This window comes from Mercurialis annua, linkage group LG8 (assembly GCF_937616625.2).
Source record: "Mercurialis annua linkage group LG8, ddMerAnnu1.2, whole genome shotgun sequence".
In the NCBI taxonomy this organism is placed as follows: Eukaryota; Viridiplantae; Streptophyta; class Magnoliopsida; order Malpighiales; family Euphorbiaceae; genus Mercurialis; species Mercurialis annua.
Window position 1 is genome coordinate 3,569,969 of NC_065577.1, and position 65,011 is coordinate 3,634,979.

At 32.7% G+C, this 65,011-nt stretch overlaps 5 protein-coding genes across 5 annotated transcripts; 2 read left to right on the forward strand and 3 right to left on the reverse strand.

The window, feature by feature from the left end:
• Positions 1-3,345: 3,345 nt before the first annotated feature.
• LOC126661467 (uncharacterized) lies at positions 3,346-5,510 on the reverse strand. The gene is made up of 6 exons (XM_050355320.2): positions 5,452-5,510; positions 5,319-5,345; positions 4,891-5,013; positions 4,405-4,624; positions 4,115-4,208; positions 3,346-3,839 (listed from the first exon to the last, which is right to left on the reverse strand). Exons 1-6 carry the CDS (start codon positions 5,508-5,510, stop codon positions 3,346-3,348), a joined length of 1,017 nt encoding a protein of 338 aa, XP_050211277.1.
• A 1,993-nt stretch (positions 5,511-7,503) lies between these two features.
• Positions 7,504-8,898, reverse strand: LOC126661468 (flavonol 3-O-glucosyltransferase F3GT2-like; the record flags this gene model as incomplete). Its single annotated transcript, XM_050355321.1, has 1 exon — positions 7,504-8,898. A coding segment is annotated over one exon (1,395 nt), but the record flags the coding sequence as incomplete, so codon positions are not given.
• A 15,163-nt stretch (positions 8,899-24,061) lies between these two features.
• LOC126661469 (uncharacterized) lies at positions 24,062-29,843 on the forward strand. The gene is made up of 4 exons (XM_050355323.1): positions 24,062-24,225; positions 28,322-28,462; positions 28,571-29,390; positions 29,448-29,843. Exons 1-4 carry the CDS (start codon positions 24,062-24,064, stop codon positions 29,841-29,843), a joined length of 1,521 nt encoding a protein of 506 aa, XP_050211280.1.
• Positions 29,844-40,758: 10,915 nt separating this feature from the next.
• LOC126659589 (uncharacterized) lies at positions 40,759-41,827 on the reverse strand. The gene is made up of 2 exons (XM_050352885.1): positions 41,333-41,827; positions 40,759-41,253 (listed from the first exon to the last, which is right to left on the reverse strand). Exons 1-2 carry the CDS (start codon positions 41,825-41,827, stop codon positions 40,759-40,761), a joined length of 990 nt encoding a protein of 329 aa, XP_050208842.1.
• Positions 41,828-44,504: 2,677 nt separating this feature from the next.
• LOC126660031 (gamma-glutamyl peptidase 5-like) lies at positions 44,505-48,601 on the forward strand. The gene is made up of 4 exons (XM_050353359.2): positions 44,505-45,069; positions 47,510-47,656; positions 47,879-48,046; positions 48,156-48,601. The coding sequence occupies exons 1-4, from the start codon at positions 44,755-44,757 to the stop codon at positions 48,255-48,257; spliced, it is 732 nt and encodes a 243-aa protein (XP_050209316.1). The 5' UTR covers positions 44,505-44,754; the 3' UTR covers positions 48,258-48,601.
• Positions 48,602-65,011: the final 16,410 nt, after the last annotated feature.

Consider the following 65,011-nt stretch of genomic DNA (forward strand, 5'->3'; position numbering starts at 1 on the left):
AAAGTAAGAAAAATTTTGCAAAACCCATGAACAATAATTGCTTTTCTTAAACTGTGTGATAAAAGTAAAGTGGACAACTCTATTGGGACGGAGGGAGTATTATACTATCACACCCATATGGTAATTTTTTTGTTAGTCAACTCAAAAAAGAGTTAGATTTGACCGTTGAACTTATTTTTTGTCCAGTTTCATCAGAATATTTTCAATTTTATTTTAAAAAAATAAAGAATTTTTTTTCTAAAATAATAAAAAAATTTGATAAAAATAATAAAAAAGTGTAAAACTACAATAAAAATATATTATATTATTGATAAAAAAATTCTAAAAATATTGTGTAACATTTAATTAAATAAATTATTTACTAACTACATTGATGTTGAAAATATTAGGTTTTTTTTGTAAGGATCATTTATTAATTATATTGATATATGGAATTCATTAAAATGTGATGATTTATGAATCGAAAATTTATCTAATATATTTATGTTCAATAAAATTTATAAAGAATCGCGCTTTAATAATTTAGTTTTTAAAATGTTATTTAATTTTTTAGAATTGTGAATAAAATTTATTAAAATGTTACATCATATTTTAATATTAATATTTTAGAAAATGAATAAATTTTTTTTTTGACAATTTATGGATGAAACTGTACAAAAAAAAAGTTTTAGTGTTAAATCTATCCCTTTAACTGAGTTGACCGACGAAAAAGTTATCAGATGGGTGTGATAGTACAATATATTTAAACTTGAGGGGTGTTATAATGGATTTATAAAAACCAGGGGGTGAGTTAGTGTATTTCATTAAAATTCAGGGGGTTTTTAGTAATTCACCCATTTTTTTTTTTGATAATATTATAGTGTTAGTTAAATTCCAAGAAAAGTAACAAAACAAAACCCAATTAGCTCTTGGCCCACTGTCCTAGACTAAGGCATTCAATTTCCACTATGCATGAACATATAAAGCATTTTCCTAAATCTAATTACTCCATCCGCCTCAATAAAATTGTTCACTTTACCTTTTTGAAACAGTTTAAAAAACACAATTATTATCATGGAATTTATAAATTTTTCTCTACTTTTCTTATTATACTTTTATTTAATGTGGGTCCACTTTCAATTTACCTCATTAGTGGAATTTAAATAGGAATATAATAGCAAGATTAGTTTTTAAAATTGTTACTTTTTGGAAGTGGACAACAATTTTGAGACAGATTTTTTTATCAAAGTGGACAACTCTATTGGAACGGAGGGAGTACTTAATATCTCACTTTTAATTATTTTTTAGTTGTATCCTCATTTTTTAAAATTTAAAATTTTAATCTATTTTTTAATTTTCACTTTTGATTTTAACCATTTGTCCAGATTTAAGTGTGAAAAAGTTTAAATAAACTTTTCATATTACTTCATTTGAAATTTATCTATACTATATATAAAAGCACGGATGGGGGGGACATGCAAATTTACTGAATAATCCTTTTAAGTTTATTACCAAATAAAAGTTTTATAGTCATTAACTAATTAGTTATTTAATTAATCACTATTGTAATTAAAGTTCTAATTAGAATAGTTAGCTAGATTATCTACAATTTAGTTGTTAGTATGTAGAAAATAGCTAATTTGTCTACAAGTTAGCAGGAACACCTATCTTTTAATTTGATTTAATTACAAAATTAAAATATTGTATTTGGAATATTATTATTTAAATTTCTATTTTATTATTTTTAAAGATATTATTAATAAAATTAAGTTAAATATTTAATTATGGTTATTATAAAATTAAAAGAACAATAAATTTAGTATGAAAAAAAATTTAAAAACCGAATATATTATATTTATTTTTACAAAAATTCTTAACTAATTTTATATTGATTATAAATAAAAAAATTGTTATAATTATAATAAATTTGCTAATATGTACATTGACGAGTTATGTTACGAGCCACATGCATAGCACGTAATGCGAAACTAGTTATGATAAAAATGCAAATTGAAACAATATAAAGTAATATAAGCAACATATTTAAACTTTTTTTACTCTAATTTGGACAAATGGCTACAGTTAAAAGTAAAAAATTAAAAATGGCTAAAATTGAAAATTTTGAAAGGTGAGAATATAAACGAAATAAACGAATTTTTTTAGGTGATTAAGCCATTTGTAAAACTATACACAACAAATATTTATTTTACTCACTCAATTTCACACAAAATATCAATTAAGGACAAATTCATGTTTTTGGATAAAAACACGCACAAATTAGTTAATTTATGATTAATATTAATTAACTTTATAAATTGGTTATATGATAATAGAAATATAATTCATTAATTGAATCTTTTAAATATTTAATAACATGGTAAAATATAATTGACTCTCTCTACCAATTACGTGATAGACATAATTTTAGTTACGGGACAAGTATTTTCTTTCAATATAATTCGGTAAAACTCAGACACGATCAAGACTCCAACAATTTTTGAAAAAATACAGTTGGTGTTAAATTTTAAATTAGTCATCAACTATAACAGAAATATTAGATTTAATGTAAGTCATCTCAAAACAGAGAAATTCTTATGTAGACTCGGTCTATCACGTCATCCGTAGACTAACCTATCACATTATGACACGTCATTAAAATGATGGCAATTTTGTAAATTCGTTTTTTACTTATTTACACCTTTGAATAGTAATATTACAAGATTGTCATCATTTTAATGATGTGTTATAATGTGATAGGTTTGGTCTACGGATGACGTGGTAGACCGAGTCTACCTAAGAATTTCTCCTCAAAACATAGTAATCAGTATAATTACTTTTATTATGAAGTTTGACATTCCTAAAGTCGATTTTGAAATATTAAACTCTGTAAATCAACAATTTTTTTTTAATTACAGAAAGATCACTAAATAATTTTTTCTTATAAAATGATTACTGAACTATATCTTTTATTATAAAAGGGTTCACCCATATAAAACATACCATTTTCACGAAAAAAACGCAACTTTTTTTGCTTACGTGGAAAGTCAAAATTTCAAAAAGGAACAAAGTTTAATGATTTTTTTATAATAAAAGGTATAACGCAATGATTTTTTTATAATTCACGAAAAGTTTATTGTTCTTTTTGTAAACACATAAACATTTTTATAATAAAAGGTATAATTAAGTGACTATTTTATAAGAAAAATTTGTTTAATAACTTTTTTCCGTAATAAAAATTTAGTGATTTAGAGAGTTTAATATCCTCAATTTGTAATAAGTTCAATTCGAAGAACATAAGTGATCAGAACCAAATTATACGTAAAAAACAAATAAATTAATCAAAATTCCAGCAAAATAGACTAAACATCAGCCTTGAACATTGCCACCCCTGCCACTAAGTTCAATAGTTTTAGCCAAGTGCTTGCTTCCGTAAAAATGATTTTCCAAGCTTCTCTGACTGCTACACCTAACATTACAAATAGTGCACTGCCAAACTTCAGAGTTCCATGCTTGAATCCGCTCGCATGATTCCTTATGTCGCTTCCCTTGAAGATGCGAAACCAGGCTAGTCTCCCCTTTGAGTGTTGCCCGACAAATACTACAAGTCCATGGCAACTGAATACCATAAACATTTTGTTTGTCAGGAATATTGACAGTCTCTGCGGATTCTGATTCAGCACCAGTAGCGCAGACAGCATTGAGTTTCGATGTCTGAAGCTCGATCTTCAGCTTCTGAAGAGCATCGTCGTGTCGTTTTCCCTGAAAATGGGAAACCAGGCCCTTTATACCGCTTGTCGTTACCTTACAGAGAGCACAATTCCATGTCTGCGGGATTTTACTGGCTTCCACATTTTGCTTTCCTTCAGGATGTGAAATGAAGTTTTTAGACAGCAGAAAAATATAAATACATAGTCGCGACCGTATCTAGCTATCTGCGATCTATACTACACGAAAACAGAAACGCTAAAATAGAAAACCTTGAAACGGATGATATTTTTTTTAAAAATATGAATAAATTAATATACTTAATGTTATAACATTTCATAAGTTTTCGATATAGGGCTAGAAAAATTTCCGTGCAGCATAATCTACTAATAAATTTTAGTGACAAAATCTTTATTTTGCAAAGTTGTACCTGATATTGTTTTATCTATGATCAAATCTTTGATCTCCAAGGATGAACATGTTATGTTCCCTTGTAGAGCCATGTCAGGATTCATATGTATAGCCTGCACATATGATTAACAAGGATTAGCATCGCTGGAGTTCTAATGAATATGAGATGTCATATTCACTTACTTTACATCATTCTGGTGCACGTCAATTTAATTTATATATTTATTAGAGGAATCTAATCCGATAAACCGAGTTCCGACATTAAAAATCCTATTGAGATAAATTTCTTTGTTAATATAAGAATTATACTTTCAAATCCGTCGAAGAACCATGAGCTTTAGTTTCTGTATCTTCTCTCTTTGCTTCAATTCGAAGGTTATCTGAGTTGAAGAGGCTCTTGAACTTGATGAACAAGTTGTAAAGAATGTGGGAATTAACAAGATGTTTATACGCACAGGCAGAACCGTTGAATTTGGGTATAACCAAGCACCAAATTATTGCTAACTTAATGTAAGGCCAAGAGGGCAACCTATAGCATATATATGTAGATACAAAAATTAGTAAAAGATTAAAAATAACATGTAATTGCAGTTAAAAAATAACATAATTTTAGTATTTCGGTATTTTTATTCAGTTTGGTTTTGAATGCAAAAGAATTTCAGTTAAATTTTAGTACAAATCAAACCGAACAAAATGAATCGAAAAGTCAACTAGACTGACTAGTTCCTTTCGGATCTGTTTAGTTCGATTAAAAAAAACTGCACGGTTTGAAGCAGAATAGCAAGAAAAATGTACCATTGAAGAAGGTTGGCAAAAGCATGGTCGAACAGCAAAATCAGGGCAAAACAGATCCAATAGACCACCAGCTTCTCTGTATCCGACTTTGAATTTGTTTCTATTGCTTGAATGGAAGCACATCTGTTATGTATAGACGCAAATAATCATCTATCTAACTAATAATATACTAAACATAATAGATTAAAATTTTATAAAGATGCTTGATCTATTATATTCTTCGGAGAAAAGAGAGCAGATCATTCCCTTATATTCAGCATCTAAAACACATATATAATTTGGAACACGACATTTCCATAAATTTTGCGTAAAATAAGAATACCAGTCAGACCACTCTCTAGCGAAATCGTTTAAATTCTCAGTTACGTAATTGAACAGTACTATTACAAGAATGAAAATGTAGATACATGAAGGAAACAGAAACTTACAGAGGATAGATCAATGCAAAGAGAGGCCTGCATGATAAGTAGAGCAGTATTAAACTTTGAAATATTGAATATCATCATACTATACTATGCATATCAAATATCAACATTAATTAAATGTGAAACTTTGACCTACCATGCAAGAAGATCAAAGCATTTGAAAGAAACCTTGGCAATTATACCAATTATACTCATTTTCTTGGCTTAATTCTCCATTAAAAACCTGCTTATATTGCAAATTGCTGGGAAATTGAAAGCCACTAGGAAGTGAAGCAGTCACTTTTTCTTGTGAACTTGTTGTTTCCCGGAACAAATTAATTAAGGTACCAATTAATGAGACAAACTTTATGCATAAATCCATAAACAATGCATTCTCATTGGCAAAAGGAATTTCGAACGAAACAGACAAAAGATTATGGTCTGTAAAAAGTAGAAACTCTCCATGTCCTTTTATAATCATAGTAATTTTTTTATTATAATTCTAAGTTCTTTTTTATAGATTAATAAATTGGGAAAAATCGATATATGTACATATTAAAACTATACTGTTGTAGTATTTGTTAAATATATCTGAATAAAATAATTTAACAGTCTAGCTTAACGACTTTTTACTTTTTATGTTAATTGCATCCAAGTAGCAAATAAAAAAATGAAAAATTTAATTGATAAAAACATATTAAAGTAACCAGTGCGTTATTATAACTTAAATGGTATAAACGTATGACAACAAACTGCTAATTCGTGAGTTTAAATCCTTCCATAAGCGCTTTACCTCAATTATCAAAAAAGAAATTAAAGTATTTTAATTTTATTTTTTTAATAAATTAGTCTATAACATAAGAAAAAATCATAAAATATTAAGAAAATATTCATCCAATTTTATAAATTTTTATGCTGTTTTAAAAACCTTTTTTTATTAATATAAAATTGAGCAAATCTATAGTATTAAGGACCATGTGCTATTAAAATTTAGGTATTTTCTAGATGGAGAACCGTGAAACGCGTGTGAAACCCTATTAAATGTCCACCTAACTAAGCACATTGATAAAATGGGTCATCTTAATAATATAAACTAGGAGAAAGACCAAATAAATCAAAAATCGAATGTACAAGGGCCAGTTAAATAAAAGAACTTTGAACGAGGGACTGAATAAATAAAAAAAATTAAAAAATGTAAGAACTTTTGTCATTTTGTACAAGAAAACGGCTAAACTATTTAACGGCGACTGAACGACACGCTAACAATTTATGTCCATTAAAATTAACCAATGAGCTATAACTCGAATATTATAAGCGCTGGACATTAATCTACTAGGTCGTGGGATCGATTTCTCCCACACTTCTCCTAAATATTAAAATAAAACCCATTAAATAAAAAATTAGCACATGAACCTATTAAAAAACAAACTATGAAGTGAAACCAAATAAATAAAAACTCAACAATACATGAGCCTTTTTGATGGGTTTAACTGGGGGTGTAAATGAGCCGAGCCGAGTCCGAGTTAGGCCAAGCTCGAGCTCGAGCTCGAGTGTGTTTTACAGGCTCGAGCTCGAGCTCGAACAATACTCGAGCTACTCGAGTTCGAGCTCGAGCTCGAGTTGAATTTAATAAAAATAAAAAAATAATTAAAAAATCAAATTTGTTGTATTTCAATTATTTTTTTACTATATATTATACAATTTAACCAATTTTTATGATGCATACCTAAATTTTGAGGTATAAAAATTTAATATAATGATAATAAAAATTATTATTGTTATTTTAATACAAGCTTGTTTAGGCCCGTTTAGGCTCGCGAGCCTCACGAGCCTCACTAATTGATACTCGAGCTCGGCTCGAGATGAAGCTACTCGAGCTCGAATTTTTCGAGCCGATCTCGAATTTTTTTCGAGTCGATCTCGAGTAACTCACGAGTAGCCCAACTCGTTTACACCCCTAGGTTTAACCTATCAAAAAATTAATGAAATTTTTCTCTGCATATGGAATAATTTGACAAAAATTACTTTAGAGTGTCAAATTATGCTTTTATTTGTATCAATCGAAATCAGTATAGGCTTTTTCGATATAATAACTCAAAATGTGTAATTAATGAACCAAACTGTCAAACAAATTTATTCATTATTTTTAAACTTGACGTGGATATTATAACTCAAAATGTGTAAATAATTTTTAAACTTGACGTGGAAATTAATTTAGTGAAATCTTATCGACCAAAGTCTTGAAATCTTTATTCGCGCGTCCATCGGCTTCAGCAGCGTTGAAAACAAGCTGTTGCATGGCACATGCATTTTCTCTAATTCTTCTTCCTTGTTCTTCACCATTCAAGATTATCTCCAGATTCTTGATTAAACCTTTCTTGGTGAACACGCCATCATCAACTCTCACACCAATCCCCCAAATCTCCTCCACAATCCTTGTATTTATCATACTATCAGCAAAAACTGACCGGCAAATCATCGGAACTGCATTTGTCATACTTTCTAACATAGAATTACTCCCACCATGTGTCACAAAAACACCAATCGAATCATGTGCTAAAACTTGTGTCTGTGGTGCCCAGGAAACTAACTTTCCTTTCAATTTAGTCCTTTCAAGAAACCCATCTGGTAATTGGTCCCTTAAATTATCCCTAATTGACCAAAGAAAATGAATTTTGCTCTCTTCAAGTGCCTCGGCTAGTTCTTTTATTTCATTACTTGGAATACTAACCATGGTTCCAAAGCTAATATATGCAACTGATGATGACTTGGCTTCCAAGCTATCCAGCCACAACAGACATCCGGTTTGATCCGTATCGGATAGTGGAGGCGGGAGTTCTAGGTTTACGAAACCGACGTTAAGCAAACATGAAAACTTTGATTTAAGGTCATTTAATAAGTCTTTAGGGTAAAGCTCTTCGTAAAAATTCATAACAAGAGCAGTACACTGTGGAAGAACCGATCCAACTTGCCTTAGCATGCAAGAAAGCAGTAGGGTTTCTTCTTTTTCATTTGATAAAACTTCATGAGGTAAATCTGTCATCTGAATTTGACCTAACCCTGGAATAGTTTTCAGAATGTCGTCATTATAGTAATAATGACGTATTATATCAGTATATATGTGAACCGATAAGGAAATCGGTACGGGCAACCAAACCGGAATCCATGGAATATTCAAATTCTCTGCAATTTCACCTCCAAAAAGCAAGAATGCATCTGTTATCAAACAACTAACTCGACCCGTTTCTGCTACCGCCTTTTCTAATCCAACTCGGAAATTATCCGGTGTTGCTTTCATGAATAGCTCCACCATATCTTCAGGATGTTCGGAACAGACATGATTATCTAAGACAGAACCATCCGTCACGTTGTATGGTTTTACATTACGAGGTAAATTGTTTACTTGAGATGCAAGAAACAGAGAATCATTTGATATCTTGGTGTTCAAGAAAGAAAATTGTGTGCCTGGAGATGAAATTGCTAGCTTTTTTAGTAGATTGAAGAGAGAAAGTGGATGGGAGCCGAACGGGAATGCCATAACGACTACATGTCGTTTCATTGGCGATAATATGGTTGCAGAGCTTTGGCTTGCCATTGGATCAAATTAAGTATTAATATTACATTACTAATTGATGTGACCAAATCTACATACTAATTTTATAATACTATAGAATGTTTCAACGTAAAACGTGAAATAAATCACATTTAAGTAGTAGTTTTTTGGCTAAATATTAAATTAGGAGTTATTAAACTATTAAAAAGAACAATTAATTAATCCAAGCAGGCAATAGGCTTAAAAATAAATGGACAACTTCATTAATTAAGAGAATTAAATTAGTAGAAGGGATGTTTTCATGTAACTAAAATATGAAAATAATATCTACAACCTTATATTTGGTTACTTGTGCAATAAGCAATTGATGACTAACAAAAAAGAAAATGCCAATCTACTTCTTGAACAGATGCAAGCATGCATTTTAAGTTCCTAGCTATAGTGCAATTTGTAAAGTTCTATTATAATAATTCATGCCCTTATCTTAATTAAAAAAGTTGACTATAATTAATTTTTAAATCTTTTTAAAAAATATCGATATCATACAAAATGATTAATCAATTTCAGAAAAAGTGACCTTTAAAAGTTAACTATAATTTTACTATGACAAAATGTATTGGTCTGTCTATAACTTTAATCCATTTTCTAAATATATAATATTAAAAAAAATCAATATATATCATTATTTTTTTGATATTTGTCAAAAATGTTCGCAATCTATGTGCGATATTTAATACTCCAGGTAGGATTAATTTTACACAATACATGTCACATCAGTTCCAAACTTTTTTTAATATATTTTTTTTTAACGGACATCAGCTCCAAACTAATTGTGTATATATTCGATAAAGGTAAGTATGTCCCATTGATGCTCAAAAATTTAATCTTTAAAAAGCTTTGAGGTTCTTAGACAAAACATAAAAACAATAACAAGTCTTGGACTTCCTTCCCAAGTCTACACAGCCCAGTTGACATTTTATTAACATAAGAGATGCTGCAATGAACATGTTCAGTTAATATGTAGAAGCCACCCCTTTTTTTTTAAGATAAGAAGCCACCTTTAATTTTGATTAATTTAGAATCGAGCCATATAAATAAACCCATAATACATTAAATATAAATATAAATTTTATACATATTAGAAAAACTCAAATCAAAATTTCAAACATTAATTAAATATTATTCCATCAGTTGACTTTTAAACATCCATACCAGATACCACCACTAACTAACATAAAAATATAGTTTAAAAACTCATTTAATTTATGTGGTCCTCTGCCTACGTACGGGCTTTTCTTCTTATGAGAAGGCCAAATTCATTTTAGGATCCGTATATCCTTCTTAATTTTTATTTGCTTAATTTCATATTTTTATGGCTTAAGGTCTGAAAAACTACCGATCTTTCAAAAAAAATTCAATAGCACCCTCACCTTGTAATTTTTTCAATAGCACCCTATTTTGTATTTTTGACTTTCAATAGCACTCTAAAATAAAAAAATTAGATGATTTGATTACTATAAGGATTAAAAAGTTCAAAAAAACTAAATTTAAAGGTGAAATCATACTTTTTTCTACTTGAACACTTTTAAACAAGTTTTTTAATTTAAAAAAAGTTCAAATAAGTCTTCGATAAATGAGTTTAATTTGATAATTTATGGTGCTATTGAAAGTCAAAAATATAAAATAGGATAAAATTGACTATTTTACAAGGTCGGGGTGCTATTGAAAGTCAAAAATACAAAATAGGGTGTTATTGAAGAAATTACAAGGTGAGGGTGCAATTGAAAAAAAATTGAAAGGTCGGTAGTTTTTCAGACCCTAAGCCTATTTTTATGTAGTTTATAAATTTAATTTACATTAGATATAATTTTTTTATGGACGGAAAAAGTGTGTACTGCACTTTTTTTATAGACAATTAAAGTAAAAAAACTGTGCTCGTGAAAGAATTAGTACTCACGAGACTAATATGAGTAATATCTAGAGTTTGTAGCATTTGATCTATACCTCATGAGTAAAATAAAATACAAATGTGTACTATACTGTGTATGAAATGTGCATGAATATACAAAGTTACTAAACAACAAACAAAGGGACTGGATAAATAATAATTATAGAATATGGAGATCTTTTGTTATTTTTATGGAAAATTAATGATCATGTAAAATATGGCGTGTCCAATAATTTTATTATTTAATAACGACTGAGTGATGTGTTCACAGTTTTTAACTAGAAAAAAATCGTGATCTAAAATACAAACAATACACATATCTATTGAATAGTAGTAATTTTTGAAAAAATGATTAGATATATATATATATAAGTTTAAAATATTAAAGTTCTTTTAACTTTTAGGCTTAATCACAAAAATAAAACCTCACCTTTTAATCTCTTTTTAGTTGCACCATGACATTGCAATTTGTCAGCTATACCTTAAATCACATTTTTGGATTTCAATTCCACCCTCAAAATCAAATTGGACTCTTTTTCACTCGGGATTTGAACTCTTTTCCACACAAAAAAGTTAAAAATAAATGACTTATTTTAACTTTTTTCAAATGAAAAAGAGATCAATTTAGTACTTGAGGTGGAATTGAAAATTAAATGTGCGAATTAGGATGCAGCTGACAAAATTTCAACGTTATGGTGCATTTGAAAAGGGGTTAAAAGGTGGGGGATTTTTGGTGATTAAGCCTAACTTTTATTATTATAAGTTAAACCTATAAAATTATCATACTTCAAACCAACGAAAATTCTTATCGAGATTGCATGCATGCAAGTAGAAGTAATCACAAAAGATGCATAATAAATCCAACCAATTAACTTTGTAATTTTGCAATGACTTTTGCAATTTGCGTATGGTCCCAATTTAGATAAAAGATTTCTTGAAACCTACTGCAATTTGCAAGGCATTAATTACCACGTTGCACTACCCTTGCATAATATTCCTGAAGAAGAGAAGAAATTGTGTATGTGTATCATTTTTAGTATAGAATTCATTGTTGACTTAATTAGGGGTGTGCAAAAACCGACCGAAACCGAATAACCGAACCGAACCGACAAATTCGGTTCGGTTCGGTTTGAAAAAGTAGAATATTTTCGGTTGGTCGGTTCGGTTCGGTTTTTAAAGTAAAAAAATTTCAGTCACTTTTACACGTAAACCGAACCGAAAAACCGAACCGAACCGAAATAACCGACCGAACCGACAGGTTCGGTTCGGTTCGGTTTGAAAAATTAAATTTTTTCAGAATTTCGGTTCGGTTCGGTTTCTTAAAAAACCAAAAATTTCGGTTCGGTCGGTTCGGTTTAACCGAATGCACACCCCTAGACTTAATTGATTAATGTCATATGTTTTGCCTTCGGTTCATATTTTAATAATAAAAAAAAGATCCATATTGTGACTATAAGTATATTCTTATGGAAATAATGATCAATATTGTAATTAAGGTTAATTAACTTTGTTAACACAACCTATTTCTCTTGAAGTCCATTGTAATTGGTTTTTTATTCTCTTTTTAATAATATTTGGCAGGAGAAAATGATATATTCGCTAAAAGAGTGTAAATCTAATTGTGATGTTCGGGTACGTGATTCTTGATTTCTCGAGTCCAATTTTTAATTAAAAAAATTAATATTTGTTTACCTCTTTTTTAGCTTCAGATTTATTTATTTATTGCCACCGAAAGGTATTTGAATTTGAACGTTGTTCTTTTTTTTTTGAAATAAAAAGTTCTATTAATCAAAAACTGATTGATCAGCCAGTACATAGAATTTGATAATCGGAGGGACATGCTCCAACCAATTAGCTAGATAAACTAAAATAGTCATATGCATCGGAGGGACACGAGATTTTCTATCGTAATTAAAACAACATGTATGCATCTCAATTAAGATAAAGTAGTCATGTGCTATCAAACTGATAATATTACAAAGCAAAGAATCGTTGTTGAAGGTATCCATTACAACCTTTGAAATAAAGGGAATTAGATTAACTTCGCTTGCCATGATAATACTAACTTTAATCGCACGACTGCTAAAACTAGCAGCTATAACTTCATCGTTAAAGTCCCTAATCACATCTTTTGTGACATATCTCTTCTCTTGAACATTAAAGACATCATCTATACTGACGCAAAACATTAAAGACATTAGCTATAACTTCATCGTTAACGTTGTTCTTTGTTCTTTGTTCCTTGTTTTATTTTATTTTTAAATTAAAAGTTAAATTTTACAATTATGAAAATAAATTATGCTAATTAAAGAGTTAGTAAATAAATTAAACTAAAAATTAAAATTGGTAAAGTGATTTAAAAAAAACAATTGGTAGAATTATAACAAATTATCAAATTGTAATAGATTTGTAAATTTTAAAAGTTTTGGATAGATTTGCAAAAAGTTAAAAATATGTAGCTTTTTAGTACCATTAAATCTAAAATTAATCAATTCAATAAGAATTTAAAAAAATATAATAATAAATGATACCAAATACTATATATTCTCATATGAAAGTGACGATGGACAACATTTAGACGATATCTTTGATGAATTTATAGTAAGCTTTTAAAGCTTATTATGCGAATCATTGTGAATTCCACTAGTTATTAATCGGATCCAACGAAGAATTTCATGGATTTGATTAGTAGACATGATGAAAGTAGTAATCAATTAGTTTGGCGCGAAGACTTTTTCTTTATAATTTCCCTTTATTTATTTATTTTTTTATTTATTTTTTTGAAATTAAAAAATAATGGAAATTTTAAAGAAATATTTTTTTATTTATTATTTATAGTAGATAGTTGTCAACTTTATAATCTATTCCAATTGTTTTAATTTTCAAATAGCCGGCGTGGTGTCAATTGTTATAGTATATCAATTTTATCCAATTACCACCAGTTTTAGGGCTGCTTGATTGTTATTTCGGGTAAAAACAATATTTTCAAAAAAAAATTCAAATTACATCAAATTATAATTTTAATTGCTTAAATATATCAAGTTTTATCGGGAGTGAGGTTAGTTTTAATCAAAACTTTCAAAAGTGCTAATTTAAATAATTTTTTGATAAATGTGTTTCGCTTTTAGCTAATCATTTGTTATTTTTTAAAATTATTAAAAAAATTATTTATCAATTACAATTGTTTCATAATTTTTATGTTTATGTTAATAAAATACTTTTTAAATAGAAGAAATTTATAGGTAGAATTAAAAATATTATAAAAGATTTAGTATTTTAAAAAAAATAACGATTGACTAAATTTGAAATGAATTTGTTGGATATTGGCTAAAATTGTTGTTTTACAAGGTTTTGTTACAATTGAATCCATCTGAAAAAATTTAATACTTTTAAGACATTAGGGTAAGAAAATTTATTATTTATACTTTTTAGGGAATATTAATTTTAAAATTACAAAACAATTGATAAAAGAAACTTATAGTTAGAAAAAGACTTTTGTCTCAATCACAAATATCTTTTTATAAAGTTGGTATATGCTCAATTGTGAGATAATTACGTCGAGATTATGCTTTTTTTCAACTTGAAAAGGATACCTATATATCAAACAAAATATATGAATTTTGGGTAAAAGAACTCATTTTTATGTACTATTTAGATATTTTTGAGTCATATTAATAAGTTTATACATTAACATGGAATTAATCAAATAAGTTTATACTATCATTTATCGATTAAGCATGTTAAACCCGATTTATATGGGAAATTATCCGAAATATTTATTTGTGCACTCAATAACTTTTATTGTTGATGTGGTTATGGAGAGGAACCACGACGGATTTGAGTCATTTGTCGAAATTAAAAGTAAAGGCCATAGTAAAACCCTAAATTTTAGTTTAGTGGCCATTGAAGCCACTTTAGACGTGCACTCAAAATAATTAGTGGGTATACGATGCATGAGAGACTGGCAAATTGTAAAGCTTTTTGATTTATTTAAGGTCAAATCTATTTTAAGGTGCTTATGCTTTTTGCTTCGGTTTTAAATGTAAACCCTAACATATATTTTTTCGACAGAAATACTTAACGTTATAAAAAAAATTACATTGAACCCTCCAAATTTAAAATGCTACATTGTCCATTATTCACTAACTAATGTGAATCATCGAACATAATACGTTAACGTTAAATTTGTCAGTCACTAATGAACATGTGTCATTTTAGATTCAGAGAGTCCAGTGTGAATTTTTTTTTTTATAAAATTAAGTACTTTCATTAAAAAAAGGTTCATTAGGGTACAAACGTGAAGGTTCAATCCGTATATTTGGCAATAAATTATTATCCATTTAAAGTTTTTTCGCCAATTGATTATAAAACTATAACACAATCAAACCCGAACGAACAAAATGTTAAATGTTTTTTTGATAAAAAAAGTAAAATGTCTATTAAAAATTATATTTATCCAAAACACCTATTTTATCAGTGTTTTTATTTAAAATTATTACTTTATTTGATTTTCCGTTGAAGTCAAAAAAGCAAAATAAATCTTTTTTGAATTTGAATTTTTTCAGTTCAGAATGAAATAAAAATTAGAAATTATTATTCTTTGAGTTAAACCAATGTTGTTAAAACCGGATCGGATCGGTCGGTCGGACTGGATTAACTAGAAATCGGTCGGGTGTCCGGTCCGGTTATGGGTAAAAATTTTAGTGCTAAAAAATTGGTCAGAAATCGGAAAAGTAGTGGAAAAGTTATTTTTTTATCTAATTTGTGGTCCTTTACACATATGTCAATTTTTCAATCACTCAATACATTTATTTTTCTCTCTCTTACATAAATTTTTTTTCTCTCCCTTAAACATTGATCACTTATAATTATATTTTGCATAGTAAAATTTTAAAAATAAATTTTTTATCATTTTTTATATATAAAATTAAATATTTTCAATTTATATTATTTTTATTTATTATAAATAAAAAAAATCGATCCAATCCGATCTAACCTGGTTGAATCGGTCGAACTGAACCCTCCGGTGAAATCGGTTCGTTTTCCGATCCGGTTTTAAAAGCATTGAGTTAAACAAGAAATATATTTCTTCATATGTCCACGTGATCGCCACCAAACTCGATAGAAATACCACGTGATGACTCCCACGTAATGACTACTCCCACAATTGTGCAAGAATTCCCCTTAATTTAAATCAAACACAAATTCATAAAGTAATTCTTTGACAAAAACAAAATTCCAAAGTTATTACTTTATGCCATATATCATGCAAAATTTGTTCACTCACAATTACTATTACATCCTTAATGTGTATCGTATATTGCAAAAGTACTATTCAACATAATTACAAAAATTAATTTATATACAGTATAAGAAATTAAAAATTAATATTATTGAGTCACTTTACACATATTGCTAATTGATATTTGGCCAAACTATATTTCAAATCTAAAATTTTATATCTTTTATCAAGATTTTTCTATTTTTATATTTATATTGACTTTTTTTATTGTAATTAAAATTTTAAATTTTAATTTTTTAATTTAAAAGTTTTCATGTTTTATCAATTTATAATCAAATTTTAATTTTTTGTCTAACTTCTAAAAAGAGTTGATATAAATGTTTGGTCGTAATCGATAAAAAAAAGATTTAAATTTAAATAGTAGTTAGGACTTTATATTTTAATAATTATAGTCTTTTGTTTCTTAGAAAAATATTATTATTATTTTAATTAAGAAAAATGTTTACATATACTTTAATTGTAAAAGACAGTGGCGGAAGAAAAATTAAAAAATTAAAGAGAACTAAAACAATTGATGACTAGTAAATATTTTTCTGTTTCATTATATTTTGCCTCCTTATTTTTATATATTGACTCTTTTACTTGTTGAAAATATATCAAGAAAAGAAAATTATCTTTTGTGTTCATATTATAAATACTAAATATTTGTTTTAAATTATTAAAATTAATAGTTGATGTTTAAAATTAATAAAATAAAAAATTAATATTATAATTATAAAATATGCTGAATTTTGTAATTTTATTTACAATTAAACCCGTATATATACATATTATTGAAGTTTGAAGGTATTTATTTAAATCTTTTTATAATCAAATAATTAAAAAAATCACCTCCCGTCAACCTCGTCATCCATGAAAGGTGGTTTCTGGTCTTTTTGCCCAAAAATCACCTCCCTGCATCCATAAATCTAAAATTTTAATTTCTCTTTTATTCAGCTTCTATACATTTTATTTCAAGTTTTTGGTATAGTCTTTGATCTCTTGACCATTTTTGGTCTAGTTTTTATTTATTTTTAATTTAGTATCTTAATTAAATTAGATCTAATTTAATATAATTTAAGAGTTGTATCTTTTTCACCTTTCGGAGTAGAGATACGAGTTTTTACAGTTCAAAAGAGCTAAATCTCAACAACCAAGGTCACCATCTTCATTAGAGATTACTGATAAACAATTGAATATTTGTGAAATTTTGATATTTTTTATCTCTTGTGAATTTTCTATTGCAAATTTCACAAAGAAGCAGGTTCATTTGACATCTTCAGATTGTTCAGCTAGCTAATGAAATTACAGTACTTTATGTTTATCGATTGTTACTTTTCTTCGTAATTTTTGTAATTATCTTTTATGAAATTGTAATATTTGTATTTGTATTGTATGAATAGATTTTCATTTCTGATAAAAAAAAAAAGAAGCATATATTTTATTTGAGAAAAATAATAGCAGTATATTGAAAATGACTAGTCCTTGGATCTTTGGCATAACTAGCACGTTTATTTATTCATACAATTAATTATTTTGTCCAACGCATCTTTGATTATGGTCTACGACTGACAAGAGTAGGATTTGAATGCTAGGTGGATTAGTATAGTGATCTATATAAGAAGTTAAGAACTATACTCTAATACTATAAAAATGTATTTTTTTTATTAAACTCTAATACTATAAAAATGTATTTTTTTTTATTAAGTGGCTTGGAGCAAGCTTTTTCTGACTCTATTGTCTTTTTTTTTTTTGGTACAAGGGGGAGAGGCAAAAGCCTAAAGCAACTTAAGGAACAATATTCCTAGCATAAGAGACACCATACATATCGTGCTTGATCCAGGGGACCAAACTCGAAGGAGGACTATCATGAAACTCTATCCCAATAACATAGTCGTCACTAAGCGATGCAAGATGATCCGCAGCAAAATTGGCTTCTCTATAAATGTGACGAATATCAATCATCCAATCTCGGTTTATCAACTCACGAATAGCAGCAACAATATTGGAAAAAGCAGCAGCATCCGACCTGCTATGAATTTTGTCCACCACCATCTTACTATCAACCTCAAGAATAACTTTGGCCAGCCCCAACCTCCACGCTAATTGAAGACCATGCAACACACCTCTATACTCCGCTTCCAGGACTGAGCCTTTCCCAACATTCGCTGAAAAACTAGCAATCCACCGGCCCAAACTATCTCTGATGATGCCGCCTGCCTTTGCCACATTAGAAGCCGGATTAAAAGCTCCGTCCGTATTCAGTTTAAACCACTGGTCAGGGGGACAACTCCAGCTAATTTCTGTTTCAGTCCTAGTAAGCTCCGGATTAAGCTTAACCCTGCTATCTTTCACTGCAGTGCTAATATACTCCACTTTCCGAAGGATTTCAGCCACAACCTGACTAACAGAGGTCTGAGTATTACCAAGAACAGTAGAATTACGCCAGTTCAAAATGCTCCACAAGGCAACTCCAAAAATGCAGTTCCAGTCCTCACGGTGACTAGAGGTAGCTGAATGAGACAAATTGGATAGAATCCAAGATTTGAAATCCAAACTAAAGAATCTCTGATGCATAGACTCGTCAATGAGTCTAAGCCAGATCTTCTTTCTATCAATTAAAATTTTATAAGAGCCTTTAAACACAGGGCAATCCATTACATTAAATATATAATAAGGTAATTCAAATATTCCATTAGGCTACCCGATAAACTATTAGAATAAATTACCACTATAAAAAATTCTGTATATAATAATAAATTTTTTTGCAGCTAATTTTTTTGTTGTTAAAAAACATTTTACAACATTAATTTTAAAAATTGCTGCCATTAGTTAAATTATAACAGCATTTTACAGCAAATTTTGTTACCAATTATTTAAGACAACGTTTTATTAGCAGCAACATGCCATAATTTTTTATTATTGCTATATGTTAATAGTAACAATTTTAGCACTATTAGCAGTAAAAATGTTTGCTGCTAATATTAACTGATATAGCTGCTTCAGAATCTAACAGCTCAAGCAACAAGGAATCTGTTCCAAATGCAACTGCTCAAGAAGAATCCAAGGCTTGATGACTTGCGTGTGAAGGAAGATTGACATGCACACGTATGTGTATTTGCCATCAGCAAATCACACAGATTGTGTGAGTTTGCTTAGCTGTATTTTGCTTAGCTGTAGCTTAGCTGTATTTTGCTTAGCTGTAAATGTAGAGTTAGTTGAGAAAAGCAGTTACTTGATTGTTCTTAGTATAAAAGGACATCAGTAGCTCTTTTGTTTTGTAATCAAAATTTTTGCCAAATTAATAAAGCTCTCAAGTTTTTCTCTAGATTCTATTATGGTATTAGAGCTTAGGCTCTCAATTTCTCTTCGTCTTCTTCATTGAATCATTTCTAAAAGCTCTTGATTTTCTTTCTTAAATACTGTGACAATGGCAGATTATACTGCAAGACCAGAGGATCATCCTTCTAGTCCTTATTATGTACATCTTAGTGAAAATCCTTCTCTTTTACTTGTTACTAATGTCCTCACTGGACCAAATTATCATTCTTGGTGCCGTGCAATGAATAAAGCTCTAATTTCTAAGAACAAATTGAAATTTGTTGATGGAAGCTATTCAATTCCAAACAGAGATGATATTTCTTATTCAGCTTGGGAAAGGTGCAATACTATGGTCAGTTCATGGCTAACAAGAGCAGTAAGTAACTCTATCTCTGATAGCTTGTCTTGTATTGATAATGCTATTGACATTTGGGAAGATTTGAGAGAACGTTTCTCTCAAATGGATGCAGTAAGAATCTCTGAATTGCAAGAAGAGATTTACTCATTCAAACAGAACAACTTGACTGTCACAGACTATTTTACACATCTGAAAATGCTGTGGGATGAGCTTGCAAGTTTAAGACCTATTCCCAATTGTGTTTGTAGACCAGTTTGTTCTTGTGTATTGACAAGAACAATCAAGGAATATTTTTCAAATGATAGAGTAATCCATTTTATAAAGGAATTAAATGATAGTTTTGGTGTGATTAAAGTACAGATTATGATGATGGAACCACTTCCTCTCATAAACAAAGTCTTTTCCATGACTATTCAACATGAGAGACAACTTGGTTTGAATTCTGCTGTAAATGAATCTGCTGCTTTTCTTGCTAAAGGAAATAATTGTGAAAATGTTTCAGCATATGAGTCTAGTGTATGTTATAGCAGAGGAGGAAATCAAAGTTTTGGTGGAAATCAGAACTTTGCTGGAAATCAGAACAGTAATACTGGACATGTAACTGGAGGAATGAACTTTGGTGCTAAGCCAAGAAGTTCATATACAATCAAAACAAAAAGCCTCTTGTTTGTTCTTTTTGTGGAATGGAGGGTCACACATTGGAGATTTGTTATAGAAAACATGGTTTTCCTCCAAATTATCAGTCCAAGTATAAAAGGAACAATTCCAGTTATGCCAATCAAGTTGATTTTCAACAAGAAGGATCTGTGGATGAGGATTCTGGTGTTGATAACTATAGCAGAAATGACAGTTATGGGAGAAATGAACAGATGGAAGCAAATAATGGAAATTTCATGTTCACTAAGGATCAATATACAAAGCTTTTATCATTGATTCAACAGAATGGAACTTCTGCACATGTGAATCATATTTCCTCACATATCAAAGAGGGAGAGTCATCAGGTATAAACACTTCTTTCTGTTTAATGTCTAAAGGTTTTAAAACCTCTGACTGGATCATAGATACTGGAGCTACTGATCACATAACCTGCAGACCTGAACTGTTCATTACTTCTAAACCAGTGAAAAATATGGTTGTGAAATTACCAAATGGCAATCAACTTTCTGTTGCCAGCATTGGTGATATTCAGCTTATATCTAATCTACTTCTTCTAGATGTACTATATGTACCTCTGTTTACCTTTAATCTCATCTCAGCAAGCAAGCTGACTGATGATCCTCACTTATGCTTGATGTTACATAAAAATACCTGCATTATTCAGGATTTGGTACACTGGAAGATGATTGGATCAACAAGTAAAAAGAGTGGTCTTTATGAGTTGCAGTTGCAGATGCAGATCAATTGCAATTCATCAATTACTGAGAAATTTTCCAATGCAGACTTGTGGCATTACAGGATGGGACATCCTTCTGAGCAAAGACTAAAGAAACTTCATGTCATTGATTCAACAATTGTGTGTCCAAATAAAATTGTTTGTGATTTTTGTCATTTAGGCAAATAAAAAAAGCTTCCTTTTCCAGTCAGTGAGTCAAAATCTGATTGTGTTTTTGATTTGATCCATATGGACATATGGGGACCTGTACATACACATTCTATCAATGGACACATATATTTTCTCACTATAGTGGATGATCATAGTAGATATACATGGGTGTTTCTCATGCATAATAAGTCTCAAACTAGAGGCTTTATCCATAACTTTTTCTCTTATGTTGAAACTCAGTTTTCACAAAAGATTAAAGTGGTGAGATCTGACAATGGAGCAGAGTTCAACATGCCTGATTTCTTTGATTCAAAGGGAACTATTCATCAGAAATCTTGCACATATACTCCAGATCAGAACAGCTTAGTTGAAAGGAAACAACAGCACATCTTGAATGTTGCTAGAACACTGAAATTCCAATCAGGTTTGAACTTATCCCTCTGGAATCATTGTATAGAACGTGCTGTTTTTCTTATCAACAGGATTCCTTCTCCTGTTATTGAGCACAACACACCATATCACATGCTGTTTAAAAGACATCCTTCATATCAAAACATAAAAGTTTTTGGATGTTTGTCATTTGCTGGAACCACACCTGAACTTAGAAGGAAGTTTGATCCTAGAGCTGTTAAATGTGTGTTTATTGGGGTTCCACTTCATGTCAAAGGATATAAATTGTTTGACATTAATGCAAACAAAGTGATTATATCCAGGAATGTGTTTTTTTATGAAAACCAGTTTCCATTGCTCAAATCTGCACATCCTTCACCTATTTTTAAAGAACCTCAAATACAACCCTCTTTTTCAACTTCTATTGATCCACTGTCAGACACATCTGCTATTACACAACCAATTCTTATATCTCTTTCACCTGAAATTCAGCAGGATACTCCTCTTTTCACTACTGAGGATTTTCCAGTTCTAAGGAGAAGTTCTAGAACAGTCAACCCTCCTGCTAATCTCAAAGATTACCACTGCTCATTTCCTAAAACCAAAACACCTTCTGTATCTTTCACATCACCACATTCTTTAGCCTCAGTTTATACTTATAACAATCTCACTCCTTCTCACAAGGCCTTTTCAACCCAAATTTCACTAGCAGATGAACCAACCACTTATAAGGAAGCAGTTAAACACAAACACTGGCAAGATGCTATGTCAGCAGAACTTGAAGCTTTAATGTCTAATGGAACTTGGACTCTTTGTGATTTACCTGCTGGCAAACAACCTATTGGTTGTAAGTGGGTCTACAAGACTAAATTCAAAGCAGATGGGCAAATTGAAAGACATAAAGCCAGATTGGTTGCAAAGGGCTTCACACAACAACCTAGATTGGATTACTTAGAAACATTCTCACCAGTAGCAAAGATGAGCACCATAAGGACCTTGTTAGCAGTTGCAGCTATTAAACAATGGCATCTTCATCAACTTGATGTGAACAATGCCTTCTTACATGGAGATCTTGAAGAAGAGGTTTATATGGCCATTCCTCCTGGTTATCAAACTGATTCTTCTAAAGTCTGCAGACTCATTAAGTCCATCTATGGTTTGAAACAGGCCAGTAGGCAATGGCACACCAAACTCACAACTGCTTTGCTTGAATATGGTTATACAGCAGCACCATCAGATTCTTCATTGTTCATCAAATCTTCTGGCACCAACTTTATTGCATTATTGGTCTATGTAGATGACATAATTCTGGCCAGTGATTCAATAGCAAAGATCAGTTCCATCAAGCAATATCTGCATAATTTGTTCAGAATCAAAGATCTTGGTAACCTCAAATATTTTTTGGGACTTGAAGTTGCTCGTTCCAAGTCAGGCATTAACTTGTGCCAAAGAAAGTACACTATGGATTTACTTTCAGACTCAGGTTTTCTGCTCTCCAAACCAGTTGTCACACCAATGATCAATTCTCACAAATTCTCTCAAACTGATGGAATTCCCCTACCAGATGCTTTACCTTACAGGCAATTGGTTGGTAAATTACTCTATCTCTGCACAACAAGGCCTGACATTACCTTTGCTGTGCAACAGTTATCTCAGTTTATGGCCAAGCCTACTGATGTTCACATGAAATCTGCACACAGAGTTCTTAGGTATCTCAAATCCTCTCCTGGTAGAGGCATATTCTTTTCTGCTGCTTCTCAACCCATCTTAAAGAGTTTTGCAGACTCTGATTGGGCATCTTGCATTGATTCCAGGAAATCTGTAACTGGTTATTGTGTTTTCTTGGGCCAGTCTTTAATTTCTTGGAAATCTAAGAAACAGGCTACTGTTTCTAGATCTTCTTCAGAAGCTGAATACAGGGCCCTTGCAGTTCTTACTTGTGAAATCCAGTGGTTACTCTATCTACAGAGAGATCTTCAAGTTATTCCTTCACAAGCTGCCAGCATTTTCTGTGACAGTCAATCTGCTATTCAACTGGCACATAATCCAGTTTTCCATGAACGTACCAAACACATTGACATTGATTGTCATGTGATAAGAGATAAGTTACAGCAGAAGCTTATTCATCTGTTACCTGTTTCTTCCTCTAATCAGTTGGCAGATTGTTTCACAAAAGCTCTACCTCCTGCCTTATTCTCCACTGCCATCTCCAAGCTAGGCTTACATAATCTGTATGCTCCAGCTTGTGGGGGGGTATTAACTGATATAGCTGCTTCAGAATCTAACAGCTCAAGCAATAAGGAATCTGTTCCAAATGCAACTGCTCAAGAAGAATCCAAGGCTTGATGACTTGCGTGTGAAGGAAGATTGACATGCACAAGTGTGTGTATTTGCCATCAGCAAATCACACAGATTGTGTGAGTTTGCTTAGCTGTATTTTGCTTAGCTGTAGCTTAACTGTATTTTGCTTAACTGTAAATGTAGAGTTAGTTGAGAAAAGCAGTTACTTGATTGTTCTTAGTATAAAAGGACATCAGTAGCTCTTTTGTTTTGTAATTAAAATTTTTGCCAAATTAACAAAGCTCTCAAGTTTTTCTCTAGATTCTATTAGCTAATTCTAGTATATTTTGTAGTGTACTATTGTCATGAAATCGAATGTAACCATATAAACTAATGAGTTATAATTTAAATGATATAAATGATAAGCAGCAATCTATTAGACCGTGAAATCGATTTCCCCACAAGCGCTTCCTCCTCTTCTATATATATATATATATATATATATATATATATATATATATATATATATATATATATATATATATATATATATATATATATATATATATATATATATATATATATATATATATATATATATATACACAGAACATTTTCTAATTTAATTTTTTTAAATATATTAGTATTTCTAATTTTAGATATTGTATAGTCAAATTTTTTGCATAGGAGTAGAAATTTCAGTTAAACACAATTAAACTATGATGAAAAATAGTGTCATTTTGACTCTTTTATGATAATGAAAATTTAGAGAAATTTTTATGTAGACTCGGTCTATCACGTCATCCGTGGACTAAGCAAATCATATCATAACACCTCATTAAAATGAGGGTATTTTTGTAATTTTATTTGTTATTTGCATGCACTTTTGAATAATGATATTACAAGAATATCCTCATTTTAATGAGGTGTTATGATATGATTGGTTTAGTCCATGGATGACGTGATGGACTGAGTATACCTAAAAAAATTTCGAAAATTTAATGCAAGTTTAGAAAAGGGTTAAAGGCTCATGTTTCACGTTCGTAACGATTTAAATACAACTTTTAAAAGTTTATTTTTTCACTTTTTCTAATACCGTGATATTTTTTCACCAAACGATGTTGTTTAGGCATGTTTTAATAAATAAAACGACTTATGATAATGACTTTGAACTATAAAATATATATATAAAAAAAACGGCCATTTTCAATGCGGTTTTCAATTCGGTTTCAATTATAGTAATACCATAAGTCAAATTTCTTATTTTGAAATTGCATTAACTATTATTTTATAATAAGTAATTTTCATTTATATTCTTTCCATATATTTTAAAATTCTATGAATGCTGATTTAAAACCGTTTTCAGATATTCACAATATAAACGTATGATCACATGTATTTAGTGTCTTTACATGATAAGGAAACAAACATATCAATCAAATATATATTTGTAAGTTTTCCCAAATTTGGTGTATATATATGTAGCTTTTGTTTTTAAGTTGAAACTACTTCGATACGTCATATAAAGGCTGCATTTTATCATTAAAATCAACAAATTAAGATACCAACATGGCACTTGAGTAAAGAGACTCGTAAACAATGATAATTCGTGGAGGTTACAGTAAGCTACATGTGACAAATAAATCAGAAGTTGGAGAAAATAAAATAGATTTTTAAATAGATCTAATGTCTTAAAAAAAATCCGACATTTTATCCTCTTTCAATCCTTGTTAAAAATCGGTCAATTTTATCCTATTTTAAATTTTTTTCATTTCAATTGTATCATGAAGTATAAACTTTTTAAATATCTAATTAATTAGGTTAATAAATAATATATCAAGTCCGCCTTAAATACAAATTTTTTATTAACTAAGTGACTTTGTTCGAGGTGTCAATAAAATCATCAAATAATGACATAAATTCAATATAAGTATTGTCAATTCTGATATTTCAAACTTTCTCTATATCACTAATCTATAAAGAGAGAGTCGATTAATTATAAAATTTTCATCCAAGATCGAACTAGCAACTTCATCATATGTATTTCTCACTCAACCAATTAAATATTGGTCAATGGTACTAATATAATTTAATTAATTTTCTATAATTAATTTTAATTTTTATATTTATTATATGACTCAAACATATAAATACAAGACCTCAACTCAAACAAGTAATTTTTTATGACCAGATTGTTAATGTATAGTGAAAATAAAAAAATTTATTAATTAATTAATTAATTTTGAATTTGAATTTGATCGGACAATAATAATAAGTAAGATAAATAAATAATACAAAATATTTATATGATTCAACAACTAAATCTATATCAATATGTGAATAAATTAAATCATTCGCTAATCATTAAATGAGTATAAATTTATAAATGGAGAATTACCAATATAAAACATCTCCACAAAATATTTTTATTAAAAAATAAATACACATAATATACTTAACACTTTTTTAAGAAGTGATCAGAATATCAAAGATACTTCACAGGTGATTAATTCTAAAAGCCATCAAATAAAAATCTATAAATAGTAAACAAAAATTAATTAAATAAACGGAATTTTGAATATTATTTTTAATTGGAATTAATTGGCATATAATGGTAAAATCATTCTAATATCATATAATATTTTCTAAATCAAGTTGAATCATAAAATAAATAGAATTGTAAATCAAGTAGAATTATAAATTAAATAGAACTGTAGACAAAATTCCAATGGCTTAAATTATATAAAAAAAATTCCAAGGACTTAATATTACTTTCAAATTAATTGAATAGAAATTGTACGTTTAGCATGGATCCGTTTGAGTCTTTTAGAAGCAATATAATTAATTACGTTATATGAAAAAACTGTTTTAAAGAAAATTAAATCTAATTGAAAACACAAGTAACGTTATTGTACAAGTAACCGAAAGAGATTTTCTCCTGATTAATTGAGCGATTAATGGCTTTAACTTTATTCTTTTTAAATAAAGTTCGTATAAGAACTTTGTTTTCAGTTTCTGTCACAAAATTAATGTGACAATTAATTAGAGGTTAAATATTAAATCAGTTAGGGGCAATTGGCCAACGGTTAAATATATCAACTAATTTTATCATAAGTTCATACAAAATTAGTGTTTATGTATCATGATATTAAAGATATGCATTAATTATTTTAGTTCAAATTCTATTATGTTGATTTAGTGCTGAGATATTCCGGGCTTATTGATAAAAAATTATATTTTCAGCCCTTCAAAATAGGGTTAATAGAAAAAATCATAATTTTAAAATTACAATACAAATTTTAAAAACGTAGCAAAAACATCTATTAATGTTGTAATTGTAATGTAATTTTCATGTAACTTTTTTTTTTTGAGGATTAATTTCATGTAACTTTGTATGTGTTTTGTCGCTTTTTATAGAAGATTTTTTCATACAATAAACAATGGTCAACTTTTTGCAAAACAAAATATGGAACTCTATGAATTTTGATATGGCTCTTCACCATTTGGTCCTTATGAAAAGCGAGATATAAATAGATTTTCAGTTTTCGGACAACGAGGAGTGAAAATTTATTTTTAGTAGTATTAGTTCGGCAGTTTAAATTTTACTTTACAAATCTTTTAATCCTAACTTCCCCTACTCTAATATGAATGTTTTTTGAAATTTGAATTTATTTTGTATTTATTTTTAATTGTATTATTTCTTGGGAAAAGGCTAAAAAATGACCGTAATGTTGCCACCCAGTTTCTTATAGCCCCCTCAAGTTTTCTCAAGCTCAATTATGACCCTTATATAACGATAACCTAAAATCTGACCCCTCTACTTAACTCTGTTACTGTAAAGGTTAACGTTGCTTATGTGGCACAAAACTAGCCGTTGTCAGGCTGATGTGGATAATTCCACGTCATTTAAGAAAGGGAAAACGTGAAAACCCTTCAGTTACTTCTTCCTCACCGATTCAACTACCAAAAATTGAATTTCTAACCTAATTTTTGCAAAATGTTATCTTTCTTTCTCTTTCATTATTAATCTCAAAACCTAACATCAGTAGCAGTTATTTGATAGAGACACGAGAACAGGAGGAGCAAGGAAGCATATAAGGGTGACGGCAGCAAAAGGAAAAACGCTGAAAAGGTAAGATTTTCTGTACTTTGTTGTGGGGTAGTTGTATAAATTTAGTATTGACAAAAATGGGTACCCATGTGGTCCACCATTGTTTTAAAAAATTCAGACCACAGTTCTAGGGTAACGAATTTTGTAATTGTTTACTATTCTTGTTTAAATGACTAAACTAGGTCTATGGTTTCTTTAAAATTAGTTCAAACAACTTATACAATGTTTGGTTTTAATGTAGTATGGCTGATACAATTGAAGTGAACTGTCATTTTGGAGGACAATGGTCGTTTAACCCACACTTAGAATATCTGAATGGTGATGTAGAAACAGTTGTTGGAATTGATCCTGACTTATTGTGTTACCGTCACATACGTGAAAGGTATGAGATTAAACTTGGGTTTAAAAATATTAGGTATATATACTTTTTGAAGCCATGAGAGAATTTAAGTAATGGATGGTTTTTGGTTGAGAATGGTGAAGGTATTAGGCAAATGTTGGATTATATTAGGAACTTTTCTTGGGTTTCAGAAATAGATATATATGCTGATCATGATGTGGATATGCCAATTTACCAGAATAGACTCTTAAGCTTAGATGGTGCCCCTGTACAACCACAAGGACTTGATGACTTTATTGAAAATGAGGAGTTTGTTGATCTTGTCAATGAGGACATTGATGGTGAAAATGCAAGAGTGACTGATGATAACAATGAGGGTATAGACTCTGAACATCATGTAGGAGTGACTGATAGGGGAAATGAGGACACTGTAGGGGAAAATGAAAGGGTGGTTGGTTGTGAAGATGAGAACATTGGTGGTGGAAATGAAAGGGTGATAGATGATCAAAATACAAGGGTGGAAGCTGGTGTAAATGATGATACTGATGGAAGTTCAGAAGAGGAGGATACTGATTCTAGCAGCAGTGAGGGTGAGGGTAGAGAAAAAGTTCAGTTTAAACATAGAGAAGGAGTCCCTCAGTTCATGCTTTCTATGACATTTGCTGATGCCAAAGAAGTTAGGGTAGCATTAGCAAAGTATGCTGTCAGTAAGGGTGTTAAGCTAAAGATCAAACCTAATGAGACCACAAGGATTAGAGCAAGGTGTGTGTCCAATCCTGGTTGTCCATTTGTGATTCTCATTTCAAAGGAAGGAAAAAATCCTGGTCTCAAAGTCAAGACACTGAACTTGGAACATGACTGTTACAGAGTCTTTGAAAATCCAGCATGTGGTGCTAAATTTATTACAATGGAGATGAAAAGAAAATTATATAGGAAACCTGACATGCCAGCTAAGGATCTAAAATATGCAGTAGAGTAGGACTTGAAAGTTAAAATTTCAATGACTAAGTGTAAAAATGCAAAATAGTTGGTCATGCAAGAATTGAATGGAAGTTATAAGGTAGAATATGGTTATTTGGAGGCATATGATGATGTATTGAGAAGAACTAATCCGGGCACAACAGCTCATATTGAGTTATGTGGTAACAACTTGAGAGAGGGGAAAAGGGTTTTTAATAGGATGTTCATATGTTTTGATGCATGTAAGAAATGTTGGTTATCTGGTTGTAGAACCATCATAGGCCTTGATGGGTGCTTTTTAAAAGGTATATGCAAGGGCCAGCTTCTTTCAGCAGTAGGAAAAGATGGCAATAACCAGATGTACCCTATAGCTTGGGCAATTATTGACAAAGATAACACAAGGAATTGGAGGTGGTTTATTAAGTTGCTGGCTACAGATCTTCAGCTTGGAGAAGGCAGTTAACTTACAGTGATGTCTGACATGCAAAAGGTAATCTCTATAAGTTTATGTAATTTTCTATTAGTTGTTTACATGTTGTATAATCACTAAGTTTATGTTTTGCATGTTTGCAACAGGGACTGGTTATTGTTGTGGATAAAATACTCCCTCAATCTGAGTATCGATGGTGTGCTAGGCATATCCTAGCTAATTGGTCAAAGAATTGGAAAGGAGGTGAACTTGAAAAGCTATTCTGGTTTTGTGCTTGGAGCTCTTTTAAAGAGGACTTCATATCCAACCTGAACAAAATTAGTGAGATGAGTGTCAAAGCTGCTGAAGGCCTTGTATATTATACTCCTTCAAAATGGTCAAGAGCATATTTCACAAGCAGATGTGGCTCATGGTCAGTGGACAACAATATCTCTGAATGCTTCAATTCATGGATCAAAGAAGCAAGACATAAAGCAATTGTGTCTATGCTTAAGGACATCAGGATTAAGACTATGACCAGAATAGCACAAAATAGAGGAACTGAAGAGAAATGAAGGACAGAATGGAGCCTCATATGTATGGATCTTTTCCATGATAACAAAGATCATGAGGCACAATCATGTGAAGCAATATTTGATGGAGATCATGGATTTGAAGTGGGTAAAGGGGATGACAAACACACAGTTCATCTGGACAAGAAACAATGCACTTGCAGGGCATGGGAACTTACTGGAATACCATGCCCCCATGCAATATGTGCTATGCGCCATTTGAAAATTGAGCCAAAACAACATTTGGCCAAGTGGTATCGCAAATTAATGTTTGAAAAGGCATACCAAAACTGTTTCCAACCTGTACCAGGGAAAAAGTTTTTCAAATGTGATCAATTCCTGCCTATGAAGCCTCCTCCAGTTCCCAAAATGACAGGGAGGCCAAGAAAGAAGAGAATTAAAGGTTCTAATGAATCAAGGTCTTCAACTAAACTCTCTAAAAGAGGCAAGATCCAGACCTGTGGGAAGTGTGGTGATGAAGGTCACAATCAAAAGAATTGTTGTAATATGTCATTGCCAGATCAGGTTTATTCTACCCCCTTAGTTTATGTGATTGTGTTTTAGTTTGTGTGATTGTGTTTTACTTTGTGTGATTGTGTTTTTGTTTATTTCCAGGAACCACAACCTGTACCCCCATCATTTAGGACCCCAGCATGGTTTGCACCAGGGGAAGCCCTACAGTTGGAGGCCCACCAACAGGCCCTGCACATGTACCTCCATCACCAACAGACCCTACAATTGGATGCCCATCACCAACAGGCCCTGCAACAAGAAGGACCAAACAAGGCCAAAGGATGCAAGCTGCTGCTTATCAAAGAAAAGGCCCTATCTCTGGATATGATACTCTAATTAATGAAGAGACTGGCCAAACAACTTATAACATAAGCTTCATTTTTGGTTTGGCATGATTGCTTAGTTTATAATTGTTGTTGATTGAAGTGGTTGCTTAGTTTGTATTGGTTTTCCCTGTTTTGTGCAGCCTGGTTTGCCTTCTAGTTATGAGGTGAGACCTGCATCCTTTCAACCTTCTACCCAAGTCATCAGTGATCCACAAACTAGGTTTCCAATACTTAAGGAGAGGGACTTGCGCATGCTGAAAAGGCAAGCTAGAGGCAATGGCTCAACCTCCAATTCTAACCAAAGGACAGTCAAATATAATGGAGATGGTACTGCAATAAGGCATCCAACTAACTTACCATTTTCACCACCTGGATTGCAATGGAAAGGAAGACCTAGCATTACCACATCACAGTTGGAGCAACAAAGGAACTTTGAGGGGGCTACAGGAGATTGGGTGGCAACATTAAAGTCATTTTTGAGCCTTTTCCCATATTTCTTTGCCATGCACTTTTTATAAATGAGCTATATTCAAATATATCATTTATCAAAAAATCATTTACATACTATTAAAAAGTTATCTTTATTTTTATATTTTTGTATTATTTTAAACACATCAGATTTTTCTAAACGAAATGTACAAAAGTTGTTAGTAGAAAAGGATTTAAAAAATAATTTATAAATAAAACTAATAATTATAATGAGATATTTAAAAAGAAAAATTATTCCCCCTCATTCATAATTGATAGTCTTATTCAACTTATGCATATTAAAAAATTATTTCTTTTTAGTTAAAATTACACTTGCCGCCTATAATATTTTATCAAATTATTAACCCATCAATCATTTTAATGTATTTATACTAAATAGCAATTCAAAATAAATCATAAATACCTATAAAATAATTTTAATATTATAGCCATACAAATATTAATTTTTTTATAATTAAAGTCATAATTAATATAATTTAGTTGATTAAAATAAATCAAATAAAAATATACTATTAAATATTCATCTAATATTCTAAAAAAATCATCTAGTTAATCAACTTTTTTTTTTGAGAGGAAAAAATGCTCTTTATTAATTAAGAAGAGATAACAATAAGTTCATTGACCGGAAAAGGAACTTCACCGTCAAAAGAGCAATTTCTACCGATAAACATGCCCCATTTAGCCATTGCATGGGCCACATGATTACAAGATCTTCTAATATGATGGAAACGAACCGGTTTATTCAAAGGAATAGCGAGACAATCCTCAACGATAAGCTGAATATGATCGATTGCACTATGCGGACTGTGAAGTCTTTGAACGACACCAAGGGAATCTGACTCCACAATCAACTCCGAACCACGAATATCTGCCACCATTTTTAAACCAAACTCAACAGCCATGGCTTCAGCCAACTCGACATCAGTAACACCATGAAGAACACAAACACCACTCTTAAGAACCATACCTGTGATGTCCCTACATACAGCTGCTGCAACGGATCTATTCCTGTCAACCGAGACCGCAGCATCAGTATTTAATTTGACAGCAAGGGGCGGGGGAGCATTCCAATTCTGAACATCAGAACCCACCGCTGCACTATCCACCTGATTATCATTACACCCTGCAGAGATCATCGACAGAATAGTTCCAAACAGAAGAGGAGGGGGAAGCCTTCTATTCCCAAACACGATGTTATTTCTGTCATTCCATATTGTCCACAATGAAAGCACAAAAATTTGCAGGTCCTCATCTTTGAGAGAGTTGAACATAGCATTAATCCACTCCACCAAAGTCAGGCTATAGGATCTATCAACCCGCAGACTTAACGGCGAGATTAACCAAAGTCCACGAACTTCCTCGCAATCCTTAAGAGCATGAAGATCAGATTCCTCATTTAGACCACATCTAGGGCAGAATTTAGAAATCATTGGCATTCTTTTGGATAAATTGACGTTACACGCTAAAGAGTCGTGACCAATCCGCCACAAAAAGTGCTTGACCTTTGGTTGGATTTTACACCGCCAAATCTGCCTCCAAAAGCACTTCATCGATGAATCTCCTGACGAAGTGGCTCTATCCCTCTCGACCAGATTACGCGCTTGATAATATCCCGATTTGACTGAATAGAGACCATTTTTGTTAGGTACCCAGAATAGCTTATCCGGAGGTAGCCTGAAGCTAATTGGAATTTTGAGGATATTGTCGATCTCAGAAGGATGAAAAGCAACCTGAAGCTTCTCTAAATCCCATTTAGCCTGGGTATCATCAATGAACGAAGAAACACGACACCCGTCCTGTAAGTTCAGGCAGACAACAGGTTTCATGTAGCTTGAAGAAGTAATCCACTTATCCTCTTTCACATCAATACTTCGCCCATTCCCCACTCTCCAAGCAATACCGCAGTCAATAACCTTCTTTCCCTCAAGGATACTTCGCCACAAGTAACTAGATCCTGGACGCCATCTAGCTTTCATAAACTCAGTATTATGGAAATACTTTGCCCGGAGAACACGAGCACATAAAGTATTTGGGTTCTGAATAAGCTTCCACGCTTGTTTCCCGAGCATGGCGAGATTAAATGCCCAAAGATTTCGAAAGCCGAGGCCTCCATCCTTTTTAGCCTGACAAATAGTTCGCCAACTAACCCACGGGATTTTCCTCTTCTCATCAGTACCACTCCAACAGCATTAGCCGAAGGCCTCCATCCTTTTTTAAGTATCTAGTTAATCAACTTTTAAAAGTAGCAATACGGCTATAATTTAGAATACCTAAAATGAAAATCAATCTATCAAAGGAATACAATTATATGATTATGATACATGAAGTATTATGCAAATCTAAATATTTGAAATCCGAATATCATATTTATAATAAATAAAGTTAGGATGTTGTTACCATTTGACGTGGCATTTGTATATTTACTAGTATATATTTTCAGATATTATTATTTTTATTCATTTAATAAGAGCAAAATTGATTATTTTGGTAACTATAAATTAATTAAGATGGGCAATGAAGGAAAGTTCTTGAAGAGATCTGCTCCCAGTTTACTAATTTGACTTTTGGAAAATATTGAGACACACCCATATGGTGACCAGTCTTAAGACTTTTTAATTAGAGCAAAGATTAGCCGCGATTTACTCATTGTCAAATTAATTAAATTAAGGTTTGAGGTTATTATATTTAGGAATTTTCCACTGACCTTACATTAGTATAAATCTTTTAGATTAAGGAATTATATCTTTTTATTAACTGTACTTACCCTTGTAGACATGATTCTGAAGACATGATTTTTTGTACAATGAAATCTAAAAAAAATGGAAATTGAGAAGTTTAAATACAATATTCCCTTCTAAAAATAATTCCTATAACGTAAACTATACATCTAATGAGAAAGATATTGTATTAAATGTAGCATCATTTTCAAAAAGAAAACAGTTAATATAAAGTTAATTGAAGAACCAAGTAGATAAAAAAAAAAAAAAATTATTTCAGTATTAAGTATAATTTTAAAACTTATTGATATAATGCATATCAAACAAATCATGTTAGATTTGCTGTGTTTTCCCTTCGATTATTTATATTAAGGATATTTAGATTCAATAATTTCAGATTTCAGATATGTTATGTTTTTATATGTGAATATATTGAAGAGTGTTTATCTCATGCAACCGTTGCGCCACGTCATTTTTACATCAAGCCAATGAGCATTTGCGATAGGGAATCTTTTAATTATTATTTATTTTTTTTATCATTCAATTTTCCACATGGCTAACGCATAATTGGTTTGTTGCACGAATGACATGACGCAACGGTTGTGTGCAATAATTTTTCTATATTGAATCTTTCTTTATGTATATTGTATTTTTTTAGAATATTTAATATTATTTTTTCATGAGGTTTGCTATCTGTTTATAGATACATTGATGAAGCAGCAACTTAAATTTATCAATGAGAATATTATTTTTGATGTTATTCAATCATTCTTAAAAATTAAATAGTCACTTTGTAATTTAAAATAACTACTGAGTAGAGCGAACAGATCGCTGAAGTTGCGCATTTAAATAGTTCATATCAACACGATTATACCTTTTTTTTTTGTTTGGCAACACAATTTAGTTATAAATATATTCATCATTTTGAAAGGAATGTGGATATTTTTTTTGAAATACAATCAAGACATAATTACTTGTTTTGGCACTCAAAATATATATACTTGGAAGATTACAATAAATTACTAATATCTTGAAAATAATTGTCAAAGTGTTTTCTCTAAGAAAGTCAATCTTCAAAATTGGAAGTTACTACATATAAAAACGATCCATATTAAATAAAAAAAATTCATAGTGTCTAATCTAATCTATAGTCATTTGAGTGGAAAAAAAAGAAGTCTATAGTAGAAAAGTAAAAGGAAAATATGGTTTACGTTTTGGAAAATTAAAAATTGTCATTATTTACAGATTTTCAAGGATTAGAAGTTAAATTAGTATCCATATAATTAAAAAAAAGAAGGTATATTTCTTATAGCAGTTCCATTGAAAAAAATGAAATATATACTTTTTGATGAAACTCAAAAAATTAATCGTTGCATACTCAATCTAGCAATGGGAACATTCTACTAAAATATGAGATTTTCTTATTTAAATTATTATTTTGCATTTATTATTGATGGATACCGAATCCTACTGTAAGTATAATGGAGCCGAGTTGCAGGAGATCCACTCTCAGGCGACACCGGATTCCCCCTGAAGACGGAAAGATATGAAGGAGATACCGAATCTCTAAGATTCGGTAATACACTAATAAAGACCGAATCCCACATGATCCGCCAAGAGCGCGTCAGGTCCGGGATTCGGATAAACGACTAAATATGGAAACCTTGTCCTATTTGGACACAAACACTACATATGGAAGGATAAGCTCTACTTTAGGAAGATAAGACTATTTAGGAAGACGTTCCTAAATAGGACTCTTATCAGATTAAGGTAGATCTCGACAAATCAGGAGAATCCTTAAGATACGGCCGAATCCCTACAAAGTAGGATTCACCTACCTAATACAACTCTACTAGGTATATTCGTCTACTATAAAAGGAGCACGAGGTATGCCTAGAATCACAATTACATTCATATACTCAAAACGCTGCTCAAAGCTCTAAACTGACTTTAGCATCGGAGAGTTAATCGGACAACCACCGTCCGGTTAGCTTCTACCCTGTTTTGCAGGTTCGCTCACCGGTTCAGAAGGCAGACTCCATCAATTGGCGCCGTCTGTGGGAAAAGCTTAACTAAACTTCAAAAGAAGGAGCTTTTCTGAACTCAAAAACAAATCTCATTGAAGAAGATGACTTCTGAAAGAGTAAACCTGAAAGACCAAACGACACAGAGAAAACGAAAAGCAACAGAACTCTCAACTCCTCCTCCAGTAACTTTTGACGGAGAGGACTTCGGGAGAATAGCCGAAGAGCACAACGAAGCTCTGGTAGTGGCCATGATCATCGAACACTGGAACGTTGAGAGAATCCTAATCGATGAAGGAAGCGCAATAAACCTGATAACAAAAAAGGCCTACGAAAGCCTAGGAGGAGACCTAGCGGAACTAAAGAGAAATGCCACGCCTGTGGTAGGATTTGGGGGCTTGCCAATTAAGCCCAATGGAACAACTACTCTCGACGTCAAGCTAGGAAGGACAAGGAAAAGCGAGGAATTACCTACACGGTTTAGCGTCGTAGAAATCGACCTGCCGTACAACGCGATACTGGGGAGACCTTTCCTCCACGACTCAGCCGCCGTGACGAGCATAAAGGCGCTAACCATGAAGATACCAACGAAACAAGGAATTATCACGATACAAGGAAACCGAGCCGAGGCGAAAAAGTGCTACGAACAAGCAATAAGAGAATCAGGCGAAGCAATGGCAATAGAAGAAATCCTTAATCACGACATCGAAGAAAAAGAAACAGCACCCGAAGGCGAAACAAAGAAACTCCAACTCGACAAGGAGAAAAGAGTAAATCTCGGCGCAAACATGAACCCAAAGATCGAAAGCGAAATCACAGCCATGCTGAAAAACAACGTCAAAACCTTCGCTGCTAACGCATCAGAAATAGTCGGAATAGACCCCCACGTCATTACTCATGATCTAAATGTAGCAGAAGCGGCGAACCCAGTGAAGCAAAAGAAAAGGAAGTTCTCGGAAGAAAAACAGAAAATAATCGCTGAAGAAGTAGAAAAACTGGAGAAAGCAGGATTCATACGAGAAGTCCACTACCCCGAATGGGTAGCTAACGTAGTTATCGTAAAGAAAGCCAACGGAAAAAATAGAATGTGTGTGGATTACACCGATCTAAACAAAGCGTGTCCTAAAGATAGTTACCCTCTCCCCGATATCGACCAACTAGTGGACTCTACTGCTGGACACGCGATGTATAGCCTAGCCGACGCAGCTCAAGGCTACCACCAAATCCAGATGAAGGAGCAAGACCAAGAAAAAACTTCATTCATCACGGAGGGAGGAACTTACTGCTACACGGCAATGCCTTTCGGCTTGAAAAATGCTGGAGCAACGTACCAAAGACTTATGAATTTCATGTTCAAAGACGAGATAGGAAAGCGAGTCCAGGTGTATGTAGACGATCTAATCATCAAGAGCGAGAAGGAAGAAACCCATGCAAAAGATCTTGAAGAAACATTCAGCATACTGAATAAGTTTGGAATGAAGCTGAACCCCGACAAATGCACGTTCGGCGTACAAGGCGGGAAATTCCTGGGATTCATGATATCTCAAAGAGGAATAGAGGCGAACCCCGAGAAGATCAAAGCAATTATGGACATGAAGGCACCAAGAAGCATAAATGAAGTTCAAAAACTCAACGGGCGAATCACAGCACTCGGTAGATTCATGTCTTGCTCAGCAAAAAGATGCTTGCCTTTCTTCAAAGCCCTCAAAGGAACACAAAAATTTGAATGGAATGAAGACTGCGAGAACGCCTTTGAAGAAATAAAGAAATTCCTCGTCACCCCACCATTGCTAAGCAGACCGCTGAAAGGGGAGACACTATACCTATACATCAGCACCACGAACGAGACCATCGGGACAGTGCTGGTAAGGGAAGAAGATAACGAGATGAAGCCAATCTACTACATTAGTCGAGTCCTGAAGGGCGCGGAGACACGATACCCCGAGATCGAAAAAATGGCACTTGCCGTACTGACCACAGCTAAAAAGCTGAGATACTACTTCCAAAGTCACAATGTTGTAGTAAGGACAAATCAACCATTGCGAAAGGCGATCCAACGACCAGAAACCTCCGGAAGATTAGTCCACTGGTCCATCCAACTCAGCGAACACGACATAAGATACGAACCTCGCCCAACTCTGAAAGCACAAGCTTTGGCGGACTTCGTAGCAGAAATAACTCCAACCGAGACCGGCCAACCCAAACCAGCCTTGGTATGGGAACTCCACGTAGATGGAGCATCAAATGAAAAAGGAGCTGGAGCAGGAGCCATCCTCAAAGGACCCGACAAAATCAAGATTGAATATGGAGTAAACATCCAATTCGCCGCCAGCAACAATGTAGCTGAGTATGAAGCCCTAATCGCAGGCCTCGGCCTCGCATTAGAAATAAGAACGGAAATCCTAAAGATCTATAGCGACTCCCAGCTGGTGGTAAATCAAGTCAAGGGAGAATATCAAGCCAAAGAAACAGGGATGATCGAATACCTGAGTCAAGTCAAAACACAGCTTCAACAGCTAGAAGCACAAGGAGGACAATGGGAAATCATTCAAATCCCGAGAGAGGAAAACACCGAAGCCGACGCCATCGCCAAATCAGCGTCAGAACTCGGAGATCTATTCACTAAAATGCAGCTAAAGGAAATTCTCGAGTCACCAAGCACCAGAAAAACAGAGGTCATGGCAATCGAGGAAGCCGACTCCTGGATGACTCCACTGATCAAATATCTAGACTGCGGCGAGTTACCAATAGACAAAGTCGAAGCCATTCGCACCATCAGAAAATCTGCCAACTACTCTTTTCACAATGGAGTTCTTTACCGAACCTCATTAACTCATCCATGGTCTAGGTGTGTCTCGCCTCAGACAGGAGAATCCATCCTAAAGGAAATCCACGAAGGAATATGCGGCGCGCACGAAGGAGCAGTCACCATAGCAAGAAAAACAATACTCCAGGGATACTACTGGCCAACCATCAAAGAAGACGCAAAAGCATTAGTCAAGAAATGTGATAAATGCCAAAGACACGACAACATCAGTCGTGTACCGGCAGTGCCTCAAGGATCAATGGAAAGCCCATGGCCGTTCGCCACTTGGGGGATTGACATAGTTGGACCGTTCGAAACGGGAAAACATCAAGCGAAATTCCTAATCGTCGCAATAGAGCACTTCACAAAATGGGTAGAGGTAGCACCTGTCGCAACCATCACCGCAGCCAAAGTAGAGGAATTCTTCAAGAACGAAGTAATATGCCGATTCGGCATACCCCACACTGTAATAGCAGACAACGGCAAACAATTCAATTGCAAGCGGTTCAAGGCATTTTGCAAAGGACTAATGATCAATTTGAAATTTACTTCGGTGGCGCACCCCCAAACAAACGGAATGACAGAAGTCACCAACCGAACCATAGCACAAGGCATAAAAAAGAGACTTTCTCAGTACAAGGAGAACTGGGTAGAAGAATTATACAGCGTTCTATGGGCATACAGAACAACTCCTAGAAAAGGAACTGGCGAAACACCTTTCAGGCTCGCCTACGGCACTGAAGCAGTAATTCCAGTAGAAATTGGAATACCCAGTATCAGAGTAAACTATCTAGAAGAAGAAACCAATGAGGCTAGAACAAGACTATGTCTAGACCTACTAGAAGAGAGAAGGAATGAAGCGGTAGCCCGAGCCGCTACATACAAGAAGCAAGCCGCAAAATACCATAACAAAAGAATGAATTTTAGAGAATTTCAAAGAGGCGATCTGGTCTTACGAAACGCGGAAGTTGGCAGAGGAAACGCAGGAGTAAAGAAAATGCAAGCTAATTGGGAAGGCCCCTTCATCATAGAAGAAGCTACTGGCAAAGGCGCATATAGACTAAAGACAATAACTGGGTCCATGGTACCCAGATATTGGAATATAGAACACCTGAGAAAGTATTATCAATAAATTCAGGGCTTGTACTTGTTTCCATTTTTGAAATAAAAAGCGATTCGGCGAAACAAATCTTATAGGCTCGCTCGAGACCTAATACATACAACTTAACAAGAATCGTTTGAATCTTAGTTAAAAAATAATTTAGACTCGTCCGAGTCAAATAAATAAAAGGATCCATTCGGACCTACAAATAAATTACACCAGCAGAAGTTTAGATTAACTTCTCAAAATAACAAACGAGTTTAGATTAACTCTACAAATAAAGAAAGGCAATGGTCAAAAGATCATTATATTAACAGAAGAAAAATTACAAAGGATCCGCCCACGATCCAATACAAAAAAAAGAGAGGCGAAAGCAACAAATACTAAAAAGCAAAAAATACAAAAAGGAGAAAATAAAAACTAAGCCTTATTCAAAGCGTCTTGCTTCTGCTTATCAAGCTTCGCCTTCACCTCCTTCGCTAAAGAAGCAGGATCCAACTGATTGACTCCAGAAAGATCGACGCCAGGATTCTGCTCCCGCAGCTTTGCCCCGATCGCCAACCGGTATTGAGTCATGACTTGGGAATAAAAGCTCCCAGAGTCACCCAATCGCCGGCGGAGACGCCCCTCTTCTTTCTTCAGATCATCCCTCTCCTTAGCGAGAGCACCTGAAGAAGATTGTAGAGACTCGACTTCCTCGGACAAAGTTCGAACCCGAGCCTCTAAAGCGGAAATCTCCCGAGTCTTGGTAGATACGGAGGACCTCAGCTGTTGGATCAGACCGGTCGCCTCGCCAGCCTCCTCCTCCATCTTTTGTTTCTCGGAGAGCCAGGATTCGGAATCTCTCTGGAGTTTCTTCAATTGATCCACCGCATCCCTTCGGCGGCGCTCCAAAACAGCGATGGACTGGACCACCTGCGAAAGAAAACAACAAATAAGAAAAACAAAAGAAAAAAGAGAAACAAATCATAATATAAAAAAGAAAGAAGCATACCGAAAAACCGCCGAGACAGGCGAACTCAGCCAAATTATCGCCATGTTCGCGATCAATGGACTCAATGTCCTCTTTTATCATAATATTCTCCATGCAAGCATGAAGAATGGCGACGTTTGAAAGACGAGGCGGATTTTGCGCGTCCGCCCAAGCAGCAAACCGAGGTGCCTCCTCGAAAGACACCCCAGAAGATTTCTTCTTCTTGGGACGCTTGGTAGAAGCCCCAGCCTGGTCCTCAGCAGGACGCTTCTGGCCGGCGGTAGGCAACCCCTTCAGAGAAGGACCTGACTCCTTCGAAGGAAGCAGAGGCGACTCGGAAGTCGCAGCAGGAACTTGATCTCCAGAAGCAGGATCAAGATCCGGATTCACCGAATCAGGCGTCGGATTCGGCACAGCAGTTGTAGAGGGATTAGGAACGCCGCTAGTCACCTCGCCCATATCTACAGTCATATCGACATGAAAATTATCAAGCAAATGTTCAAGAGAAGTCGACATCCTACAAAACAAAACATAACAACAAAGATTAGAAAAATACCTTCTAAAGGAAGATCCGCCAAAAGTATTTCACGGCGACTTAAATACTGCTCTAAAAGAACGCTGTGCTTGGGCTTGTCAAAACGACAATCCGACAGCAAAGACAGGGCGAAGTCCTTCTCCCCATCATCCAAATCAGGTACATTAGTAAGCGAAACCTTACTAGAAGTAAAACTCCGCGAAAAAGAGGAGAAAGAAGAGTGTTGAACCAAGAAAAACTTAGGGGTCCAGCCCTTCAAAGAAGAAGGAAGACTAAAAAGAGACCGATTCGGTCGACCACCAGCAAAAATAAATTCCTCACCCTTTCGGCGGGAGAAAACATAAAAATAATTAAAAAGAGCAAGCGAAGGCTCCTGCATCCGAACCCTGCACGATTCCATAAAAGAACAAAGAAGGCGAATAGCGTTCGGATGCAGTTGGCCCAAAGGAACACCTAAATTATGACAGACCTCTACGATTAAAGACTCTAAGGGAAACCTAAGACCCGCTAAAAGTTGCTCGTGAAAAATTACTATCTTAGAAGGCGAATCCGTGCTATGATTCGCCCGATACGATTTCGCCGGCCTCAAAATAACATACGACCCGGGGAAGCTAAAATCCTCGGCATAACCGAGTATCTGCTCTCTTGACAAGGAGCTCCGCGTATATTCTAGCTCATCACGAGCACCCTTCGCCCCCTCAGTTACTTCTGACATTTTAAAATTTTTAAATGGGGGGGAAACACGGAATGATGAAAAAATTAAAACTCTAAAAGATCAAAAGAAGGGGAAAGAAGGAGAACAAGACGAAGAACAATGCGAAGAACAAGAACAGAAGGAACAAAATCAAAAACGAAGAACTACCAGGAAATTAAAATTAAAGAAAAGGTAAAATACCTCGCAAGCAAATACGCAGGATCAAAAGAAAGGTAAGGAGCAACTTGAAAACGAGGAATCTTGACAGCAGAAGAAGGAAACCCACGAAAAGCTTGAAGAAATTGAAGGTTAGCAGTTGCAGAGAAAGCAAAGGTTGGAAAAGAAAGAAAATGAAAGAAAATGAACTATTATATAGCCTGAACCAAAGAAACTGAAAAGACGAGATCCCATAATACCAATGGCGCACGAAGACACTTGTCGTTCATCCAGTCATAACCCTCTACTGATGGACAACACGTGGCAATACAGAATCTTACTAAAGAAGAAACGTCACCCACAAACATATGAAACGACTCGCCCAGAATACAAAGCGACTCGCCCGCATAAAAGAACTCAGCTCCAAAAGAGCTAAAATCCACTAAGGCATAAATGCCAAACTACTTCAGCTCACTTGCGGGGGGGCTAATGATGGATACCGAATCCTACTGTAAGTATAATGGAGCCGAGTTGCAGGAGATCCACTCTCAGGCGACACCGGACTCCCCCTGAAGACGGAAAGATATGAAGGAGATACCGAATCTCTAAGATTCGGTAATACACTAATAAAGACCGAATCCCACATGATCCGCCAAGAGCGCGTCAGGTCCGGGATTCGGATAAACGACTAAATATGGAAACCTTGTCCTATTTGGACACAAACACTACATATGGAAGGATAAGCTCTACTTTAGGAAGATAAGACTATTTAGGAAGACGTTCCTAAATAGGACTCTTATCAGATTAAGGTAGATCTCGACAAATCAGGAGAATCCTTAAGATACGGCCGAATCCCTACAAAGTAGGATTCACCTACCTAATACAACTCTACTAGGTATATTCGTCTACTATAAAAGGAGCACGAGGTATGCCTAGAATCACAATTACATTCATATACTCAAAACGCTGCTCAAAGCTCTAAACTGACTTTAGCATCGGAGAGTTAATCGGACAACCACCGTCCGGTTAGCTTCTACCCTGTTTTGCAGGTTCGCTCACCGGTTCAGAAGGCAGACTCCATCAATTATGAAATCTCATAAATTACTTGGTCTCCCTGTATTAATATATCTATCTTGGTTAAAAAAAAAATCTGTGAAAAGTGAATATAAAACTTTTGCGTAATTAGTACTATCTAAAAAATTTAAATTTAAATTCTATATGACCACACTTATTTATACCGATGAGACTTCATTATATTTATATTCAATATACGACGTCCGATGAATTTAGAAATTAAGTATTAATTAGCGAAACCTGAAGTATTATCTTATGGAGAGATTATGAGATTTGAGGTCCATCATTTTACTAAAAAAATCAATTTTTGCACCTTAATCCATAAACATTTGTGTAATAATCAAATCAATAATCCACTTAAGAATCTAATAATTCTTAGAATCCTTAAACCAAAACAAATCTCACAGTGTTGTGTGTGTGGGTGGATCATCAATCCAATACAATCCAACCAAAAACATAAAAAAGATATGAAATACAAGGATGTTAGTTAATTATAGATTTCTAGTTGATTAAGCTAATATGTACTACAATTCATAACAAGATTCACACTGACCCCTCAATTTTCCCTAAATTCCAGTCACATTCATTCAACTGTTTTCCAATCCAAAAAATAAAATCTAAAAGAGGGTATTTTCGGTATTTCATTAGATTAATGGCATAATTGTAATAAAAGACGAGATTCATGGTTTGATTGGAAACAAAACCTTAATAAATACAAGGCTTATGTCTTCTTGTCCAACACAAAAACAGAAAAACAGAGAAGGAAATTAGAAAGAACTTAAACCCCTCAATTTCCTCTCTGTTTCTCTCGATTTTCTTTCCTCTCTGTCTTAAATTCTTCCATTCTTTTAAAGAGGAAAGAAAACCCATTTGATTTCTCTCTCTAAATCCCCAATTCCTCCATTTTTTCATAGAGAAAACGGGCCGCATTCGCGATCAAAAACTGCGAAAAAACGTCGAAAAAAATACTTTTTTTGATCCAAAATGGAGATGGGTGGGAAGAAATTTGCAGTTTTGTTATGTGCAGAGGACTCAGAGTATGTGAAAAAGAAGTACGGAGGGTATTTTGGGGTTTTTGTGAGAATGTTGGGGGAAGAAGGTGACACGTGGGCTGTTTACAAGGTGGCTAATGGAGAATTTCCTGATGATGATGAGATTGAATCCTTTGATGGATTTGTTATTACTGGTAGCTGTAATGATGCTCATGGTAATGATGTTTGGATCTGTAAGCTTTTGAATCTGTTGAAGAAATTGAACTCCATGAAAAAGAAAATTCTTGGCATTTGTTTTGGTCATCAGGTAATAATATTATATTTTTTTTGTAATTTTGTAGTGTTTTTTTATATTATGTGTGTGGCCTTTGAAGTGTTTGTTTAGATGCTTTGTTTTTTGTGTAGTAATGGTTTGATTTTGTTTGCTAGCTCTTAGGTGTCACTTGGTTTTGATGCAAATTTGATTCTTTTTGACACTAAATTTTAGAGGTTAAGCTATTAGTATTATACTAATAAAGGTTGCAACTTGGAAGTTTTCCTGGTATTAAGGGAGGTAGAATTGCATTTTTTGATTCTTTATTCATTGATTGAATGGGAAATAAATGCTTGTTATTGGATGGAGTTGACACACAAGCAAATTCTGAAAAAGGGTATAATGGTCTTTTAGATGTAAATTTGATGAAGATTGAAGTGAACTTGCTTACTAAAAGTTGCTTTATTTTTATTCTTTATTCATGAAATGAAGGGGGCAATTAATGCTTTATTATCAGATGGAGTTGAGTAGTTGACACACTAGCAAATTCTGAAAAAGGGTATAATGGTCTTTTAGATGTAAATATTTGATGAAGATTAAAGTGAAAATACATATCATAAGTTGCTTTTTTGATTCTTTATTCATTGATGGAAGGGAAAATATATGCTTGTTATAAGATGGAGTTGACACAAGCAAATTCTGAAAAAAAGAGTGTAATATTCTTTTAAAGGTAAATTTGAAGAAGATTGAAGTGAAAATACTTACCATAAGTAGCTTTAAATCAACAAAACAAGTGTGTTGTTATAATAGAAAACATGAAATTAGCCAACTTTATTAATCTTTGTGGTCCACTTAATGAATATAATGTGGTCCATTAACCGTACAAAGTTTGCAGTGATTAGGATCAGAATTGGTCTAGATTTTTCAGATTTGTGTAGTTCTGATTTGCTGTGAATTTATCTTTTGAGTTACTAGATAAAGAGTCTGAATTTAAGTCACAAAAATGGTCCAACTTTCTTCTTTTTTCTTTAGCTTTAATGGTTGTAGGGTCACATTTTCCATTGAATTTGGAGGATTTGTTTGGCTATTGAATCCTTTTTAGTATGGATTAGTAATCTTTTTCTTAAGTTGTTTGCTATCTAGTTTTGGCCTTGAATTTATGGTGAGTAGATTTGCATGATTGCATCAATAACCTAACTTTTAATTGCTAAAACTTGGTATTAAATGTTTGGTATGTTATCAATCTAAAGTATCATTAAAAGATATGTGATGAGACATTAGCCTATTATGAGGTTTAGAATTAGAGCTGTTAAGTGAGTAGGACATGTGCATAAAAAGTATGAAGTTTATAATTTAATATTGTCTGAAATTGACAAAATTGCTCATTTTGAAGAGTTTTTTAAAATGTCATGTGAGTCATGTGGTCCCCTTTCTTATGTGGGATTGCTCCGTTGTCCTAACTTGAATTTGCAAGAAATTAATTTAATCTTTTGTTTTTAGGTGATGTTGTCAAGAGTTGTTACATTCCTTACTTTTTTAATGATGCTTAAGCGTGTTAAATTATGCTAATGAAGTCATTGTTGTTATGTATGTGTTCATGCCTATATTGTGTTTATAAACTTTTGTTAAAGTTTACAACTAATATGCATAATTTGGCTTTTTTTATCGAATTTCACGCGTTGCAACTCCTATGTCCGAAGCAAGATGTCCTTTCTGTCAACTTTAATTCTTTTGCCACGAAATTTGAAGAATTTATTTTATGGTGGATTTCATTGTGTTGGAGAATTTTGTTGGTGCATAGTAAGATAAGCTTCACATAGTTTATTTCACCTGTGTAAAGTCCATCGAGAGAAATAAATTAATTCAAGATTATCTTATATTAATAGTATGTCGCTAGCAGACATCCTTAATGTGGACAAAAGCTTCTGTTGAGTCATATAAGCCTATACATGCTGTATATTAGTGGAAGATGATAGTTGTCGGTAGATATATCGGACCCTACCTACCTATATGCAGACATGTGGGTACTGTTTGATTTACGATTTTTTTATTACAAGTTTTGTTAGCGTTTGCTTTTCAAGTATGATGTATAATAATTAATGCTTCTAAAATTTATAATAGTGGAGCCTTGCGATTCATTATCAGTGAGATTTCGACACTAAACTTTATTATTGTCCTCTTTTGTTGGTGCTATGATAGGGATGTCCAACTTTTCATGCACACACGTTTTGCTTATGTCTAGTTTTTTTTCACCATTTGTTGCACAAATATGTCGTCTCTTAGCATTGATTGATTGTTCTATTTCATGAAATATCTACACTTTTTGGTAGATTACGATTTGCAAAAGTGATAACTGAGTGAATTGCATATTATGTGTGGCTGCTATTTCCTAAATCATTGAAATTTATGTGGTGCAAATGAATTCCACAAAATTTGTTGTGTGCAACTCTATTTCTTATCCTTATTCTAATAAAACTTTTGTGGTTTTAATCAGATATTGGCACGCTCAATAGGTGGAAAGACTGGCCGTGCTGTTTCTGGATGGGATATAGGGGTGACTGACATTCATTTTTCGTCATCATCAAAGCTCTTCTCATCACCATTAACACCTCTGTCTATAATCGAGTGCCACAGAGATGAGGTTTGTTTATTACAAAATTTAACTTATTAGCACCAAAATACAATAATTCACATTGGTTTACCATGGTTTTAAAAACTGGACTGGACCGGTCAGTTTGATACTCACCTAAAAGTCGGAAATCTGGTTTTGTCACCGGTCCGGTTTTTTAAAACATTGAGATTTATTACTGTTTTTCTTATATGGATAGTTCTAATACTCCATAATCTTATTGCAATATGGCAGGTTCGTGAACTCCCTCCTGAAGCAGAGGTTATGGCTTGGTCTGCAAAGACGGGGATCGAGATGTTTAGGTGCGGTGATAACGTCATGGGAATTCAAGGCCATCCCGAGTACACAAGAGACATTCTCCTTCACTTGATCGACCGGCTTCTCCAACGCGGCTTCATAGAGGTATTTAACACCCTACCATTGTTGATCTCAATCCCTTTTTAGCATTTATCTATCAAAAGCTCCCAATTTGAGTCCATTTTGACTAAAAAACTGTTATTTACCCATGTAGGACTCATATGCTGATGAAGTTAGGGCAAATATGGAAGAACAAGAGCCAGACAGAGAGGCATGGAGGAAAATGTGCACTAACTTCCTCAAGAGCAAATTATGATTATCAAATATTCAATTTCTGTTCTGAAATTGAATTGTATATAAGGACTAAATTGGGAAGAAAAAGTTGACAAAGGGTGTTTTAATGTTAAAGAGAGGAGGAATCAGTTAATTAAGCACACAGCTTAAAATGAGATAAATTAATTAAGGCTTGTGTGCTAAGTAAGTTGGTAGTAGGCATCAAAAATACTTTGATAACTTAAGAGTAAGTTTAGGCCAAATCAGTTCTTGATTTAAAAAGGAGAGCTAGGGTTTTGTTTTAGGTTGATGGCATTATTTGAATGTATGTGAAATTGTGATTTGGCAAGACTTTACATGGCAATAAAAATTTATAAGTTGAGATTATATTTCTAGTCATTTTTTTGTTTATAGCTCTTAATTTGCCCTCATTTTCTCAAGCTTTATGGCCAGTGTTTTAAAAATCAAACTGTTTAATCCAATTGGTGTTTCTTTGTTCCTTGTACACACGGTTCGATTATCGGTTCGACCATTTAATAAAGTATATATATATATATATATATATATATATATATATATATATATATATATATATAAACACATAAATAAAAAATTTAATTAGCGAATTGATTGAAAATTTATAATCGGATCAAATTTTTACTACAGTAAATAAAAAGCTTGTAAATTATTTTGGCTAAGGCATATGACATGTCATTCTCATTGCTGAATTTTATGTATGATCAATCGGACAGTGATATCATTAAAAGTATAGATATTTTTAAAATGTTGATATTGATTTTGTTACTGTTTCAATTAATCAAAGATGACTCTTTTCATTTAAAATGTCTTTTTACATCATGTATGATTAGGGTTGTGTATTTGACCGATTCGGTTTGAAATCAACTGTAATTGACCAAAAACATGTTAAATATTCAAACCGAATTAAATCAAAATATAATTAATCGATATCGAACATAATTAAACTACATATTTGATTGGTTTGTTTGGTTCAGCTAAAAAAAATTGTTTTAAAAGACGATTGATGTTTTATTTTAAAATTAATATAAGTATTAAAAAGAGATGATACCATAAAAATTCACTAACTTTACACATTTTCTTATTTTAATCACGCCGTTTAAAAATTGTCATTTTCATACACCAACTACCAATTTTTCTCTATCTGATTGCCAACTCAACAATTTTATCTGGATTTTTTTAAATGGTGTATGAATTTGAGAAAAATTGGTAGTTTGTGTATGAAAATGACAATTTTTAAACAGCGTAATTAAAATGAGAAAACATGTAAAGTTGGTGAATTTTTATGACATTAACCCTATTAAATTTTTTTGCAATCATCTGAATCATACAAGACCGTTTTAAAGTAATTATTCGCCATATAAACTATACGTGTATAAATCCTCAATTTAATTAAAAAACCTTTCATTGATAAAAAAAATTAATATTTGATAACTTTTAGAAATAAATGATAAGTTTGGTATTCTTTTCGAAATAAATTGAAAGTTCAGTAACCTTTTTGAAACAAATAAAAATTCGGTAATGTTTTTTAAAATAAATTGATAGTTCGGTAACCTGCATTGATAGATTGGAGTTTGAATAATTTGAAAGTGCATAAAGTTGTTTATATTATGACTTTTTTATTTGTATTTTAATATATTAAATGAATCATTCTATCTTTAAAAAAAAAATCAACGTTAGTTTAGCATTTCTCCATTTTAAAAAAACATTCAAAGCATTTTTTAAATGGGGGAGAATAAAAAATATTTTTTGAAAAATGATGGTTAAATTCTGTCGGAAATGGAACCTATAAATAGTGAACAATAATGCTCTGGTAAGCCAGTAAGTTCACTATTTATATGCTGAACCCGATATCTAGGGAAAAACCCATAATCCCATCATTTTAATGCCCCCGCTTGGGTTACAAGCTCTAGCTACAGAGCCCGGCTAGTCAGTTCAACTGTTTTCGAGTTATTATAAAATGATAAACATTGTTACTTATAGCCGATGTGGGACATTATTATTGCTATCATAATTCATAACAATGCACTATATCTAACGACCGATGCCACCTCCGCCGTGAGTTCTCATCACCATAGCTTCAACAATCAAATCCCTCTCCGTCTCCTTCCATTCTCTTTCTACCGCCACCATTGAACAGCGGCGGAAAATAATTTGGATCGCCATAGCTATTTGAATATTTTGATTTCAAAATTGAAATCTAGGACCTGCTACTACAATTATTGTCTCTACATGGCCACCTTAATTCAATTGAAGGGTAGTGTATTCACCTTCAATTTAGTGGTCATGATGGGCTGTGGTGGAAATGGCTTGCGGTGGTAATGGCTTGATGATGGTGGCAGGGGTGTGGGCGGCGGTACTGATGGTGGCAGGGGTGTGGGCGGCGGTACTGATGGTTTGTTGTGGTTAAATTGATCAAATAATGTTGGGAATAAGGTACAAATAAGCCCTTCAACTTTTGAAAAAAATATATATTTATGCCATCAAATTCTAATTCGGCTGATCAACACGGTTCTTAAACCTATACAATTTATACATATAAGCTCTTATCCTAACGGAAAAATAAACGGAGCTAGTCTCATGGGTTGATTTGCACTGATTTTGTAAGTTTAGGGGCTGAGTTGCAACAAATTAAAATTTCAAGGTATAAATATTATTTTTTATAAAAGTTTAAGGATATATGTATACTTTTTATTCAAAGGTGTATGTGCACTTTCACAAATTTCATTAAAAATATCTTTTAATGTGCACTTTCATAAATTTCATTAAAAATTAATCTTTTAATATGTAATGAGCAACTGATTTTATTGTTGAAATATAGTGAGCATTTCGTTATTTCAAATATAAATCATAATAAAATAATTCCATAAATAAATTTTAACTAGTGCTGCCAACGGCATAAGACGCTCAAAAATACTTTTATCCCCTCATTTTTACATTTGTAATTTACGAATTTGAATTCAATTTTAGCATTATCTTTCAGTGTTCAGTTTTCAATTACTTTCACATAAAATCGAAATACTTGTTATAAGGTTAACTGAGCTCACAAATCGCTTGTTCAAACTCAGGATCACATACAAGCGGTTGAAATTTGTTTCCTGTCACGCCCTTAATTTGCATATTCATTGTTCTGTTTCTAGCCAAAAAAAAGACGTAACTATTGCTAATAATATTTTAAATAGAATTAGACCCGCATTTTGTTTGGCTTACTTGAGAATGGAATGCTAAATGTAAATATAATTTAGAGTAAATATATTTTAAAAAAGTGCAATAAATATGAACATATGAAAATAGATTTTATAGTAAAAATTTAATTAAAGTTCTAATTTAAATCGGTTCAGATTACTTAGATTTTTTTCAAAGTAAAAGCCAATACATATTTTAAACCAATTACTAAATAATAAAATAATAAATATATTAAAATAAGAATAAATATACATTTAAATATAGACTTATGCATTAGAAACTAATAAAACAATAAACTATAGAGTTATATTAAAAAATTATTCTACTCGAAATTATATTTAAAATTTGACTATCATTTTTCAAATAAGTCGGTCCAAACAACCAATTTAATTTGATTTAAAAATATTATTAGCAACTAAAATATATTTATTGAATGCAATTATATGCATAGATTTACCATGATGTTAAAAAATGGAACAGGCCAATTCAGCCGGTTCGACCAAAAATCGAATGTCAGTTCGGTTCGATACTCCTCTAAAACCCGAAAATCCGGTTTTATCACTGGTTTGGTTTTTAAAACATCGAAGTCCGTAACCTTATTATGATATGGCAGGTTCGTGAACTCCCTCCCGGAGCAGAGGTTATGGCATGGCCTACAGGGATCGAGATGTTTAGGAGTGGTGATAACGCCGTAGGAATTCAAGGTCATCCTATTAGAAAATTTAAGCTTTATTGATATCAAAAATTAGTGAATACAAGAAGGAGTACTACTCCTTTTATACTGATTACTAAATCAGATTACTTAATGACTAAGCTAACTATACTAGCTAAGAAAACACACATTCTGTGTGTGTGAAATGCCAGGCTGTACTGAGCTGGCATGAGCTGTACAAACATGAGAAACATGTGAAGTTTGACCTTGAAGCTTGATGATTGACTTTAAGCTGATGAGGCTTGTAAGACTAGCTTGCAGCAGCAGAAATTGCAACTTGAAGCTTGCAGCAGCAGAATGCATAATGCAGCTGAATGCAGAGAATCAATAACTCTGTTACCCCCCCTCAAGGTGGATCATACAAATTCTGGAGATACGGCTTGGAGATAGCTGTTTGATAAGTAGATGGAGGTAATGGCTTTGTAAGGCAGTCAGCAACTTGATTAGCAGATGAAACAGGCAGCAAATGAACTAATCCAGAATTCAACTTCTCTCTAATAACATGGCAATCAATCTCTATATGTTTTGTCCTTTCATGAAAAACAGGATTATGAGCAAGCTGTATAGCAGAATTATTATCATAGTATACTTGAGCTGGAAGAGATACTGGTGCTTGCAAATCCTGAAACAAGTAGGATAACCATTGAATCTCACAAACCAGACTAGCAAGGGCCCTGTACTCAGCTTCAGAGCTAGACCTTGAAACTGTAGTCTGCTTTTTGGAACGCCAAGAAATTAAAGATGATCCCAGAAACACACAATATCCTGAAATGGACTTTCTAGTATCAGGGCATGAAGCCCAATCAGAGTCTGTGAAAGCCTGCAGCTTGAGAGCAGAATCTGCAGAAAAGAAAAGTCCAGTGCCAGGAGAACCTTTGATATATCTCAAAACTCTATGAGCAGCCTTGAGGTGTGAATCAGTTGGACAATCCAAAAATTGAGATAATTGTTGCACAGCAAATGATAAATCAGGCCTAGTTGTGCACAAGTATAACAACTTTCCAACTAATCTCCTGTATTCAGTATTATCAACAATAAGCTTGGAAGGATCTTTAACTAGCCTTGGAGAATTAACCATAGGAGTAGAGACTGGTTTACTGTCAAGAAAACCAGTGTCTGTGAGCAAATCCAAAGCATATTTCCTTTGTGACAAATTGATCCCTTTATCAGTTCTAGCAACCTCTAAGCCAAGGAAAAACTTGAGCTTACCAAGATCTTTAATACTAAAAGCAGTATGCAAATAATGTTTGATCTCAGTAATTGCTGCCATAGAAGTACTAGCAATAATGACATCATCAACATAGATGAGCAGAGCAATGAACATGTCAGAATTTTGCTTAATAAATAAAGAGGGATCAGCAGAAGAGATTTTGAAACCTTGATTCAAAAGAGCAGAAGTAAGTTTTGAATTCCACTGTCTGCTGGCCTGCTTCAAACCATATAGAGATTTTTCAAGTTTGCACACTTTTGAAGTTCCAGTAACCATCTCAAAACCTGGAGGAAGTTTCATGTATACCTCTTCATTCAAATCTCCATGTAAGAATGCATTATTAATGTCCAACTGATGAAGATGCCACCCATTAATAGCTGCTAGAGACAGTAATGTTCTTATAGTGGTCATCTTTGCAACAGGAGAAAATGTTTCAGTGTAGTCCAACCCCTCTTGCTGAGTATAACCTTTTGCTACCAACCTTGCTTTGTATCTTTCTATGCTCCCATCTGCTTTATACTTTATTTTGTAGACCCATTTGCAGCCAATTGCAGATTTAGAGACAGGTAAATCTGTAATTTTCCATGTATTATTGTTTTCAAGAGCTTGTATTTCCTTCTGCATAGCCTCCTGCCATTCAACAGACTTTATAGCTTCACTATAAGTTGAAGGTTCTGACATAGATGAAATAGTGAGTGAAAAATGTCTGTGATTATGTGATAATCTATGATAACTCAGAACAGAAGAAACTGAATGAGGGCTAGTTACTGGTTTAGCAAGAGAAGGTGGTAGAGAAACTGAGTATTTTTGAAGATGAGAAGGAAGACTAGTAAGTCTAGTAGACCTTCTTAATACTGGAAAATCTGTATCTGGAAACATAGAAACTGGCTCAGATGATAGAACTGGAGGATTTTGCCAAGGAGAAGATGGATTTTGAGAAGGAGATTGAGATGGAGATGAAGGTGAAGATGGAGAAGAGGATAGAGAATTCTGCAAATGGAAAGAATCATAATCCAGATTTGAAAAACTGGGATTAGATGCTGCAGAAGAATTTGGTACTGAGAAGGGAAAAATCATTTCATAGAAGATTACATCTCTAGAAATGAGAATGGTTCTATTGAGTAAATTATAGAGAATGAAACCTTTTGTGTGTGGAGGATAGCCTAAGAAAATACATTTCATGGCCCTTGAATCAAATTTCTGCTTGTAATCCACCACAGAAGCAAAAGCCAAACAACCAAAAACCTTCATATGACCATATGTAGGAGCATGACCATAAAGTCTGTTAAAAGGAGTTTGTTCAAGAATGACAGGAGATGGAGTCCTGTTTATCAGATATACAGCATGAAGCACACAGTAGGACCAGAATTGCATAGACAGTGAAGCCTGTAGTTTAAGAGCTCTAGCAATATTTAAAATATGCTGATGCTTCCTTTCAACTACACTGTTTTGTTGAGGAGTATAGACACATGTAGTTTGGTGTACAATGCCAAATCTATGATAGAAATCTGGAAAAACAAATTCCAGGCCATTATCTGATCTAATCCTCTTAATGGTTGTGGAGAATTGATTCTGCACATGAGTAACAAAATTCTGCAAATGTCCCCTTGTCTCTGATTTGGTTTTCATTAAGAATAACCAAGTGTACCTTGAGTGATCATCAACCAAAGTCAGAAAATATTTATATCCTTGCAGAGAAGGTGTACTTACTGGTCCCCATATGTCTATATGAACCAAATCAAAAACAGCAGCACTAGTAGATTGACTTATTGGAAAAGGTAACCTTTTCTGTTTTGCATAATGGCAAATATCACAGACATCAATATCAGAAACTTTCACACAATCATCAAGCTTCTGTAACATTTTCAATCTACTAGGAGATAGATGGCCAAGTCTATAATGCCAAATGTCTATCTCTTTATTTCTATTTACATTATTACTAACAGCATGGCACTTTGGAACAACACTTTCATTTTGCAGCAGAAGATATAATCCTTCTTGTTTCTTAGCTAGACCAATCATTCTCCATGTACTCATTTCCTGTATATAACAGGAATCATGATAGAGGATTAAGCAAACATTCTTGTCATCTGTGAGTTTGCTTGCAGAGATAAGATTGAAGGTAAAGTCAGGAACATATAACACATTATTCAGTGTTAATGCATTTGTCAACTGCACTGTTCCAATGTGAGTGACTTTAATCAACTGACCAGTGGGCAACTTCACATGAACATTCTCAACAAGTTGAGATGTTTTGAAAAGAGAAAAGTTGCATATAATATGGTCAGTAGCACCAGTATCCAGAATCCATTTATTCTTATAAGAACATGAAGTAAAAAGGCAATGGTGTATATTACCTTCTACTGAATCTGGCTTGAAATTACTAGTGAGTGAATTAATCTGAACTGGTCCCTTAGGAGATTCATTCTGAATAAGTGCCATCAACTTCTTACACTACTCCTGAGTGAATGGAAAAGTCATTCCATTATTGTTTGAGATGTTCTTAGAACAAGAACTTTCTGCAAAATTTCCTCCACCAGCATTTGTTTCCAGGAAATCTGAACCAGTAAATTCAACTTGATTAGCATATGAGTTCTCCATCTTACTCCTTGGCTGATAGCCTGGTGGATAGCCATGTTTTCTGTAACAAATATCAGCAGTGTGATTAGTGTAACCACAATAAGAACATAGTTTTGATTTGGACCCCTGCATAGGATAACTTCCTCTGCCTCTAAAGTTTCCTCTGAAATTTCCTCTACCTCTTGCATAGCAAACATTTGACTCATATCCAGCATTAAAATCATGTGACTCTTCTTCACTGGAGAATTCCATATTTCCCTTACTCATTAAAACATTTGAATCCATATTCCTCATTATAGGAGGGTTGCTGAACTGCCTTTCATTCTGAATCACCATTGAAAAAACTTTGTTCATAGGTAAGATTGGTTCAATCATTAGAATTTGCTGCTTCACATTTGCAAACTGATCATTCAGGCCTTTTAAAAACTTTATCACTTGATCAACTGATCTATCTCTTCTAAGTATTTCAAGAGCATTGCAGGTACACCTTGGAATACATAAGCATACAGGAAAAGGCCTCAAACTTAATAACTCATCCCATAGAGTCTTAAGATGAGTAAAATACTCAGTCACACTTAGATTATTCTGCTGAAAACTATAGATTTCTTCTTGAATATCTCCAATTCTATAAGCATCTCCCTGTGAAAATCTATCTTTAAGATCATTCCATATTTCCAAAGCTGTATCCAGACAAGATATACTATCAGCTATTGTAGGTGTAACAGCACGATAGAGCCACTGCATCACCATAGTATTTGATCTTTCCCAGGCTTCATAGATCTGATCATTTACATCAGGCATTGTAATTGATCCATTTACAAATTTGAACTTGTTTTTGGATATCAGGCCCATTCTCATTGACCTGCACCATGAATGATAATTGCTTCCATGGAGTAAGCTTGAAACTAAAACCAGAGATGGATTTTCATTCGGATGTAGAAAGTAGGGACTTGAAAGTGCTTCTTCAGGTCTGATTGCCATTGAATAATGTTTGATTAGTGAGAGAAATAAGAATCTGCTATGAATTCTTAAGAGAAATGAGAAAAAAATGTCTGTTTGGTTGCTGAGAAAGTGGTAACTGCCACCTAGAAAATTTTAAGAGAGCAAAATAGCTCTGATACCATATTAGAAAATTTAAGCTTTATTGATATCAAAAATTAGTGAATACAAGAAGGAGTACTACTCCTTTTATACTGATTACTAAATCAGATTACTTAATGACTAAGCTAACTATACTAGCTAAGAAAACACACATTCTGTGTGTGTGAAATGCCAGGCTGTACTGAGCTGGCATGAGCTGTACAAACATGAGAAACATGTGAAGTTTGACCTTGAAGCTTGATGATTGACTTTAAGCTGATGAGGCTTGTAAGACTAGCTTGCAGCAGCAGAAATTGCAACTTGAAGCTTGCAGCAGCAGAATGCATAATGCAGCTGAATGCAGAGAATCAATAACTCTGTTACATCCCGAGTACAGAACAAATATTCTCCTTCATTTCTCCAACGCGGCTTCTCCAACGCGGCTTCATCCAGGTATTTAAATTGTTGATCTCAATTTCTCAAGAAAAAATTATAATTGACATTCAATTCCTTTTCTGAAATTGAATTGTAAATAAGAACTAAATTGTGAAGAAAAAGTTGACAAGGGGTGTTTTAATGGAAAAGAGAGGAGGAATCAGTTAATTAAGCACACTGCTTTAAATGAGATAAATTAAAGCTTCAAGCAAAGCTTTTAACATAGTTTATCATTCTTCTCTTCGTAATCAATAGCAAAGCTTTTACACATTTTACCTAATTTGTTTTAAAAGGGTTAAAAGCGTTATTCATCAAAAAAAAACTATAATTAATCAATTTTAAAATATTTACATGTATCTGTGAGAAAGAACAGCTATAAAGTGTGAAAATCAATTTTAATTTAACCTTTTTCCATTAAAGAAAACATTTATTCAGTGGGCAAAAAATAAAATCAAGAATACAATTTTTGGAAAAAATGATGGTTTCTATCCATCGGGTGTGTCCAATGTACAAGTGCCATCTTACTGCTCTGAGAAGCCAGTTTACTTTAGTCAATCAATAGGATTGATTTAAGGCAGCCATTAGAGATCCGACCCGATAAAAGAAATATCCCATCATTTTAATGCCCCCGCTTGGGTTACAAACTCTAGCTGCTGAGTTCGGCTATTTTACCGGCTGTTTAGAGATATTATAAATTAATAAACTTTGTAACTTATACTCGATGTGGGACTTTGTTTTCGCTATCATATATGAAGAGTCGTGTAAATTTACCTTCAAATTAATGGCGATGATGGGCTGTGGTGGAGATGAGTCGCGGTGGCAATGGCTTGATGGTGGCAGGGGTGGTGGAGGCGGTAGCAATGGTACAAATTAGCCCTTTAACTTTTGATGGAAAATTATTTATGCTCTTAAACTCTAAGTAGGTTTAATCTAGCCCTTAAATTTATAAAATTAGTGCAAATAAGTTCTTACTCTAACGGTAAAATAAACGGATTAGTCTGAAGAGCTGATTTGTGCCGATTTTGTAAGTTTACAGGCCGAGATGCGACGAATTAAAATTTAGAAATACAAATATTTTGGAAAAAGAAGCAAATATGCTCCTGACGTTTGAGATCGGGAGTAAATATGCCTATAAAATTTAAAAAAGGACAAATACTTAATGTCTTTAAAAGAGGGCAAATAAGACTTCAATGTCTTTAAAAGCAAACAAATAAGCTCTTTTCTAAAAAGGTGTGTTAATAGTATGTTCATGTTGTGTAAATTTTATTTACATGGTAAACGTGAATCTTAAATGGCATTGGCGATATATATTCCTTACTCATTATGAAATTTTAAGATATGTACATTTTTTATTCGAATAAAGGATCAATTCACCCCCTCAACTTGGCACGAAATATCAAATAAGTCATTTCTACCGTTTTTGGATCAAACAGACCCGCAACTTTGCAAAATCGTACAAATCGCACCCTCCCTAAGAGAGTGTATTACACTCTCTGGTTTTGAAGGAAAAAAAGTTCAAAATAGTACTCAATATTTGTTCCATTTTCTGGTTTAATGGTTAATGATTTTAAAATTCCAATTTTATCCATTTTAAATTAAAACTTCAAAAATTAATTTAATTTTCAAATAAAAACTTAAGGATCAAAATTCCCTTTTTTCCTTATTCTCCTTCCCACCTTCCTCGTCCATTTCACCAAAATTTATGATTTCTTTTTTTCCTTATTCTTCCATGGCCACCGGCAGCCATAACTTCCTGCCGGAATTCTTTTTCCGGCGAATCTGTTCTTTTGAAAAACAGATCAACAGACTTGTTCTTCAAAAGAACAGATCTGTACCTGTTCTTCACGAAGAACAAGTATCATCTGTTCTTCGTGAAGAACAGATGAACTGTTCTTCGTGAAGAACGGCTGTTCTTCACGAAGAACAGCCTCTGTTCTTCGCGAGAAGAACAGAAACCAGCTCTTCTCGCGAAGAACAGATCTCTGTTCTTCTCACGAAGAACAGATTGTGAGAAGAACAGAGAACTGTTCTTCGCGAGAAGAACAGGTCTGTTCTTCTCGCGAAGAACAGATCTGTTCTTCACGAAGAACAGCAGAGCAGTCTGCTGTTCTTCGTGAAGAACAGATGCCAGATCTGTTCTTCAAAAAGAACAGATCTGGCGGGGGTGGGGGAATTTTATCCAGCAACAGTTTTGCTGGTGGACGAAATGTTTGACGGTGGCGGCGGCGGTTTCCGGTTGATTAGATGTAGGTCTTTAATTAGAATAGGTAGGTTTAATTAGAATTTTAATTATGTTTAATTAATATTAAGTTAGGATTAATTTTTTTAATTAGGTAATCCACTCTCTTTTTTTTGTCAGAAGGGTGAATATGAACCGGTTTTATTAAGTTGCGGGTTGCATCGATCCGGTTTGGCAAAGTTGCGGGTCTGTTTGATTCAAAAACGGTAGAAATGACTTATTTGATATTTCGTGCCAAGTTGAGGGGGTGAATTGATCCTTTGTTCTTTTTTATTCAAATGTGTATGCTCACCTTTTGCAAGTTTAATTAAAAAATACATTTTTTTCAAATACAATGGCCAATAAAAATTAGGGTTTCGTTTGAGGAAATATTTTAATGCATATGAAATGGTGATTTGGCAAAGCATAACATGTTAATAAAAATTTACGAGTTTTGAAATTTATTTGAAGTCGTGTCTTGTTTCTATTTCTTAATTTGCCTATTAGAAAATTCCAGGCTACGTACTGTCATATATGGAATCTTGGTATCTGGAATTCCTGACACTAAGAGAAGATATAAATTGGGCCATTAGTTGCAATTGGAACAGAGTCATTTTCAAAGGCGACGCCCTACAAATAACTAAGTCGGTTCATTTTTTTATCATCAACACACCTATTAAAAGATGTATTATGATATTTAGATGGTGTTTTCTATTTTTAATAAAACTTTTATATAACCAAATACATACTAGAAAGCTGTTCACGAATTGAAAAGGGAAAACAATAAAATAAAAGGCCAGCAGTAATAATTTTTAATGTATATTAGTTGATTAATTATTAAATATTGTCGAACAATTATTCATTTAACAATGAATTTTTGTCTTCTAATTTTTAGGATTTAAGGGGGTAAAAGTAAAACACGTCTCACTCCCAACAAAAGCTAAAATTTGTTTTCTCTTCCTTCGAAAACAAAAAAAAAAGTATAACTGATAAACTATTTACTTAATATTTTAAAAGTCAGACCGGTGGAAACACTCGGATTATCGATTTTCCCTACCGCTTTTAAAATAGAGTTTAAAGTGAACTATTTTTTTTTCAAATTCGAAAGATATATATAAACTCATGTTTTCATTAAGGGTCTATTTAAACTATATGTCAAATATAAAGAATATATTTGAATTTTTTTGAATGAGAAATCCAACTTAAGAAAAATAAATATAAAAACAAAAAAATTAAAACAAGGGCAAAATTTGTTATTTTTAAGAGTTCGCAGTATTTTTGGGTGATTATATCTTTTTATCATAAGGCATGTGATGTTGATATTTTTTTTATATTTACAGCACACGCTGAAAAATTATTTTTTTTGCATAGCTTTTGTTATGTATTTATTTGTATATGTGCAATTTAGTCACATACGGTTTAAGTGGTCTTAAAATACTTCATATAGTTAATTTCAATTAATTTCAAATATTTTTATAAGATTTTATATTTTCACTTATTTTTAAAATGTTTCATTAAGATTCATAAAATTATTTCCAATTAGCTTCGTTAGGTGTTTTAAGATTTTAACTCTTTTCAAAAGGTTTTATATAAATTCGTATAAGTTAATTACAGTTTAATTTTCCACAGTTTTACAAAGTTTTATGTAGTCCCACAAATTATCATTTCGAAGGTTTTGTACATCCATAAAAGTTATTTTTAATTAGTTAAGATTTCACCTATTTTTAAATGATTTCATACAATTTGACATGGTCCATTTTTTATGTTTTCATTATGACTTTAAATATTAAAATTAAAAAAATACTAAATAAAACTTGTGTTCAGTTACAATGCCTCCTCCTTATGCTGTAAGAAGTATGCGGCAATGTAGAAAGTATAGCAAATTAGAAAAAATAAAAATAAATTTGGTATTAGAATAAATAAAAATCTCAAACTCTGATATAAGTAGAAGATCTTCAAAAATCAATAAAAATTTATTTTACACCCTCATATTTGCATGTTAAATTTATAATTTTGGATATAAACACTCACAATTTGGCAAATTTAATTCATTTTACTCTCTTAAATAAAGTGCCACAAAATAATTGGAGCAATTGCAGCTGAAGTGGTATTAAATTATTAGATTATTTGGAAAGACAAAATCTTATTTTGAAAGTGTCTTTGTTCAAAATTTTAAATTTAATTTTATTCGATTTTTCATTTTAAGTTGAAGGTAAAAAAATAAACATTTGTTAAGGAAAAAAATATACTAAAAGAATTTCTAAAGATGTGATATTTTTAGTAAAATTTAAGGAAAAAAATATACTAAAAGAATTTCTAAGGATGTGATATTTTTAGTAAAATTCCAAACTTTGTTAAAATATTAAATTTTATTTTATTTGATTTTTCGTTTCAAGTTGAAGGTAAAAAATAAACATTTGTTAAAAAAATATACTAAAAGAATCTCTTAAGATGTGATATTTTTAGTAAAATTCCAAAAAAAATGATGGTTTAATTGAATTCTGTCTATCGGACCAATTATGAACGTAATGGCACAGTTAGCCACTTGCTGCTCTGATAAGCCAGTTCACATAAGGCAGCCATATGATCCGACCCGATAAGAGAAAATTCCCATAATTTTATGGGAAAAGTTGAAAAATACTTGATTTTATTAAAATAATCTCAAAAATACTTATGTTCGTTTTTATTTGCGGACAATACTTACAAAAGAAAATAAATTGCACCTAGCACTTGATTTAATAAAAACATTAGATCTAACACTTAAAATCTTATTTCTCTAAACCCTAAACCCTAAACTATACTAAACCCTAAACCCTAAATCATGCTAAAGCCTAAACCCTAAACCCTAAACTCCAAACTCTAAACCCTAAAACATGCTAAACCCTAAACCCTAAACTCCAAACTCTAAACCCTAAATCATGCTAAACCCTAAATCCTAAATCATGCTAAACCCTATATCCTAAATCTTAAATCCTAAACCCTAAATCATGCTAAACCCTAACCCTAAAATCATAAACTCTAAACCCCTAAAATCCTAAAATCTAAATTCTAAATCTTAAAAAAATGAAGTTAAATGTTGGATGAATAAAAAAAATGAAGTTAAATGTTGGACGAAATAAAAATGTTGGGTTAAGTGTTGGATGAAATAAAAAGGTAAAATCAAGTGCTGGATGAAATAAAAAGGTGAAATCAAGTGCTGGATGAAATAAAAAGGTGAAATGAAGTGTTGACAGAAAAAAAAAGATGCTCAAGTATTTTTGGAATTATTTTTGATAATCAAGTGCTGAGTCTAATTTCCTCTAATTTTATTGCCCCCGCTTGGGTTAGAAGCTCTAGCTACTGAGCTCGGCAGTTTCATCGGCTGTTTCCCGTAATTATAAAGTAGTAAATTTTGTTACTTATAACCGATGTGGGACTTTGTTAACTATCATAATTAATAACAATGCTCCATATTAACCGATGTGGGACTTTGTTAACTATCATAATTACTTATAAATTTTGTTACTTATAACCGATGTGGGACTGATGCCACATGCGCCGTGAGTTCTCATCACCATAGCCTCGACAATCAAGTCTCTCTCCGTCCCCTTCTTTTCTCTTTCTACCGCCACCGTTGCACGGCGGCGGAACAACAATTCGGATCTCTATAGCGATTTGAAACCTTTGATTTGATTATTGAAATATATAACCTGTAACCAATGGCTACTGTAATTTAATTGAAGGGTGGTGTAATTCACATTCAGCTTAGTGGCGATGATGGGCTGTTGTGGAGATGGCTGGCGGCGGTAGTAATGGTTTTGTTGTGGTGAATTTGTTAACAATGTAGGGGTTCTGAGGAAAGAATGCGCATGATTATAGAATTATTTATTTTTATTAATAAAATATTTTAATTAATTGAATATAATTATTTAAGGGTTAATTACATATAAAATCACTATCTTTACACGAATTCTCAAAAATAACACGACCTTTAAAACGTATCAATTCAGGACATCACCTTTCATTTCTTTTCAAAAACAGCATGGGCACCTTTTTTGATAAAATTTTGCTGACTTGGACACTCAATGTAAGTGCCATGTGTCATGCCACATCAGCAAAAACGCCACTAAAAATGTGCCCATGTTGTTTTTGAAAAGAAATGAAAGGTGGTGTCCTGAATTGTCACGTTTTAAAGGTCGTGTTATTTTTGCAATTTCGTGTAAAGGTGGTGCTTTTATATGTAATTAACCCATTATTTAAAGTTCTGAATCAGATAATATTGTAACATCAAAAATTTAATTTAACTCAGCTTTATTTTAGAAGTTTAAATGTAGTAAAACAATTAAGAATTTAAAATCAATTTAACCGACTACTGTCTTTATATATGAATCATGGCCACCTCTACTTATATTTGCCACCGTCAAAATGGAAAATAGTGCAGATTATAAGAAACAACATTTGAGAAATAAATTATAAAAAAATCTGACAACTTACAAGGAATGACGAATAACAAAAAAACTAAAATTCGGTATAAAGGATACCTCGGTCAAGATAGACGTTGAATTTCAAAAAAAAACTTTGAAAAATAGTTTTTGCAGGGGAATAAGAAAAATCACCGACTTAGTTTTCTCTAATTGTTTCTACATTTTACTATAAAAGTGTAATTGAGTAACTACTAGAAAATTTAGGAGCAAATAGGAAACAACTAGAAAATTAGGGGTCGTTTGGTTCGCCATAAAAAGGGGGAATGGGAATGGGTATGGAAATGATTCCCATTGTTTATATTTGTTTTGTCAAATTGTACTAGGGTATGGGAATGTGATTACCCCCTCAATGGGAATCACCCATTCCCCCCTTACCCCATGGGAATGAACTTTTGAGAATGGGAATCAAAATTTTACAAATATTTTAATAATAAATAATAAATATATAATTATTAAAAAAACTATTTTAAAATATTTATTTAAAAAAATTATACTTAAAATAATAAAAAAAACGTTTTTAATATTTTTTTTAATAATTATTTTTTTAATAATTTTTTAATAATTTTTGTTTAAAAAATAATAATTTTTTAATTTTTTTATAAAAAATAATGTTTTTTAATTCGAAAATATTTTTTTTTCGAAAATATTTTTTTTTTAAATATTTTTTTTAAATTTTTTTAAAATATTTTTTTATTTTTTTTAAAATATTTTTATTTTTTTATATAAAAAAAATAAAAAAAATATTTTTAATAAATAATAAATATTTTTTTTATTAAACTTTATCCATTCCCATTCCTACACTAATTTTGAACCAAACAAAAAATGAAAACAATCATTCCCATTCCCATTCCTTCTCATTCCCATTCCCATTCCCATT

What these genes read in the sequence shown, in the direction of transcription:
- LOC126659589 (XM_050352885.1), bottom strand. Translation starts at nt 41,827, where the DNA reads ATGTCGACTTCTCTTGAACATTTGCTTGATAATTTTCATGTCGATATG. An exon ending in CCTGTCTCGGCGGTTTTTCG is followed by an intron (nt 41,254 to 41,332) that starts GTATGCTTCTTT and finishes TTTCTTTCGCAG; the next exon opens with GTGGTCCAGTCCATCGCTGT.
- LOC126660031 (XM_050353359.2), top strand. Translation starts at nt 44,755, where the DNA reads ATGGAGATGGGTGGGAAGAAATTTGCAGTTTTGTTATGTGCAGAGGAC. An exon ending in GCATTTGTTTTGGTCATCAG is followed by an intron (nt 45,070 to 47,509) that starts GTAATAATATTA and finishes GGTTTTAATCAG; the next exon opens with ATATTGGCACGCTCAATAGG. An exon ending in TCCAACGCGGCTTCATAGAG is followed by an intron (nt 48,047 to 48,155) that starts GTATTTAACACC and finishes TTACCCATGTAG; the next exon opens with GACTCATATGCTGATGAAGT.
- LOC126661467 (XM_050355320.2), bottom strand. Translation starts at nt 5,510, where the DNA reads ATGAGTATAATTGGTATAATTGCCAAGGTTTCTTTCAAATGCTTTGAT. An exon ending in TTTGCATTGATCTATCCTCT is followed by an intron (nt 5,014 to 5,318) that starts GTAAGTTTCTGT and finishes TATACATAACAG; the next exon opens with ATGTGCTTCCATTCAAGCAA. An exon ending in CATAGATAAAACAATATCAG is followed by an intron (nt 3,840 to 4,114) that starts GTACAACTTTGC and finishes CACATCCTGAAG; the next exon opens with GAAAGCAAAATGTGGAAGCC.
- LOC126661469 (XM_050355323.1), top strand. Translation starts at nt 24,062, where the DNA reads ATGCACAAGTGTGTGTATTTGCCATCAGCAAATCACACAGATTGTGTG. An exon ending in CTTAGTATAAAAGGACATCA is followed by an intron (nt 24,226 to 28,321) that starts GTAGCTCTTTTG and finishes GTTTTAATGTAG; the next exon opens with TATGGCTGATACAATTGAAG. An exon ending in CTAAGGATCTAAAATATGCA is followed by an intron (nt 29,391 to 29,447) that starts GTAGAGTAGGAC and finishes AATGCAAAATAG; the next exon opens with TTGGTCATGCAAGAATTGAA.